The following is a 72,089-nucleotide window of genomic DNA, read 5'->3' as shown; positions in this document are numbered from 1 at the left end:
CTACGAAGGACACCTTACCTGCCTCTCCCTGGCTCCGGTCCGACGCGGCAAGTGCCGTTGCGCGGAGGGCCTCTGGGAGCATTTTCCATCCTCACTTCCTGCTGGTCAGCGCTCTAGCTCTTTAGGCGCCCAGCACCATTTAAGGCCTCTCAAATGCGCTCGCGCAGCGGACGCAGCAGTCACTGATCCTGGGACGCTGCAAGCTGCTCTGTGCGAAGATTCGTTTTTTAGCCACCTGAATATTTTTAACCCCACTTTGCTGCTACAAATCATTGTCAGGTTTTAACCTTTATGTGTGATAACATGTGATATTGTGTATCTGCACTGGTGGCACTACGAAGGACACCTTACCTGCCTCTCCCTGGCCCCGGTCCGACGCGGCAAGTGCTGTTGCACGCAGGGCCTCTGGGAGCAGATTCCAGCCTCACTTGCTGCTGGTTAGCGCTCTAGCTCTTCAGGCGCCCAGCACCATTTAAGGCCTCTCAAATGCGCACGCGCAGCGGACACAGCAGTCACTGATCCTGAGACGCTGCAAGCTGCTCTGTGCGAAGATTCATTTTTTAGCCACCTGAATATTTTTAACCCCACTTTGCTGCTACAAATCATTGTCAGGTTTTAACCTTTATGTGTGATAACATGTGATATTGTGTATCTGCACTGTTGGCACTACGAAGGACACCTTACCTGCCTCTCCCTGGCCCCGGTGCGACGCGGCAAGTGCCGTTGCGCGGAGGGCCTCTGGGAGCAGATTCCAGCCTCACTTCCTGCTGGTCAGCGCTCTAGCTCTTCAGGCGCCCAGCACCATTTAAGGCCTCTCAAATGCGCTCGCGCAGCGGACGCAGCAGTCACTGATCCTGGGACGCTGCAAGCTGCTCTGTGCGAACATTCATTTTTTAGCCACCTGAATATTTTTAACCCCACTTTGCTGCTACAAATCATTGTCAGGTTTTAACCTTTATGTGTGATAACATGTGATATTGTGTATCTGCACTGGTGGCACTACGAAGGACACCTTACCTGCCTCTCCCTGGCCCCGGTCCGACGCGGCAAGTGCTGTTGCACGCAGGGCCTCTGGGAGCAGATTCCAGCCTCACTTCCTGCTGGTTAGCGCTCTAGCTCTTCAGGCGCCCAGCACCATTTAAGGCCTCTCAAATGCGCACGCGCAGCGGACGCAGCAGTCACTGATCCTGAGACGCTGCAAGCTGCTCTGTGCGAAGATTCGTTTTTAGCCACCTGAATATTTTTAACCCCACTTTGCTGCTACAAATCATTGTCAGGTTTTAACCTTTATGTGTGATAACATGTGATATTGTGTATCTGCACTGTTGGCACTACGAAGGACACCTTACCTGCCTCTCCCTGGCCACGGTCCGACGCGGCAAGTGCGGTTGCGCGGAGGGCCTCTGGGAGCAGATTCCAGCCTCACTTCCTGCTGGTCAGCACTCTAGCTCTTCAGGCGCCCAGCACCATTTAAGGCCTCTCAAATGCGCACGCGCAGCGGACGCAGCAGTCACTGATCCTGAGACGCTGCAAGCTGCTCTGTGCGAAGATTCGGTTTTTAGCCACCTGAATATTTTTAACCCCACTTTGCTGCTATAAATCATTGTCAGGTTTTAACCTTTATGTGTGATAACATGTGATATTGTGTATCTGCACTGTTGGCACTACGAAGGACACCTTACCTGCCTCTCCCTGGCCCCGGTCCGACGCGGCAAGTGCCGTTGCGCAGAGGGCCTCTGGGAGCAGATTCCAGCCTCACTTCCTGCTGGTCAGCGCTCTAGCTCTTCAGGCGCCCAGCACCATTTAAGGCCTCTCAAATGCGCACGCGCAGCGGACGCAGCAGTCACTGATCCTGAGACGCTGCAAGCTGCACTGTGCGAAGATTCGTTTTTTAGCCACCTGAATATTTTTAACCCCACTTTGCTGCTACAAATCATTGTCAGGTTTTAACCTTTATGTTTGATAACATGTGATATTGTGTATCTGCACTGTTGGAACTACGAAGGACAGCTTACCTGCCTCTCCCTAGCCCTGGTCCGACGCGGCAAGTGCCGTTGCGCGGAGGGCCTCTGGGAGCAGATTCCAGCCTCACTTCCTGTTGGTTAGCGCTCTAGCTCTTCAGGCGCATAGCACCATTTAAGGCCTCTCAAATGCGCACGTGCAGCGGACGCAGCAGTCACTGACCCTGAGACGCTGCAAGCTGCTGTGTGCGAAGATTCGTTTTTTAGCCACCTGAATATTTTTAACCCCACTTTGCTGCTACAAATCATTGTCAGGTTTTAACCTTTATGTGTGATAACATGTGATATTGTGTATCTGCACTGTTGGCACTACGAAGGACACCTTACTTGCCTCTCCCTGGCCACGGTCCGACACGGCAAGTGCCGTTGCACGGAGGGCCTCTGGGAGCAGATTCCAGCCTCACTTCCTGCTGGTCAGCGCTCTAGCTCTTCAGGCGCCCAGCACCATTTAAGGCCTCTCAAATGCGCTCGCGCAGCGGACGCAGCAGTCACTGATCCTGGGACGCTGCAAGCTGCTCTGTGCGAAGATTCGTTTTTTAGCCACCTGAATATTTTTAACCCCACTTTGCTGCTACAAATCATTGTCAGGTTTTAACCTTTATGTGTTATAACATGTGATATTGTGTATCTGCACTGGTGGCACTACGAAGGACACCTTACCTGCCTCTCCCTGGCCCCGGTCCGACGCGGCAAGTGCTGTTGCACGCAGGGCCTCTGGGAGCAGATTCCAGCCTCACTTCCTGCTGGTTAGCGCTCTAGATCTTCAGGCGCCCAGCACCATTTAAGGCCTCTCAAATGCGCACGCGCAGCGGACGCAGCAGTCACTGATCCTGAGACGCTGCAAGCTGCTCTGTGCGAAGATTCGTTTTTTAGCCACCTGAATATTTTTAACCCCACTTTGCTGCTACAAATCATTGTCAGGTTTTAACCTTTATGTGTGATAACATGTGATATTGTGTATCTGCACTGTTGGCACTACGAAGGACACCTTACCTGCCTCTCCCTGGCCCCGGTGCGACGCGTCAAGTGCCGTTGCGCGGAGGGCCTCTGGGAGCAGATTCCAGCCTCACTTCTTGCTGGTTAGCGCTCTAGCTCTTCAGGCGCCCAGCACCATTTAAGGCCTCTCAAATGCGCACGCGCAGCGGACGCAGCAGTCACTGATCCTGAGACGCTGCAAGCTGCTCTGTGCGAAGATTCGTTTTTAGCCACCTGAATATTTTTAACCCCACTTTGCTGCTACAAATCATTGTCAGGTTTTAACCTTTATGTGTGATAACAGGTGATATTGTGTATCTGCACTGTTGGCACTACGAAGGACACCTTACCTGCCTCTCTCTGGCCACGGTCCGACGCGGCAAGTGCCGTTGCGCGGAGGGCCTCTGGGAGCAGATTCCAGCCTCACTTCCTGCTGGTCAGCGCTCTAGCTCTTCAGGCGCCCAGCACCATTTAAGGCCTCTCAAAGGCGCACGCGCAGCGGACGCAGCAGTCACTGATCCTGAGACGCTGCAAGCTGCTCTGTGCGAAGATTCGTTTTTTAGCCACCTGAATATTTTTAACCCCACTTTGCTGCTACAAATCATTGTCAGGTTTTAACCTTTATGTTTGATAACATGTGATATTGTGTATCTGCACTGTTGGAACTACGAAGGACAGCTTACCTGCCTCTCCCTAGCCCCGGTCCGACGCGGCAAGTGGCGTTGCGCGGAGGGCCTCTGGGAGCAGATTCCAGCCTCACTTCCTGTTGGTTAGCGCTCTAGCTCTTCAGGCGCCTAGCACCATTTAAGGCCTCTCAAATGCGCACAAGCAGCGGACGCAGCAGTCACTGATCCTGAGACGCTGCAAGCTGCTCTGTGCGAAGATTCGTTTTTAGCCACCTGAATATTTTTAACCCCACTTTACTGCTACAAATCATTGTCAGGTTTTAAAATTTATGTGTGATAACATGTGATATTGTGTATCTGCACTGTTGGCTCTACGAAGGACACCTTACCTGCCTCTCCCTGGCCCCGGTCCGACGCGGCAAGTGCCGTTGCGTGGAGGGCCTCTGGGAGCAGATTCCAGCCTCACTTCCTGCTGGTTAGCGCTCTAGCTCTTCAGGCGCCCAGCATCATTTAAGGCCTCTCAAATGCGCACGCGCAGCGGACGCAGCAGTCACTGATCCTGAGACGCTGCAAGCTGCTCTGTGCGAAGATTCGTTTTTTAGCCACCTGAATATTTTTAACCCCACTTTGCTGCTACAAATCATTGTCAGGTTTTAACCTTTATGTGTGATAACATGTGATATTGTGTATCTGCACTGTTGGCACTACGAAGGACACCTTACCTGCCTCTCCCTGGCCCCGGTCCAACGCGGCAAGTGCCGTTGCGCGGAGGGCCTCTGGGAGCAGATTCCAGCCTCACTTCCTGCTGGTCAGCGCTCTAGCTCTTCAGGCGCCCAGCACCATTTAAGGCCTCTCAAATGCGCTCGCGCAGCGGACGCAGCAGTCACTGATCCTGGGACGCTGCAAGCTGCTCTGTGCGAAGATTCGTTTTTTAGCCACCTGAATATTTTTAACCACACTTTGCTGCTACAAATCATTGTCAGGTTTTAACCTTTATGTCTGATAACATGTGATATTGTGTATCTGCACTGGTGGCACTACGAAGGACACCTTACCTGCCTCTCCCTGGCCCCGGTCCGACGCGGCAAGTGCTGTTGCACGCAGGGCCTCTGGGAGCAGATTCCAGCCTCACTTGCTGCTGGTTAGCGCTCTAGCTCTTCAGGCGCCCAGCACCATTTAAGGCCTCTCAAATGCGCACGCGCAGCGGACGCAGCAGTCACTGATCCTGAGATGCTGCAAGCTGCTCTGTGCGAAGATTTGTTTTTTAGCCACCTGAATATTTTTAACCCCACTTTGCTGCTACAAATCATTGTCAGGTTTTAACCTTTATGTGTGATAACATGTGATATTGTGTATCTGCACTGTTGGCACTACGAAGGACACCTTACCTGCCTCTCCCTGGCCATGGTCCGACGCGGCAAGTGCCATTGCGCGGAGGGCCTCTGGGAGCAGATTCCATCCTCACTTCCTGCTGGTCAGCGCTCTAGCTCTTCAGGCGCCCAGCACCATTTAAGGCCTCTCAAATGCGCACGCGCAGCGGACGCAGCAGTCACTGATCCTGAGACGCTGCAAGCTGCTCTGTGCGAAGATTCGTTTTTTAGCCACCTGAATATTTTTAACCCCACTTTGCTGCTACAAATCATTGTCAGGTTTTAACCTTTATGTGTGATAACATGTGATATTGTGTATCTGCACTGTTGGCACTACGAAGGACACCTTACCTGCCTCTCCCTGGCCCCGGTCCGACGCGGCAAGTGCCGTTGCGCGGAGGGCCTCTGGGAGCAGATTCCAGCCTCACTTACTGCTGGTCAACGCTCTAGCTCTTCAGGCGCCCAGCACCATTTAAGGCCTCTCAAATGCGCTCGCGCAGCGGACGCAGCAGTCACTGATCCTGGGACGCTGCAGGCTGCTCTGTGCGAAGATGCGTTTTTTAGCCACCTGAATATTTTTAACCCAACTTTGCTGCTACAAATCATTGTCAGGTTTTAACCTTTATGTGTGATAACATGTGATATTGTGTATCTGCACTGGTGGCACTACGAAGGACACCTTACCTGCCTCTCCCTGGCCCCGGTCTGACGCGGCAAGTGCTGTTGCGTGCAGGGCCTCTGGGAGCAGATTCCAGCCTCACTTCCTGCTGGTTAGCGCTCTAGCTCTTCAGGCACCCAGCACCATTTAAGGCCTCTCAAATGCGCACGCGTAGCAGACGCAGCAGTCACTGATCCTGAGACGCTGCAAGCTGCTCTGTGCGAAGATTCGTTTTTTAGCCACCTGAATATTTTTAACCCCACTTTGCTGCTACAAATCATTGTCAGGTTTTAACCTTTATGTGTGATAACATGTGATATTGTGTATCTGCACTGTTGGCACTACGAAGGACACCTTACCTGCCTCTCCCTGGCCCCGGTCCGACGCGGCAAGTGCTGTTGCACGCAGGGCCTCTGGGAGCAGATTCCAGCCTCACTTGCTGCTGGTTAGCGCTCTAGCGCTTCAGGCGCCCAGCACCATTTAAGGCCTCTCAAATGCGCACGCGCAGCGGACACAGCAGTCACTGATCCTGAGACGCTGCAAGCTGCTCTGTGCGAAGATTCGTTTTTTAGCCACCTGAATATTTTTAACCCCACTTTGCTGCTACAAATCATTGTCAGGTTTTAACCTTTATGTGTGATAACATGTGATATTGTGTATCTGCACTGTTGGCACTACGAAGGACACCTTACCTGCCTCTCCCTGGCCCCGGTGCGACGCGGCAAGTGCCGTTGCGCGGAGGGCCTCTGGGAGCAGATTCCAGCCTCACTTCCTGCTGGTCAGCGCTCTAGCTCTTCAGGCGCCCAGCACCATTTAAGGCCTCTCAAATGCGCTCGCGCAGCGGACGCAGCAGTCACTGATCCTGGGACGCTGCAAGCTGCTCTGTGCGAACATTCGTTTTTTAGCCACCTGAATATTTTTAACCCCACTTTGCTGCTACAAATCATTGTCAGGTTTTAACCTTTATGTGTGATAACATGTGATATTGTGTATCTGCACTGGTGGCACTACGAAGGACACCTTACCTGACTCTCCCTGGCCCCGGTCCGACGCGGCAAGTGCTGTTGCACGCAGGGCCTCTGGGAGCAGATTCCAGCCTCACTTCCTGCTGGTTAGCGCTCTAGCTCTTCAGGCGCCCAGCACCATTTAAGGCCTCTCAAATGCGCACGCGCAGCGGACGCAGCAGTCACTGATCCTGAGACGCTGCAAGCTGCTCTGTGCGAAGGTTCATTTTTAGCCACCTGAATATTTTTAACCCCACTTTGCTGCTACAAATCATTGTCAGGTTTTAACCTTTATGTGTGATAACATGTGATATTGTGTATCTGCACTGTTGGCACTACGAAGGACACCTTACCTGCCTCTCCCTGGCCACGGTCCGACGCGGCAAGTGCCGTTGCGCGGAGGGCCTCTGGGAGCAGATTCCAGCCTCACTTCCTGCTGGTCAGCACTCTAGCTCTTCAGGCGCCCAGCACCATTTAAGGCCTCTCAAATACGCACGCGCAGCAGACGCAGCAGTCACTGATCCTGAGACGCTGCAAGCTGCTCTGTGCGAAGATTCGGTTTTTAGCCATTTGAATATTTTTAACCCCACTTTGCTGCTATAAATCATTGTCAGGTTTTAACCTTTATGTGTGATAACATGTGATATTGTGTATCTGCACTGTTGGCACTACGAAGGACACCTTACCTGCCTCTCCCTGGCCCCGGTCCGACGCGGCAAGTGCCGTTGCGCAGAGGGCCTCTGGGAGCAGATTCCAGCCTCACTTCCTGCTGGTCAGCGCTCTAGCTCTTCAGGCGCCCAGCACCATTTAAGGCCTCTCAAATGCGCACGCGCAGCGGACGCAGCAGTCACTGATCCTGAGACGCTGCAAGCTGCTCTGTGCGAAGATTCGTTTTTTAGCCACCTGAATATTTTTAACCCCACTTTGCTGCTACAAATCATTGTCAGGTTTTAACCTTTATGTTTGATAACATGTGATATTGTGTATCTGCACTGTTGGAACTACGAAGGACAGCTTACCTGCCTCTCCCTAGCCCCGGTCCGACGCGGCAAGTGCCGTTGCGCGGAGGGCCTCTGGGAGCAGATTCCAGCCTCACTTCCTGTTGGTTAGCGCTCTAGCTATTCAGGCGCATAGCACCATTTAAGGCCTCTCAAATGCGCACGTGCAGCGGACGCAGCAGTCACTGACCCTGAGACGCTGCAAGCTGCTGTGTGCGAAGATTCGTTTTTTTGCCACCTGAATATTTTTAACCCCACTTTGCTGCTACAAATCATTGTCAGGTTTTAACCTTTATGTGTGATAACATGTGATATTGTGTATCTGCACTGTTGGCACTACGAAGGACACCTTACTTGCCTCTCCCTGGCCACGGTCCGACACGGCAAGTGCCGTTGCGCGGAGGGCCTCTGGGAGCAGATTCCAGCCTCACTTCCTGCTGGTCAGCGCTCTAGCTCTTCAGGCGCCCAGCACCATTTAAGGCCTCTCAAATGCGCTCGCGCAGCGGACGCAGCAGTCACTGATCCTGGGACGCTGCAAGCTGCTCTGTGCGAAGATTCATTTTTTAGCCACCTGAATATTTTTAACCCCACTTTGCTGCTACAAATCATTGTCAGGTTTTAACCTTTATGTGTGATAACATGTGATATTGTGTATCTGCACTGGTGGCACTACGAAGGACACCTTACCTGCCTCTCCCTGGCCCCGGTCCGACGCGGCAAGTGCTGTTGCACGCAGGGCCTCTGGGAGCAGATTCCAGCCTCACTTCCTGCTGGTTAGCGCTCTAGCTCTTCAGGCGCCCAGCACCATTTAAGGCCTCTCAAATGCGCACGCGCAGCGGACGCAGCAGTCACTGATCCTGAGACGCTGCAAGCTGCTCTGTGCGAAGATTCTTTTTTTAGCCACCTGAATATTTTTAACCCCACTTTGCTGCTACAAATCATTGTCAGGTTTTAACCTTTATGTGTGATAACATGTGATATTGTGTATCTGCACTGTTGGCACTACGAAGGACACCTTACCTGCCTCTCCCTGGCCCCGGTGCGACGCGGCAAGTGCCGTTGCGCGGAGGGCCTCTGGGAGCAGATTCCAGCCTCACTTCCTGCTGGTCAGCGCTCTAGCTCTTCAGGCGCCCAGCACCATTTAAGGCCTCTCAAATGCGCTCGCGCAGCGGACGCAGCAGTCACTGATCCTGGGACGCTGCAAGCTGCTCTGTGCGAAGATTCGTTTTTTAGCCACCTGAATATTTTTAACCCCACTTTGCTGCTACAAATCATTGTCAGGTTTTAACCTTTATGTGTGATAACATGTGATATTGTGTATCTGCACTGGTGGCACTACGAAGGACACCTTACCTGCCTCTCCCTGGCCCCGGTCCGACGCGGCAAGTGCTGTTGCACGCAGGGCCTCTGGGAGCAGATTCCAGCCTCACTTCTTGCTGGTTAGCGCTCTAGCTCTTCAGGCGCCCAGCACCATTTAAGGCCTCTCAAATGCGCACGCGCAGCGGACGCAGCAGTCACTGATCCTGAGACGCTGCAAGCTGCTCTGTGCGAAGATTCGTTTTTAGCCACCTGAATATTTTTAACCCCACTTTGCTGCTACAAATCATTGTCAGGTTTTAACCTTTATGTGTGATAACATGTGATATTGTGTATCTGCACTGTTGGCACTACGAAGGACACCTTACCTGCCTCTCTCTGGCCACGGTCCGACGCGGCAAGTGCCGTTGCGCGGAGGGCCTCTGGGAGCAGATTCCAGCCTCACTTCCTGCTGGTCAGCGCTCTAGCTCTTCAGGCGCCCAGCACCATTTAAGGCCTCTCAAAGGCGCACGCGCAGCGGACGCAGCAGTCACTGATCCTGAGACGCTGCAAGCTGCTCTGTGCGAAGATTCGGTTTTTAGCCACCTGAATATTTTTAACCCCACTTTGCTGCTATAAATCATTGTCAGGTTTTAACCTTTATGTGTGATAACATGTGATATTGTGTATCTGCACTGGTGGCACTACGAAGGACACCTTACCTGCCTCTCCCTGGCCCCGGTCCGACGCGGCAAGTGCTGTTGCACGCAGGGCCTCTGGGAGCAGATTCCAGCCTCACTTCCTGCTGGTTAGCGCTCTAGCTCTTCAGGCGCCCAGCACCATTTAAGGCCTCTCAAATGCGCACGCGCAGCGGACGCAGCAGTCACTGATCCTGAGACGCTGCAAGCTGCTCTGTGCGAAGATTCGTTTTTAGCCACCTGAATATTTTTAACACCACTTTGCTGCTACAAATCATTGTCAGGTTTTAACCTTTATGTGTGATAACATGTGATATTGTGTATCTGCACTGTTGGCACTACGAAGGACACCTTACCTGCCTCTCCCTGGCCACGGTCCGACGCGGCAAGTGCCGTTGCGCGGAGGGCCTCTGGGAGCAGATTCCAGCCTCACTTCCTGCTGGTCAGCACTCTAGCTCTTCAGGCGCCCAGCACCATTTAAGGCCTCTCAAATGCGCACGCGCAGCGGACGCAGCAGTCACTGATCCTGAGACGCTGCAAGCTGCTCTGTGCGAAGATTCGTTTTTTAGCCACCTGAATATTTTTAACCCCACTTTGCTGCTAAAAATCATTGTTAGGTTTTAACCTTTATGTGTGATAACATGTGATATTGTGTATCTGCACTGTTGACACTACGAAGGACACCTTACCTGCCTCTCCCTGGCCCCAGTCCGACGCGGCAAGTGCCGTTGCGCAGAGGGCCTCTGGGAGCAGATTCCAGCCTCACTTCCTGCTGGTCAGCGCTCTAGCTCTTCAGGCGCCCAGCACCATTTAAGGCCTCTCAAATGCGCACGCGCAGCGGACGCAGCAGTCACTGATCCTGAGACGCTGCAAGCTGCTCTGTGCGAAGATTCGTTTTTTAGCCACCTGAATATTTTTAACCCCACTTTGCTGCTACAAATCATTGTCAGGTTTTAACCTTTATGTTTGATAACATGTGATATTGTGTATCTGCACTGTTGGAACTACGAAGGACAGCTTACCTGCCTCTCCCTAGCCCCGGTCCGACGCGGCAAGTGCTGTTGCGCGGAGGGCCTCTGGGAGCAGATTCCAGCCTCACTTCCTGTTGGTTTGCGCTCTAGCTCTTCAGGCGCATAGCACCATTTAAGGCCTCTCAAATGCGCACGTGCAGCGGATGCAGCAGTCACTGACCCTGAGACGCTGCAAGCTGCTGTGTGCGAAGATTTGTTTTTTAGCCACCTGAATATTTTTAACCCCACTTTGCTGCTACAAATCATTGTCAGGTTTTAACCTTTATGTGTGATAACATGTGATATTGTGTATCTGCACTGTTGGCACTACGAAGGACACCTTACTTGCCTCTCCCTGGCCACGGTCCGACACGGCAAGTGCCGTTGCGCGGAGGGCCTCTGGGAGCAGATTCCAGCCTCACTTCCTGCTGGTCAGCGCTCTAGCTCTTCAGGCGCCCAGCACCATTTAAGGCCTCTCAAATGCGCTCGCGCAGCGGACGCAGCAGTCACTGATCCTGGGACGCTGCAAGCTGCTCTGTGCGAAGATTCGTTTTTTAGCCACCTGAATATTTTTAACCCCACTTTGCTGCTACAAATCATTGTCAGGTTTTAACCTTTATGTGTGATAACATGTGATATTGTGTATCTGCACTGGTGGCACTACGAAGGACACCTTACCTGCCTCTCCCTGGCCCCGGTCTGACGCGGCAAGTGCTGTTGCACGCAGGGCCTCTGGGAGCAGATTCCAGCCTCACTTCCTGCTGGTTAGCGCTCTAGCTCTTCAGGCGCCCAGCACCATTTAAGGCCTCTCAAATGCGCACGCGCAGCGGACGCAGCAGTCACTGATCCTGAGACGCTGCAAGCTGCTCTGTGCGAAGATTCTTTTTTTAGCCACCTGAATATTTTTAACCCCACTTTGCTGCTACAAATCATTGTCAGGTTTTAACCTTTATGTGTGATAACATGTGATATTGTGTATCTGCACTGTTGGCACTACGAAGGACACCTTACCTGCCTCTCCCTGGCCCCGGTGCGACGCGGCAAGTGCCGTTGCGCGGAGGGCCTCTGGGAGCAGATTCCAGCCTCACTTCCTGCTGGTCAGCGCTCTAGCTCTTCAGGCGCCCAGCACCATTTAAGGCCTCTCAAATGCGCTCGCGCAGCGGACGCAGCAGTCACTGATCCTGGGACGCTGCAAGCTGCTCTGTGCGAAGATTCGTTTTTTAGCCACCTGAATATTTTTAACCCCACTTTGCTGCTACAAATCATTGTCAGGTTTTAACCTTTATGTGTGATAACATGTGATATTGTGTATCTGCACTGGTGGCACTACGAAGGACACCTTACCTGCCTCTCCCTGGCCCCGGTCCGACGCGGCAAGTGCTGTTGCACGCAGGGCCTCTGGGAGCAGATTCCAGCCTCACTTCTTGCTGGTTAGCGCTCTAGCTCTTCAGGCGCCCAGCACCATTTAAGGCCTCTCAAATGCGCACGCGCAGCGGACGCAGCAGTCACTGATCCTGAGACGCTGCAAGCTGCTCTGTGCGAAGATTCGTTTTTAGCCACCTGAATATTTTTAACCCCACTTTGCTGCTACAAATCATTGTCAGGTTTTAACCTTTATGTGTGATAACATGTGATATTGTGTATCTGCACTGTTGGCACTACGAAGGACACCTTACCTGCCTCTCTCTGGCCACGGTCCGACGCGGCAAGTGCCGTTGCGCGGAGGGCCTCTGGGAGCAGATTCCAGCCTCACTTCCTGCTGGTCAGCGCTCTAGCTCTTCAGGCGCCCAGCACCATTTAAGGCTCTCAAAGGCGCACGCGCAGCGGACGCAGCAGTCACTGATCCTGAGACGCTGCAAGCTGCTCTGTGCGAAGATTCGTTTTTTAGCCACCTGAATATTTTTAACCCCACTTTGCTGCTACAAATCATTGTCAGGTTTTAACCTTTATGTGTGATAACATGTGATATTGTGTATCTGCACTGGTGGCACTACGAAGGACACCTTACCTGCCTCTCCCTGGCCCCGGTCCGACGCGGCAAGTGCTGTTGCACGCAGGGCCTCTGGGAGCAGATTCCAGCCTCACTTCCTGCTGGTTAGTGCTCTAGCTCTTCAGGCGCCCAGCACCATTTAAGGCCTCTCAAATGCGCACGCGCAGCGGACGCAGCAGTCACTGATCCTGAGACGCTGCAAGCTGCTGTGTGCGAAGATTCTTTTTTTAGCCACCTGAATATTTTTAACCCCACTTTGCTGCTACAAATCATTGTCAGGTTTTAACCTTTATGTGTGATAACATGTGATATTGTGTATCTGCACTGTTGGCACTACGAAGGACACCTTACCTGCCTCTCCCTGGCACCGGTGCGACGCGGCAAGTGCCGTTGCGCGGAGGGCCTCTGGGAGCAGATTCCAGCCTCACTTCCTGCTGGTCAGCGCTCTAGCTCTTCAGGCGCCCAGCACCATTTAAGGCCTCTCAAATGCGCTCGCGCAGCGGACGCAGCAGTCACTGATCCTGGGACGCTGCAAGCTGCTCTGTGCGAAGATTCGTTTTTTAGCCACCTGAATATTTTTAACCCCACTTTGCTGCTACAAATCATTGTCAGGTTTTAACCTTTATGTGTGATAACATGTGATATTGTGTATCTGCACTGGTGGCACTACGAAGGACACCTTACCTGCCTCTCCCTGGCCCCGGTCCGACGCGGCAAGTGCTGTTGCACGCAGGGCCTCTGGGAGCAGATTCCAGCCTCACTTCTTGCTGGTTAGCGCTCTAGCTCTTCAGGCGCCCAGCACCATTTAAGGCCTCTCAAATGCGCACGCGCAGCGGACGCAGCAGTCACTGATCCTGAGACGCTGCAAGCTGCTCTGTGCGAAGATTCGTTTTTAGCCACCTGAATATTTTTAACCCCACTTTGCTGCTACAAATCATTGTCAGGTTTTAACCTTTATGTGTGATAACATGTGATATTGTGTATCTGCACTGTTGGCACTACGAAGGACACCTTACCTGCCTCTCTCTGGCCACGGTCCGACGCGGCAAGTGCCTTTGCGCGGAGGGCCTCTGGGAGCAGATTCCAGCCTCACTTCCTGCTGGTCAGCGCTCTAGCTCTTCAGGCGCCCAGCACCATTTAAGGCCTCTCAAAGGCGCACGCGCAGCGGACGCAGCAGTCACTGATCCTGAGACGCTGCAAGCTGCTCTGTGCGAAGATTCGGTTTTTAGCCACCTGAATATTTTTAACCCCACTCTGCTGCTATAAATCATTGTCAGGTTTTAACCTTTATGTGTGATAACATGTGATATTGTGTATCTGCACTGGTGGCACTACGAAGGACACCTTACCTGCCTCTCCCTGGCCCCGGTCCGACGCGGCAAGTGCTGTTGCACGCAGGGCCTCTGGGAGCAGATTCCAGCCTCACTTCCTGCTGGTTAGCGCTCTAGCTCTTCAGGCGCCCAGCACCATTTAAGGCCTCTCAAATGCGCACGCGCAGCGGACGCAGCAGTCACTGATCCTGAGACGCTGCAAGCTGCTCTGTGCGAAGATTCGTTTTTAGCCACCTGAATATTTTTAACCCCACTTTGTTGCTACAAATCATTGTCAGGTTTTAACCTTTATGTGTGATAACATGTGATATTGTGTATCTGCACTGTTGGCACTACGAAGGACACCTTACCTGCCTCTCCCTGGCCACGGTCCGACGCGGCAAGTGCCGTTGCGCGGAGGGCCTCTGGGAGCAGATTCCAGCCTCACTTCCTGCTGGTCAGCACTCTAGCTCTTCAGGCGCCCAGCACCATTTAAGGCCTCTCAAATGCGCACGCACAGCGGACGCAGCAGTCACTGATCCTGAGACGCTGCAAGCTGCTCTGTGCGAAGATTCGGTTTTTAGCCACCTGAATATTTTTAACCCCACTTTGCTGCTAAAAATCATTGTTAGGTTTTAACCTTTATGTGTGATAACATGTGATATTGTGTATCTGCACTGTTGACACTACGAAGGACACCTTACCTGCCTCTCCCTGGCCCCGGTCCGACGCGGCAAGTGCCGTTGCGCAGAGGGCCTCTGGGAGCAGATTCCAGCCTCACTTCCTGCTGGTCAGCGCTCTAGCTCTTCAGGCGCCCAGCACCATTTAAGGCCTCTCAAATGCGCACGCGCAGCGGACGCAGCAGTCACTGATCCTGAGACGCTGCAAGCTGCTCTGTGCGAAGATTCGTTTTTTAGCCACCTGAATATTTTTAACCCCACTTTGCTGCTACAAATCATTGTCAGGTTTTAACCTTTATGTTTGATAACATGTGATATTGTGTATCTGCACTGTTGGAACTACGAAGGACAGCTTACCTGCCTCTCCCTAGCCCCGGTCCGACGCGGCAAGTGCCGTTGCGCGGAGGGCCTCTGGGAGCAGATTCCAGCCTCACTTCCTGTTGGTTAGCGCTCTAGCTCTTCAGGCGCATAGCACCATTTAAGGCCTCTCAAATGCGCACGTGCAGCGGACGGAGCAGTCACTGACCCTGAGACGCTGCAAGCTGCTGTGTGCGAAGATTCGTTTTTTAGCCACCTGAATATTTTTAACCCCACTTTGCTGCTACAAATCATTGTCAGGTTTTAACCTTTATGTGTGATAACATGTGATATTGTGTATCTGCACTGTTGGCACTACGAAGGACACCTTACTTGCCTCTCCCTGGCCACGGTCCGACACGGCAAGTGCCGTTGCGCGGAGGGCCTCTGGGAGCAGATTCCAGCCTCACTTCCTGCTGGTCAGCGCTCTAGCTCTTCAGGCGCCCAGCACCATTTAAGGCCTCTCAAATGCGCTCGTGCAGCGGACGCAGCAGTCACTGATCCTGGGACGCTGCAAGCTGCTCTGTGCGAAGATTCGTTTTTTAGCCACCTGAATATTTTTAACCCCACTTTGCTGCTACAAATCATTGTCAGGTTTTAACCTTTATGTGTGATAACATGTGATATTGTGTATCTGCACTGGTGGCACTACGAAGGACACCTTACCTGCCTCTCCCTGGCCCCGGTCCGACGCGGCAAGTGCTGTTGCACGCAGGGCCTCTGGGAGCAGATTCCAGCCTCACTTCCTGCTGGTTAGCGCTCTAGCTCTTCAGGCGCCCAGCACCATTTAAGGCCTCTCAAATGCGCACGCGCAGCGGACGCAGCAGTCACTGATCCTGAGACGCTGCAAGCTGCTCTGTGCGAAGATTCTTTTTTTAGCCACCTGAATATTTTTAACCCCACTTTGCTGCTACAAATCATTGTCAGGTTTTAACCTTTATGTGTGATAACATGTGATATTGTGTATCTGCACTGTTGGCACTACGAAGGACACCTTACCTGCCTCTCTCTGGCCACGGTCCGACGCGGCAAGTGCCGTTACGCGGAGGGCCTCTGGGAGCAGATTCCAGCCTCACTTCCTGCTGGTCAGCGCTCTAGCTCTTCAGGCGCCCAGCACCATTTAAGGCTCTCAAAGGCGCACGCGCAGCGGACGCAGCAGTCACTGATCCTGGGACGCTGCAAGCTGCTCTGTGCGAAGATTCGGTTTTTAGCCACCTGAATATTTTTAACCCCACTTTGCTGCTATAAATCATTGTCAGGTTTTAACCTTTATGTGTGATAACATGTGATATTGTGTATCTGCACTGGTGGCACTACGAAGGACACCTTACCTGCCTCTCCCTGGCCCCGGTCCGACGCGGCAAGTGCTGTTGCACGCAGGGCCTCTGGGAGCAGATTCCAGCCTCACTTCCTGCTGGTTAGCGCTCTAGCTCTTCAGGCGCCCAGCACCATTTAAGGCCTCTCAAATGCACACGCGCAGCGGACGCAGCAGTCACTGATCCTGAGACGCTGCAAGCTGCTCTGTGCGAAGATTCGTTTTTAGCCACCTGAATATTTTTAACCCCACTTTGCTGCTACAAATCATTGTCAGGTTTTAACCTTTATGTGTGATAACATGTTATATTGTGTATCTGCACTGTTGGCACTACGAAGGACACCTTACCTGCCTCTCCCTGGCCACGGTCCGACGCGGCAAGTGCCGTTGCGCGGAGGGCCTCTGGGAGCAGATTCCAGCCTCACTTCCTGCTGGTCAGCACTCTAGCTCTTCAGGCGCCCAGCACCATTTAAGGCCTCTCAAATGCGCACGCGCAGCGGACGCAGCAGTCACTGATCCTGAGACGCTGCAAGCTGCTCTGTGCGAAGATTCGGTTTTTAGCCACCTGAATATTTTTAACCCCACTTTGCTGCTATAAATCATTGTCAGGTTTTAACCTTTATGTGTGATAACATGTGATATTGTGTATCTGCACTGTTGACACTACGAAGGACACCTTACCTGCCTCTCCCTGGCCCCGGTCCGACGCGGCAAGTGCCGTTGCGCAGAGGGCCTCTGGGAGCAGATTCCAGCCTCACTTCCTGCTGGTCAGCGCTCTAGCTCTTCAGGCGCCCAGCACCATTTAAGGCCTCTCAAATGCGCACGCGCAGCGGACGCAGCAGTCACTGATCCTGAGACGCTGCAAGCTGCTCTGTGCGAAGATTCGTTTTTTAGCCACCTGAATATTTTTAACCCCACTTTGCTGCTACAAATCATTGTCAGGTTTTAACCTTTATGTTTGATAACATGTGATATTGTGTATCTGCACTGTTGGAACTACGAAGGACAGCTTACCTGCCTCTCCCTAGCCCCGGTCCGACGCGGCAAGTGCTGTTGCGCGGAGGGCCTCTGGGAGCAGATTCCAGCCTCACTTCCTGTTGGTTTGCGCTCTAGCTCTTCAGGCGCATAGCACCATTTAAGGCCTCTCAAATGCGCACGTGCAGCGGATGCAGCAGTCACTGACCCTGAGACGCTGCAAGCTGCTGTGTGCGAAGATTTGTTTTTTAGCCACCTGAATATTTTTAACCCCACTTTGCTGCTACAAATCATTGTTAGGTTTTAACCTTTATGTGTGATAACATGTGATATTGTGTATCTGCACTGTTGGCACTACGAAGGACACCTTACTTGCCTCTCCCTGGCCACGGTCCGACACGGCAAGTGCCGTTGCGCGGAGGGCCTCTGGGAGCAGATTCCAGCCTCACTTCCTGCTGGTCAGCGCTCTAGCTCTTCAGGCGCCCAGCACCATTTAAGGCCTCTCAAATGCGCTCGCGCAGCGGACGCAGCAGTCACTGATCCTGGGACGCTGCAAGCTGCTCTGTGCGAAGATTCGTTTTTTAGCCACCTGAATATTTTTAACCCCACTTTGCTGCTACAAATCATTGTCAGGTTTTAACCTTTATGTGTGATAACATGTGATATTGTGTATCTGCACTGGTGGCACTACGAAGGACACCTTACCTGCCTCTCCCTGGCCCCGGTCTGACGCGGCAAGTGCTGTTGCACGCAGGGCCTCTGGGAGCAGATTCCAGCCTCACTTCCTGCTGGTTAGCGCTCTAGCTCTTCAGGCGCCCAGCACCATTTAAGGCCTCTCAAATGCGCACGCGCAGCGGACGCAGCAGTCACTGATCCTGAGACGCTGCAAGCTGCTCTGTGCGAAGATTCTTTTTTTAGCCACCTGAATATTTTTAACCCCACTTTGCTGCTACAAATCATTGTCAGGTTTTAACCTTTATGTGTGATAACATGTGATATTGTGTATCTGCACTGTTGGCACTACGAAGGACACCTTACCTGCCTCTCCCTGGCCCCGGTGCGACGCGGCAAGTGCCGTTGCGCGGAGGGCCTCTGGGAGCAGATTCCAGCCTCACTTCCTGCTGGTCAGCGCTCTAGCTCTTCAGGCGCCCAGCACCATTTAAGGCCTCTCAAATGCGCTCGCGCAGCGGACGCAGCAGTCACTGATCCTGGGACGCTGCAAGCTGCTCTGTGCGAAGATTCGTTTTTTAGCCACCTGAATATTTTTAACCCCACTTTGCTGCTACAAATCATTGTCAGGTTTTAACCTTTATGTGTGATAACATGTGATATTGTGTATCTGCACTGGTGGCACTACGAAGGACACCTTACCTGCCTCTCCCTGGCCCCGGTCCGACGCGGCAAGTGCTGTTGCACGCAGGGCCTCTGGGAGCAGATTCCAGCCTCACTTCTTGCTGGTTAGCGCTCTAGCTCTTCAGGCGCCCAGCACCATTTAAGGCCTCTCAAATGCGCACGCGCAGCGGACGCAGCAGTCACTGATCCTGAGACGCTGCAAGCTGCTCTGTGCGAAGATTCGTTTTTAGCCACCTGAATATTTTTAACCCCACTTTGCTGCTACAAATCATTGTCAGGTTTTAACCTTTATGTGTGATAACATGTGATATTGTGTATCTGCACTGTTGGCACTACGAAGGACACCTTACCTGCCTCTCTCTGGCCACGGTCCGACGCGGCAAGTGCCGTTGCGCGGAGGGCCTCTGGGAGCAGATTCCAGCCTCACTTCCTGCTGGTCAGCGCTCTAGCTCTTCAGGCGCCCAGCACCATTTAAGGCTCTCAAAGGCGCACGCGCAGCGGACGCAGCAGTCACTGATCCTGAGACGCTGCAAGCTGCTCTGTGCGAAGATTCGTTTTTTAGCCACCTGAATATTTTTAACCCCACTTTGCTGCTACAAATCATTGTCAGGTTTTAACCTTTATGTGTGATAACATGTGATATTGTGTATCTGCACTGGTGGCACTACGAAGGACACCTTACCTGCCTCTCCCTGGCCCCGGTCCGACGCGGCAAGTGCTGTTGCACGCAGGGCCTCTGGGAGCAGATTCCAGCCTCACTTCCTGCTGGTTAGTGCTCTAGCTCTTCAGGCGCCCAGCACCATTTAAGGCCTCTCAAATGCGCACGCGCAGCGGACGCAGCAGTCAATGATCCTGAGACGCTGCAAGCTGCTCTGTGCGAAGATTCTTTTTTTAGCCACCTGAATATTTTTAACCCCACTTTGCTGCTACAAATCATTGTCAGGTTTTAACCTTTATGTGTGATAACATGTGATATTGTGTATCTGCACTGTTGGCACTACGAAGGACACCTTACCTGCCTCTCCCTGGCACCGGTGCGACGCGGCAAGTGCCGTTGCGCGGAGGGCCTCTGGGAGCAGATTCCAGCCTCACTTCCTGCTGGTCAGCGCTCTAGCTCTTCAGGCGCCCAGCACCATTTAAGGCCTCTCAAATGCGCTCGCGCAGCGGACGCAGCAGTCACTGATCCTGGGACGCTGCAAGCTGCTCTGTGCGAAGATTCGTTTTTTAGCCACCTGAATATTTTTAACCCCACTTTGCTGCTACAAATCATTGTCAGGTTTTAACCTTTATGTGTGATAACATGTGATATTGTGTATCTGCACTGGTGGCACTACGAAGGACACCTTACCTGCCTCTCCCTGGCCCCGGTCCGACGCGGCAAGTGCTGTTGCACGCAGGGCCTCTGGGAGCAGATTCCAGCCTCACTTCTTGCTGGTTAGCGCTCTAGCTCTTCAGGCGCCCAGCACCATTTAAGGCCTCTCAAATGCGCACGCGCAGCGGACGCAGCAGTCACTGATCCTGAGACGCTGCAAGCTGCTCTGTGCGAAGATTCGTTTTTAGCCACCTGAATATTTTTAACCCCACTTTGCTGCTACAAATCATTGTCAGGTTTTAACCTTTATGTGTGATAACATGTGATATTGTGTATCTGCACTGTTGGCACTACGAAGGACACCTTACCTGCCTCTCTCTGGCCACGGTCCGACGCGGCAAGTGCCTTTGCGCGGAGGGCCTCTGGGAGCAGATTCCAGCCTCACTTCCTGCTGGTCAGCGCTCTAGCTCTTCAGGCGCCCAGCACCATTTAAGGCCTCTCAAAGGCGCACGCGCAGCGGACGCAGCAGTCACTGATCCTGAGACGCTGCAAGCTGCTCTGTGCGAAGATTCGGTTTTTAGCCACCTGAATATTTTTAACCCCACTCTGCTGCTATAAATCATTGTCAGGTTTTAACCTTTATGTGTGATAACATGTGATATTGTGTATCTGCACTGGTGGCACTACGAAGGACACCTTACCTGCCTCTCCCTGGCCCCGGTCCGACGCGGCAAGTGCTGTTGCACGCAGGGCCTCTGGGAGCAGATTCCAGCCTCACTTCCTGCTGGTTAGCGCTCTAGCTCTTCAGGCGCCCAGCACCATTTAAGGCCTCTCAAATGCGCACGCGCAGCGGACGCAGCAGTCACTGATCCTGAGACGCTGCAAGCTGCTCTGTGCGAAGATTCGTTTTTAGCCACCTGAATATTTTTAACCCCACTTTGTTGCTACAAATCATTGTCAGGTTTTAACCTTTATGTGTGATAACATGTGATATTGTGTATCTGCACTGTTGGCACTACGAAGGACACCTTACCTGCCTCTCCCTGGCCACGGTCCGACGCGGCAAGTGCCGTTGCGCGGAGGGCCTCTGGGAGCAGATTCCAGCCTCACTTCCTGCTGGTCAGCACTCTAGCTCTTCAGGCGCCCAGCACCATTTAAGGCCTCTCAAATGCGCACGCACAGCGGACGCAGCAGTCACTGATCCTGAGACGCTGCAAGCTGCTCTGTGCGAAGATTCGGTTTTTAGCCACCTGAATATTTTTAACCCCACTTTGCTGCTAAAAATCATTGTTAGGTTTTAACCTTTATGTGTGATAACATGTGATATTGTGTATCTGCACTGTTGACACTACGAAGGACACCTTACCTGCCTCTCCCTGGCCCCGGTCCGACGCGGCAAGTGCCGTTGCGCAGAGGGCCTCTGGGAGCAGATTCCAGCCTCACTTCCTGCTGGTCAGCGCTCTAGCTCTTCAGGCGCCCAGCACCATTTAAGGCCTCTCAAATGCGCACGCGCAGCGGACGCAGCAGTCACTGATCCTGAGACGCTGCAAGCTGCTCTGTGCGAAGATTCGTTTTTTAGCCACCTGAATATTTTTAACCCCACTTTGCTGCTACAAATCATTGTCAGGTTTTAACCTTTATGTTTGATAACATGTGATATTGTGTATCTGCACTGTTGGAACTACGAAGGACAGCTTACCTGCCTCTCCCTAGCCCCGGTCCGACGCGGCAAGTGCCGTTGCGCGGAGGGCCTCTGGGAGCAGATTCCAGCCTCACTTCCTGTTGGTTAGCGCTCTAGCTCTTCAGGCGCCCAGCACCATTTAAGGCCTCTCAAATGCGCTCGTGCAGCGGACGCAGCAGTCACTGATCCTGGGACGCTGCAAGCTGCTCTGTGCGAAGATTCGTTTTTTAGCCACCTGAATATTTTTAACCCCACTTTGCTGCTACAAATCATTGTCAGGTTTTAACCTTTATGTGTGATAACATGTGATATTGTGTATCTGCACTGGTGGCACTACGAAGGACACCTTACCTGCCTCTCCCTGGCCCCGGTCCGACGCGGCAAGTGCTGTTGCACGCAGGGCCTCTGGGAGCAGATTCCAGCCTCACTTCCTGCTGGTTAGCGCTCTAGCTCTTCAGGCGCCCAGCACCATTTAAGGCCTCTCAAATGCGCACGCGCAGCGGACGCAGCAGTCACTGATCCTGAGACGCTGCAAGCTGCTCTGTGCGAAGATTCTTTTTTTAGCCACCTGAATATTTTTAACCCCACTTTGCTGCTACAAATCATTGTCAGGTTTTAACCTTTATGTGTGATAACATGTGATATTGTGTATCTGCACTGTTGGCACTACGAAGGACACCTTACCTGCCTCTCTCTGGCCACGGTCCGACGCGGCAAGTGCCGTTGCGCGGAGGGCCTCTGGGAGCAGATTCCAGCCTCACTTCCTGCTGGTCAGCGCTCTAGCTCTTCAGGCGCCCAGCACCATTTAAGGCTCTCAAAGGCGCACGCGCAGCGGACGCAGCAGTCACTGATCCTGAGACGCTGCAAGCTGCTCTGTGCGAAGATTCGGTTTTTAGCCACCTGAATATTTTTAACCCCACTTTGCTGCTATAAATCATTGTCAGGTTTTAACCTTTATGTGTGATAACATGTGATATTGTGTATCTGCACTGGTGGCACTACGAAGGACACCTTACCTGCCTCTCCCTGGCCCCGGTCCGACGCGGCAAGTGCTGTTGCACGCAGGGCCTCTGGGAGCAGATTCCAGCCTCACTTCCTGCTGGTTAGCGCTCTAGCTCTTCAGGCGCCCAGCACCATTTAAGGCCTCTCAAATGCGCACGCGCAGCGGACGCAGCAGTCACTGATCCTGAGACGCTGCAAGCTGCTCTGTGCGAAGATTCGTTTTTAGCCACCTGAATATTTTTAACCCCACTTTGCTGCTACAAATCATTGTCAGGTTTTAACCTTTATGTGTGATAACATGTGATATTGTGTATCTGCACTGTTGGCACTACGAAGGACACCTTACCTGCCTCTCCCTGGCCACGGTCCGACGCGGCAAGTGCCGTTGCGCGGAGGGCCTCTGGGAGCAGATTCCAGCCTCACTTCCTGCTGGTCAGCACTCTAGCTCTTCAGGCGCCCAGCACCATTTAAGGCCTCTCAAATGCGCACGCGCAGCGGACGCAGCAGTCACTGATCCTGAGACGCTGCAAGCTGCTCTGTGCGAAGATTCGGTTTTTAGCCACCTGAATATTTTTAACCCCACTTTGCTGCTATAAATCATTGTCAGGTTTTAACCTTTATGTGTGATAACATGTGATATTGTGTATCTGCACTGTTGACACTACGAAGGACACCTTACCTGCCTCTCCCTGGCCCCGGTCCGACGCAGCAAGTGCCGTTGCGCAGAGGGCCTCTGGGAGCAGATTCCAGCCTCACTTCCTGCTGGTCAGCGCTCTAGCTCTTCAGGCGCCCAGCACCATTTAAGGCCTCTCAAATGCGCACGCGCAGCGGACGCAGCAGTCACTGATCCTGAGACGCTGCAAGCTGCTCTGTGCGAAGATTCGTTTTTTAGCCACCTGAATATTTTTAACCCCACTTTGCTGCTACAAATCATTGTCAGGTTTTAACCTTTATGTTTGATAACATGTGATATTGTGTATCTGCACTGTTGGAACTACGAAGGACAGCTTACCTGCCTCTCCCTAGCCCCGGTCCGACGCGGCAAGTGCAGTTGCGCGGAGGGCCTCTGGGAGCAGATTCCAGCCTCACTTCCTGTTGGTTAGCGCTCTAGCTCTTCAGGCGCATAGCACCATTTAAGGCCTCTCAAATGCGCACGTGTAGCGGACGCAGCAGTCACTGACCCTGAGACGCTGCAAGCTGCTGTGTGCGAAGATTCGTTTTTTAGCCACCTGAATATTTTTAACCCCACTTTGCTGCTACAAATCATTGTCAGGTTTTAACCTTTATGTGTGATAACATGTGATATTGTGTATCTGCACTGTTGGCACTACGAAGGACACCTTACTTGCCTCTCCCTGGCCACGGTCCGACACGGCAAGTGCCGTTGCGCGGAGGGCCTCTGGGAGCAGATTCCAGCCTCACTTCCTGCTGGTCAGCGCTCTAGCTCATCAGGCGCCCAGCACCATTTAAGGCCTCTCAAATGCGCTCGCGCAGCGGACGCAGCAGTCACTGATCCTGGGACGCTGCAAGCTGCTCTGTGCGAAGATTCGTTTTTTAGCCACCTGAATATTTTTAACCCCACTTTGCTGCTACAAATCATTGTCAGGTTTTAACCTTTATGTGTGATAACATGTGATATTGTGTATCTGCACTGTTGGCACTACGAAGGACACCTTACCTGCCTCTCCCTGGCCCCGGTGTGACGCGGCAAGTGGCGTTGCGCGGAGGGCCTCTGGGAGCAGATTCCAGCCTCACTTCCTGCTGGTCAGCGCTCTAGCTCTTCAGGCGCCCAGCACCATTTAAGGCCTCTCAAATGCGCACGCGCAGCAGACGCAGCAGTCACTGATCCTGAGACGCTGCAAGCTGCTCTGTGCGAAGATTCGTTTTTTAGCCACCTGAATATTTTTAACCCCACTTTGCTGCGACAAATCATTGTCAGGTTTTAACCTTTATGTGTGATAACATGTGATATTGTGTATCTGCACTGTTGGCACTACGAAGGACACCTTACCTGCCTCTCCCTGGCCCCGGTCCAACGCGGCAAGTGCCGTTGCGCGGAGGGCCTCTGGGAGCAGATTCCAGCCTCACTTCCTGCTGGTCAGCGCTCTAGCTCTTCAGGCGCCCAGCACCATTTAAGGCCTCTCAAATGCGCACGCGCAGCGGACGCAGCAGTCACTGATCCTGAGATGCTGCAAGCTGCTCTGTGCGAAGATTTGTTTTTTAGCCACCTGAATATTTTTAACCCCACTTTGCTGCTACAAATCATTGTCAGGTTTTAACCTTTATGTGTGATAACATGTGATATTGTGTATCTGCACTGTTGGCACTACGAAGGACACCTTACCTGCCTCTCCCTGGCCATGGTCCGACGCGGCAAGTGCCGTTGAGCGGAGGGCCTCTGGGAGCAGATTCCATCCTCACTTCCTGCTGGTCAGCGCTCTAGCTCTTCAGGCGCCCAGCACCATTTAAGGCCTCTCAAATGCGCACGCGCAGCGGACGCAGCAGTCACTGATCCTGAGACGCTGCAAGCTGCTCTGTGCGAAGATTTGTTTTTTAGCCACCTGAATATGTTTAACCCCACTTTGCTGCTACAAATCCTTGTCAGGTTTTAACCTTTATGTGTGATAACATGTGATATTGTGTATCTGCACTGTTGGCACTACGAAGGACACCTTACCTGCCTCTCCCTTGCCCCTCTCCGATGCGGCAGGTGCCGTTGCGCGGAGGGCCTCTGGATGCAGATTCCAGTCTCACTTCCTGCTGGTTAACCCTCTAGCTCATCAGGCGCCCAGCACCATTTAAGGCCTCTCAAATGCGCACGCGCAGCGGACGCAGCAGTCACTGATCCTGAGACGCTGCAAGCTGCTCTGTGCGAAGATTCTTTTTTTAGCCACCTGAATATTTTTAACCCCACTTTGCTGCTACAAATCATTGTCAGGTTTTAACCTTTATGTGTGATAACATGTGATATTGTGTATCTGCACTGTTGGCACTACGAAGGACACCTTACCTGCCTCTCTCTGGCCACGGTCCGACGCGGCAAGTGCCGTTGCGCGGAGGGCCTCTGGGAGCAGATTCCAGCCTCACTTCCTGCTGGTTAGCGCTCTAGCTCTTCAGGCGCCCAGCACCATTTAAGGCCTCTCAAATGCGCACGCGCAGCGGACGCAGCAGTCACTGATCCTGAGACGCTGCAAGCTGCTCTGTGCGAAGATTCTTTTTTTAGCCACCTGAATATTTTTAACCCCACTTTGCTGCTACAAATCATTGTCAGGTTTTAACCTTTATGTGTGATAACATGTGATATTGTGTATCTGCACTGTTGGCACTACGAAGGACACCTTACCTGCCTCTCTCTGGCCACGGTCCGACGCGGCAAGTGCCGTTGCGCGGAGGGCCTCTGGGAGCAGATTCCAGCCTCACTTCCTGCTGGTCAGCGCTCTAGCTCTTCAGGCGCCCAGCACCATTTAAGGCTCTCAAAGGCGCACGCGCAGCGGACGCAGCAGTCACTGATCCTGAGACGCTGCAAGCTGCTCTGTGCGAAGATTCGGTTTTTAGCCACCTGAATATTTTTAACCCCACTTTGCTGCTATAAATCATTGTCAGGTTTTAACCTTTATGTGTGATAACATGTGATATTGTGTATCTGCACTGGTGGCACTACGAAGGACACCTTACCTGCCTCTCCCTGGCCCCGGTCCGACGCGGCAAGTGCTGTTGCACGCAGGGCCTCTGGGAGCAGATTCCAGCCTCACTTCCTGCTGGTTAGCGCTCTAGCTCTTCAGGCGCCCAGCACCATTTAAGGCCTCTCAAATGCGCACGCGCAGCGGACGCAGCAGTCACTGATCCTGAGACGCTGCAAGCTGCTCTGTGCGAAGATTCGTTTTTAGCCACCTGAATATTTTTAACCCCACTTTGCTGCTACAAATCATTGTCAGGTTTTAACCTTTATGTGTGATAACATGTGATATTGTGTATCTGCACTGTTGGCACTACGAAGGACACCTTACCTGCCTCTCCCTGGCCACGGTCCGACGCGGCAAGTGCCGTTGCGCGGAGGGCCTCTGGGAGCAGATTCCAGCCTCACTTCCTGCTGGTCAGCACTCTAGCTCTTCAGGCGCCCAGCACCATTTAAGGCCTCTCAAATGCGCACGCGCAGCGGACGCAGCAGTCACTGATCCTGAGACGCTGCAAGCTGCTCTGTGCGAAGATTCGGTTTTTAGCCACCTGAATATTTTTAACCCCACTTTGCTGCTATAAATCATTGTCAGGTTTTAACCTTTATGTGTGATAACATGTGATATTGTGTATCTGCACTGTTGACACTACGAAGGACACCTTACCTGCCTCTCCCTGGCCCCGGTCCGACGCAGCAAGTGCCGTTGCGCAGAGGGCCTCTGGGAGCAGATTCCAGCCTCACTTCCTGCTGGTCAGCGCTCTAGCTCTTCAGGCGCCCAGCACCATTTAAGGCCTCTCAAATGCGCACGCGCAGCGGACGCAGCAGTCACTGATCCTGAGACGCTGCAAGCTGCTCTGTGCGAAGATTCGTTTTTTAGCCACCTGAATATTTTTAACCCCACTTTGCTGCTACAAATCATTGTCAGGTTTTAACCTTTATGTTTGATAACATGTGATATTGTGTATCTGCACTGTTGGAACTACGAAGGACAGCTTACCTGCCTCTCCCTAGCCCCGGTCCGACGCGGCAAGTGCAGTTGCGCGGAGGGCCTCTGGGAGCAGATTCCAGCCTCACTTCCTGTTGGTTAGCGCTCTAGCTCTTCAGGCGCATAGCACCATTTAAGGCCTCTCAAATGCGCACGTGTAGCGGACGCAGCAGTCACTGACCCTGAGACGCTGCAAGCTGCTGTGTGCGAAGATTCGTTTTTTAGCCACCTGAATATTTTTAACCCCACTTTGCTGCTACAAATCATTGTCAGGTTTTAACCTTTATGTGTGATAACATGTGATATTGTGTATCTGCACTGTTGGCACTACGAAGGACACCTTACTTGCCTCTCCCTGGCCACGGTCCGACACGGCAAGTGCCGTTGCGCGGAGGGCCTCTGGGAGCAGATTCCAGCCTCACTTCCTGCTGGTCAGCGCTCTAGCTCATCAGGCGCCCAGCACCATTTAAGGCCTCTCAAATGCGCTCGCGCAGCGGACGCAGCAGTCACTGATCCTGGGACGCTGCAAGCTGCTCTGTGCGAAGATTCGTTTTTTAGCCACCTGAATATTTTTAACCCCACTTTGCTGCTACAAATCATTGTCAGGTTTTAACCTTTATGTGTGATAACATGTGATATTGTGTATCTGCACTGTTGGCACTACGAAGGACACCTTACCTGCCTCTCCCTGGCCCCGGTGTGACGCGGCAAGTGGCGTTGCGCGGAGGGCCTCTGGGAGCAGATTCCAGCCTCACTTCCTGCTGGTCAGCGCTCTAGCTCTTCAGGCGCCCAGCACCATTTAAGGCCTCTCAAATGCGCACGCGCAGCAGACGCAGCAGTCACTGATCCTGAGACGCTGCAAGCTGCTCTGTGCGAAGATTCGTTTTTTAGCCACCTGAATATTTTTAACCCCACTTTGCTGCGACAAATCATTGTCAGGTTTTAACCTTTATGTGTGATAACATGTGATATTGTGTATCTGCACTGTTGGCACTACGAAGGACACCTTACCTGCCTCTCCCTGGCCCCGGTCCAACGCGGCAAGTGCCGTTGCGCGGAGGGCCTCTGGGAGCAGATTCCAGCCTCACTTCCTGCTGGTCAGCGCTCTAGCTCTTCAGGCGCCCAGCACCATTTAAGGCCTCTCAAATGCGCACGCGCAGCGGACGCAGCAGTCACTGATCCTGAGATGCTGCAAGCTGCTCTGTGCGAAGATTTGTTTTTTAGCCACCTGAATATTTTTAACCCCACTTTGCTGCTACAAATCATTGTCAGGTTTTAACCTTTATGTGTGATAACATGTGATATTGTGTATCTGCACTGTTGGCACTACGAAGGACACCTTACCTGCCTCTCCCTGGCCATGGTCCGACGCGGCAAGTGCCGTTGCGCGGAGGGCCTCTGGGAGCAGATTCCATCCTCACTTCCTGCTGGTCAGCGCTCTAGCTCTTCAGGCGCCCAGCACCATTTAAGGCCTCTCAAATGCGCACGCGCAGCGGACGCAGCAGTCACTGATCCTGAGACGCTGCAAGCTGCTCTGTGCGAAGATTTGTTTTTTAGCCACCTGAATATGTTTAACCCCACTTTGCTGCTACAAATCCTTGTCAGGTTTTAACCTTTATGTGTGATAACATGTGATATTGTGTATCTGCACTGTTGGCACTACGAAGGACACCTTACCTGCCTCTCCCTTGCCCCTCTCCGATGCGGCAGGTGCCGTTGCGCGGAGGGCCTCTGGATGCAGATTCCAGTCTCACTTCCTGCTGGTTAACCCTCTAGCTCATCAGGCGCCCAGCACCATTTAAGGCCTCTCAAATGCGCACGCGCAGCGGACGCAGCAGTCACTGATCCTGAGACGCTGCAAGCTGCTCTGTGCGAAGATTCTTTTTTTAGCCACCTGAATATTTTTAACCCCACTTTGCTGCTACAAATCATTGTCAGGTTTTAACCTTTATGTGTGATAACATGTGATATTGTGTATCTGCACTGTTGGCACTACGAAGGACACCTTACCTGCCTCTCTCTGGCCACGGTCCGACGCGGCAAGTGCCGTTGCGCGGAGGGCCTCTGGGAGCAGATTCCAGCCTCACTTCCTGCTGGTCAGCGCTCTAGCTCTTCAGGCGCCCAGCACCATTTAAGGCTCTCAAAGGCGCACGCGCAGCGGACGCAGCAGTCACTGATCCTGAGACGCTGCAAGCTGCTCTGTGCGAAGATTCGGTTTTTAGCCACCTGAATATTTTTAACCCCACTTTGCTGCTATAAATCATTGTCAGGTTTTAACCTTAATGTGTGATAACATGTGATATTGTGTATCTGCACTGGTGGCACTACGAAGGACACCTTACCTGCCTCTCCCTGGCCCCGGTCCGACGCGGCAAGTGCTGTTGCACGCAGGGCCTCTGGGAGCAGATTCCAGCCTCACTTCCTGCTGGTTAGCGCTCTAGCTCTTCAGGCGCCCAGCACCATTTAAGGCCTCTCAAATGCGCACGCGCAGCGGACGCAGCAGTCACTGATCCTGAGACGCTGCAAGCTGCTCTGTGCGAAGATTCGTTTTTAGCCACCTGAATATTTTTAACCCCACTTTGCTGCTACAAATCATTGTCAGGTTTTAACCTTTATGTGTGATAACATGTGATATTGTGTATCTGCACTGTTGGCACTACGAAGGACACCTTACCTGCCTCTCCCTGGCCACGGTCCGACGCGGCAAGTGCCGTTGCGCGGAGGGCCTCTGGGAGCAGATTCCAGCCTCACTTCCTGCTGGTCAGCACTCTAGCTCTTCAGGCGCCCAGCACCATTTAAGGCCTCTCAAATGCGCACGCGCAGCGGACGCAGCAGTCACTGATCCTGAGACGCTGCAAGCTGCTCTGTGCGAAGATTCGGTTTTTAGCCACCTGAATATTTTTAACCCCACTTTGCTGCTATAAATCATTGTCAGGTTTTAACCTTTATGTGTGATAACATGTGATATTGTGTATCTGCACTGTTGACACTACGAAGGACACCTTACCTGCCTCTCCCTGGCCCCGGTCCGACGCGGCAAGTGCCGTTGCGCAGAGGGCCTCTGGGAGCAGATTCCAGCCTCACTTCCTGCTGGTCAGCGCTCTAGCTCTTCAGGCGCCCAGCACCATTTAAGGCCTCTCAAATGCGCACGCGCAGCGGACGCAGCAGTCACTGATCCTGAGACGCTGCAAGCTGCTCTGTGCGAAGATTCGTTTTTTAGCCACCTGAATATTTTTAACCCCACTTTGCTGCTACAAATCATTGTCAGGTTTTAACCTTTATGTTTGATAACATGTGATATTGTGTATCTGCACTGTTGGAACTACGAAGGACAGCTTACCTGCCTCTCCCTAGCCCCGGTCCGACGCGGCAAGTGCCGTTGCGCGGAGGGCCTCTGGGAGCAGATTCCAGCCTCACTTCCTGTTGGTTAGCGCTCTAGCTCTTCAGGCGCATAGCACCATTTAAGGCCTCTCAAATGCGCACGTGTAGCGGACGCAGCAGTCACTGACCCTGAGACGCTGCAAGCTGCTGTGTGCGAAGATTCGTTTTTTAGCCACCTGAATATTTTTAACCCCACTTTGCTGCTACAAATCATTGTCAGGTTTTAACCTTTATGTGTGATAACATGTGATATTGTGTATCTGCACTGTTGGCACTACGAAGGACACCTTACTTGCCTCTCCCTGGCCACGGTCCGACACGGCAAGTGCCGTTGCGCGGAGGGCCTCTGGGAGCAGATTCCAGCCTCACTTCCTGCTGGTCAGCGCTCTAGCTCATCAGGCGCCCAGCACCATTTAAGGCCTCTCAAATGCGCTCGCGCAGCGGACGCAGCAGTCACTGATCCTGGGACAGCTGCAAGCTGCTCTGTGCGAAGATTCGTTTTTTAGCCACCTGAATATTTTTAACCCCACTTTGCTGCTACAAATCATTGTCAGGTTTTAACCTTTATGTGTGATAACATGTGATATTGTGTATCTGCACTGTTGGCACTACGAAGGACACCTTACCTGCCTCTCCCTGGCCCCGGTGTGATGCGGCAAGTGGCGTTGCGCGGAGGGCCTCTGGGAGCAGATTCCAGCCTCACTTCCTGCTGGTCAGCGCTCTAGCTCTTCAGGCGCCCAGCACCATTTAAGGCCTCTCAAATGCGCACGCGCAGCAGACGCAGCAGTCACTGATCCTGAGACGCTGCAAGCTGCTCTGTGCGAAGATTCGTTTTTTAGCCACCTGAATATTTTTAACCCCACTTTGCTGCGACAAATCATTGTCAGGTTTTAACCTTTATGTGTGATAACATGTGATATTGTGTATCTGCACTGTTGGCACTACGAAGGACACCTTACCTGCCTCTCCCTGGCCCCGGTCCAACGCGGCAAGTGCCGTTGCGCGGAGGGCCTCTGGGAGCAGATTCCAGCCTCACTTCCTGCTGGTCAGCGCTCTAGCTCTTCAGGCGCCCAGCACCATTTAAGGCCTCTCAAATGCGCACGCGCAGCGGACGCAGCAGTCACTGATCCTGAGATGCTGCAAGCTGCTCTGTGCGAAGATTTGTTTTTTAGCCACCTGAATATTTTTAACCCCACTTTGCTGCTACAAATCATTGTCAGGTTTTAACCTTTATGTGTGATAACATGTGATATCTGCACTGTTGGCACTACGAAGGACACCTTACCTGCCTCTCCCTGGCCATGGTCCGACGCGGCAAGTGCCGTTGCGCGGAGGGCCTCTGGGAGCAGATTCCATCCTCACTTCCTGCTGGTCAGCGCTCTAGCTCTTCAGGCGCCCAGCACCATTTAAGGCCTCTCAAATGCGCACGCGCAGCGGACGCAGCAGTCACTGATCCTGAGACGCTGCAAGCTGCTCTGTGCGAAGATTTGTTTTTTAGCCACCTGAATATGTTTAACCCCACTTTGCTGCTACAAATCCTTGTCAGGTTTTAACCTTTATGTGTGATAACATGTGATATTGTGATTCTGCACTGTTGGCACTACGAAGGACACCTTACCTGCCTCTCCCTTGCCCCTCTCCGATGCGGCAGGTGCCGTTGCGCGGAGGGCCTCTGGATGCAGATTCCAGTCTCACTTCCTGCTGGTTAACCCTCTAGCTCATCAGGTGCCCAGCACCATTTAAGGCCTCTCAAATGCGCACGTGCAGCGGACGCAGCAGTCACTGATCCTGAGACGCTGCAAGCTGCTCTGTGCGAAGATTCGTTTTTTAGCCACCTGAATATTTTTAACCCCACTTTGCTGCTACAAATCATTGTCAGGTTTTAACCTTTATGTGTGATAACATGTGATATTGTGTATCTGCACTGTTGGCACTACGAAGGACACCTTACCTGCCTCTCCCTGGCCCCGGTCCGACGCGGCAAGTGCTGTTGCGTGCAGGGCCTCTGGGAGCAGATTCCAGCCTCACTTCCTGCTGGTTAGCGCTCTAGCTCTTCAGGCGCCCAGCACCATTTAAGGCCTCTCAAATGCGCACGCGTAGCGGACGCAGCAGTCACTGATCCTGAGACGCTGCAAGCTGCTCTGTGCGAAGATTCGTTTTTTAGCCACCTGAATATTTTTAACCCCACTTTGCTGCTACAAATCATTGTCAGGTTTTAACCTTTATGTGTGATAACAAGTGATATTGGGTATCTGCACTGTTGGCACTACGAAGGACACCTTACCTGCCTCTCCCTGGCCACGGTCCGACGCAGCAAGTGCCGTTGCGCGGAGGGCCTCTGGGAGCAGATTCCAGCCTCACTTCCTGCTGGTCAGCGCTCTAGCTCTTCAGGCGCCCAGCACCATTTAAGGCCTCTCAAATGCGCACGCGCAGCGGACGCAGCAGTCACTGATCCTGAGACGCTGCAAGCTGCTCTGTGCGAAGATTAGTTTTTTAGCCACCTGAATATTTTTAACCCCACTTTGCTGCTACAAATCATTGTCAGGTTTTAACCTTTATGTGTGATAACATGTGATATTGTGTATCTGCACTGTTGGCACTACGAAGGACACCTTACCTGCCTCTCCCTGGCCACGGTCCGACGCGGCAAGTGCCGTTGCGCGGAGGGCCTCTGGGAGCAGAGTCAAGCCTCACTTCCTGCTTGTCAGCGCTCTAGCTCTTCAGGCGCCCAGCACCATTTAAGGCCTCTCAAATGCGCACGCGCAGCAGACGCAGCAGTCACTGATCCTGAGACGCTGCAAGCTGCTCTGTGCGAAGATTCGTTTTTTAGCCACCTGAATATTTTTAACCCCACTTTGCTGCTACAAATCATTGTCAGGTTTTAACCTTTATGTGTGATAACATGTGATATTGTGTATCTGCACTGTTGGCACTACGAAGGACACCTTACCTGCCTCTCCCTGGCTCCGGTCCGACGCGGCAAGTGCCGTTGCGCGGAGGGCCTCTGGGAGCAGATTCCAGCCTCACTTCCTGCTGGTCAGCGCTCTAGCTCTTCAGGCGCCCAGCACCATTTAAGGCCTCTCAAATGCGCTCGCGCAGCGGACGCATCAGTCACTGATCCTGGGACGCTGCAAGCTGCTCTGTGCGAATATTCGTTTTTTAGCCACCTGAATATTTTTAACCCCACTTTGCTGCTACAAATCATTGTCAGGTTTTAACCTTTATGTGTGATAACATGTGATATTGTGTATCTGCACTGGTGGCACTACGAAGGACACCTTACCTGCCTCTCCCTGGCCCCGGTCCGACGCGGCAAGTGCTGTTGCACGCAGGGCCTCTGGGAGCAGATTCCAGCCTCACTTGCTGCTGGTTAGCGCTCTAGCTCTTCAGGCGCCCAGCACCATTTAAGGCCTCTCAAATGCGCACGCGCAGCGGACACAGCAGTCACTGATCCTGAGACGCTGCAAGCTGCTCTGTGCGAAGATTCGTTTTTTAGCCACCTGAATATTTTTAACCCCACTTTGCTGCTACAAATCATTGTCAGGTTTTAACCTTTATGTGTGATAACATGTGATATTGTGTATCTGCACTGTTGGCACTACGAAGGACACCTTACCTGCCTCTCCCTGGCCCCGGTGCGACGCGGCAAGTGCCGTTGCGTGGCGGGCCTCTGGGAGCAGATTCCAGCCTCACTTCCTGCTGGTCAGCGCTCTAGCTCTTCAGGCGCCCAGCACCATTTAAGGCCTCTCAAATGCGCTCGCGCAGCGGACGCAGCAGTCACTGATCCTGGGACGCTGCAAGCTGCTCTGTGCGAACATTCGTTTTTTAGCCACCTGAATATTTTTAACCCCACTTTGCTGCTACAAATCATTGTCAGGTTTTAACCTTTATGTGTGATAACATGTGATATTGTGTATCTGCACTGGTGGCACTACGAAGGACACCTTACCTGCCTCTCCCTGGCCCCGGTCCGACGCGGCAAGTGCTGTTGCACGCAGGGCCTCTGGGAGCAGATTCCAGCCTCACTTCCTGCTGGTTAGCGCTCTAGCTCTTCAGGCGCCCAGCACCATTTAAGGCCTCTCAAATGCGCACGCGCAGCGGACGCAGCAGTCACTGATCCTGAGACGCTGCAAGCTGCTCTGTGCGAAGATTCGTTTTTAGCCACCTGAATATTTTTAACCCCTCTTTGCTGCTACAAATCATTGTCAGGTTTTAACCTTTATGTGTGATAACATGTGATATTGTGTATCTGCACTGTTGGCACTACGAAGGACACCTTACCTGCCTCTCCCTGGCAACGGTCCGACGCGGCAAGTGCCGTTGCGCGGAGGGCCTCTGGGAGCAGATTCCAGCCTCACTTCCTGCTGGTCAGCGCTCTAGCTCTTCAGGCGCCCAGCACCATTTAAGGCCTCTCAAATGCGCACGCGCAGCAGACGCAGCAGTCACTGATCCTGAGACGCTGCAAGCTGCTCTGTGCGAAGATTCGTTTTTTAGCCACCTGAATATTTTTAACCCCACTTTGCTGCTACAAATCATTGTCAGGTTTTAACCTTTATGTTTGATAACATGTGATATTGTGTATCTGCACTGTTGGAACTACGAAGGACAGCTTACCTGCCTCTCCCTAGCCCCGGTCCGACGCGGCAAGTGCCGTTGCGCGGAGGGCCTCTGGGAGCAGATTCCAGCCTCACTTCCTGTTGGTTAGCGCTCTAGCTCTTCAGGCGCATAGCACCATTTAAGGCCTCTCAAATGCGCACGTGCAGTGGACGCAGCAGTCACTGACCCTGAGACGCTGCAAGCTGCTGTGTGCGAAGATTCGTTTTTTAGCCACCTGAATATTTTTAACCCCACTTTGCTGCTACAAATCATTGTCAGGTTTTAACCTTTATGTGTGATAACATGTGATATTGTGTATCTGCACTGTTGGCACTACGAAGGACACCTTACTTGCCTGTCCCTGGCCACGGTCCGACACGGCAAGTGCCGTTGCGCGGAGGGCCTCTGGGAGCAGATTCCAGCCTCACTTCCTGCTGGTCAGCGCTCTAGCTCTTCAGGCGCCCAGCACCATTTAAGGCCTCTCAAATGCGGTCGCGCAGCGGACGCAGCAGTCCCTGATCCTGGGACGCTGCAAGCTGCTCTGTGCGAAGATTCGTTTTTTAGCCACCTGAATATTTTTAACCCCACTTTGCTGCTACAAATCATTGTCAGGTTTTAACCTTTATGTGTGATAACATGTGATATTGTGTATCTGCACTGGTGGCACTACGAAGGACACCTTACCTGCCTCTCCCTGGCCCCGGTCCGACGCGGCAAGTGCTGTTGCACGCAGGGCCTCTGGGAGCAGATTCCAGCCTCACTTCCTGCTGGTTAGCGCTCTAGCTCTTCAGGCGCCCAGCACCATTTAAGGCCTCTCAAATGCGCTCGCGCAGCGGACGCAGCAGTCACTGATCCTGGGACGCTGCAAGCTGCTCTGTGCGAAGATTCGGTTTTTAGCCACCTGAATATTTTTAACCCCACTTTGCTGCTATAAATCATTGTCAGGTTTTAACCTTTATGTGTGATAACATGTGATATTGTGTATCTGCACTGTTGGCACTACGAAGGACACCTTACCTGCCTCTCCCTGGCCCCGGTCCGACGCGGTAAGTGCCGTTGCGCGGAGGGCCTCTAGGAGCAGATTCCAGCCTCACTTCCTGCTGGTCAGCGCTCTAGCTCTTCAGGCGCCCAGCACCATTTAAGGCCTCTCAAATGCGCACGCGCAGCGGACGCAGCAGTCACTGATCCTGAGACGCTGCAAGCTGCTCTGTGCGAAGATTCGTTTTTTAGCCACCTGAATATTTTTAACCCCACTTTGCTGCTACAAATCATTGTCAGGTTTTAACCTTTATGTTTGATAACATGTGATATTGTGTATCTGCACTGTTGGAACTACGAAGGACAGCTTACCTGCCTCTCCCTAGCCCCGGTCCGACGCGGCAAGTGGCGTTGCGCGGAGGGCCTCTGGGAGCAGATTCCACCCTCACTTCCTGTTGGTTAGCGCTCTAGCTCTTCAGGCGCCTAGCACCATTTAAGGCCTCTCAAATGCGCACGCGCAGCGGACGCAGCAGTCACTGATCCTGAGACGCTGCAAGCTGCTCTGTGCGAAGATTCGTTTTTTAGCCACCTGAATATTTTTAACCCCACTTTGGTGCTACAAATCATTGTCAGGTTTTAACCTTTATGTGTGATAACGTGATATTGTGTATCTGCACTGTTGGCACTACGAAGGACACCTTACCTGCCTCTCTCTGGCCCCGGTCCGACGCGGCAAGTGCAGTTGCGCGGAGGGCCTCTGGGAGCAGATTTCAGCCTCACTTCCTGCTGGTCAGTGCTCTAGCTCTTCAGGCGCCCAGCACCATTTAAGGCCTCTCAAATGCGCTCGCGCATCGGACGCAGCAGTCACTGATACTGGGACGCTGCAAGCTGCTCTGTGCGAAGATTCGTTTTTTAGCAACCTGAATATTTTTAACCCCACTTTGCTGCTAAAAATCATTGTCAGGTTTTAACCTTTATGTGTGATAACATGTGATATTGTGTATCTGCACTGGTGGCACTACGAAGGACACCTTACCTGCCTCTCCCTGGCCCCGGTCCGACGCGGCAAGTGCTGTTGCGCGCAGTGCCTCTGGGAGCAGATTCCAGCCTCACTTCCTGCTGGTTAGCGCTCTAGCTCTTCAGGCGCCCAGCACCATTTAAGGCCTCTCAAATGCGCACGCGCAGCGGACGCAGCAGTCACTGATCCTGAGACGCTGCAAGCTGCTCTGTGCGAAGATTCGTTTTTTAGCCACCTGAATATTTTTAACCCCACTTTGCTGCTACAAATCATTGTCAGGTTTTAACCTTTATGTTTGATAACATGTGATATTGTGTATCTGCACTGTTGGAACTACGAAGGACAGCTTACCTGCCTCTCCCTAGCCCCGGTCCGACGCGGCAAGTGGCGTTGCGCGGAGGGCCTCTGGGAGCAGATTCCACCCTCACTTCCTGTTGGTTAGCGCTCTAGCTCTTCAGGCGCCTAGCACCATTTAAGGCCTCTCAAATGCGCACGCGCAGCGGACGCAGCAGTCACTGATCCTGAGACGCTGCAAGCTGCTCTGTGCGAAGATTCGTTTTTTAGCCACCTGAATATTTTTAACCCCACTTTGGTGCTACAAATCATTGTCAGGTTTTAACCTTTATGTGTGATAACGTGATATTGTGTATCTGCACTGTTGGCACTACGAAGGACACCTTACCTGCCTCTCTCTGGCCCCGGTCCGACGCGGCAAGTGCAGTTGCGCGGAGGGCCTCTGGGAGCAGATTTCAGCCTCACTTCCTGCTGGTCAGTGCTCTAGCTCTTCAGGCGCCCAGCACCATTTAAGGCCTCTCAAATGCGCTCGCGCAGCGGACGCAGCAGTCACTGATCCTGGGACGCTGCAAGCTGCTCTGTGCGAAGATTCGTTTTTTAGCCACCTGAATATTTTTAACCCCACTTTGCTGCTAAAAATCATTGTCAGGTTTTAACCTTTATGTGTGATAACATGTGATATTGTGTATCTGCACTGGTGGCACTACGAAGGACACCTTACCTGCCTCTCCCTGGCCCCGGTCCGACGCGGCAAGTGCTGTTGCGCGCAGTGCCTCTGGGAGCAGATTCCAGCCTCACTTCCTGCTGGTTAGCGCTCTAGCTCTTCAGGCGCCCAGCACCATTTAAGGCCTCTCAAATGCGCACGCGCAGCGGACGCAGCAGTCACTGATCCTGAGACGCTGCAAGCTGCTCTGTGCGAAGATTCGTTTTTTAGTCACCTGAATATTTTTAACCCCACTTTGCTGCTACAAATCATTGTCAGGTTTTAACCTTTATGTGTGATAACATGTGATATTGTGTATCTGCACTGTTGGCACTACGAAGGACACCTTACCTGCCTCTCCCTGGCCCCGGTCCGACGCGGCACGTGCTGTTGCACGCAGGGCCTCTGGGAGCAGATTCCAGCCTCACTTGCTGCTGGTTAGCGCTCTAGCTCTTCAGGCGCCCAGCACCATTTAAGGCCTCTCAAATGCGCACGCGCAGCGGACGCAGCAGTCACTGATCCTGAGACGCTGCAAGCTGCTCTGTGCGAAGATTCGTTTTTTAGCCACCTGAATATTTTTAACCCCACTTTGCTGCTACAAATCATTGTCAGGTTTTAACCTTTATGTGTGATAACATGTGATATTGTGTATCTGCACTGTTGGCACTACGAAGGACACCTTACCTGCCTCTCCCTGGCCCCGGTGTGACGCGGCAAGTGGCGTTGCGCGGAGGGCCTCTGGGAGCAGATTCCAGCCTCACTTCCTGCTGGTCAGCGCTCTAGCTCTTCAGGCGCCCAGCACCATTTAAGGCCTCTCAAATGCGCACGCGCAGCAGACGCAGCAGTCACTGATCCTGAGACGCTGCAAGCTGCTCTGTGCGAAGATTCGTTTTTTAGCCACCTGAATATTTTTAACCCCACTTTGCTGCTACAAATCATTGTCAGGTTTTAACCTTTATGTGTGATAACATGTGATATTGTGTATCTGCACTGTTGGCACTACGAAGGACACCTTACCTGCCTCTCCCTGGCCCCGGTCCGACGCGGCAAGTGCTGTTGCGTGCAGGGCCTCTGGGAGCAGATTCCAGCCTCACTTCCTGCTGGTTAGCGCTCTAGCTCTTCAGGCGCCCGCACCATTTAAGGCCTCTCAAATGCGCACGCGTAGCGGACGCAGCAGTCACTGATCCTGAGACGCTGCAAGCTGCTCTGTGCGAAGATTCGTTTTTTAGCCACCTGAATATTTTTAACCCCACTTTGCTGCTACAAATCATTGTCAGGTTTTAACCTTTATGTGTGATAACATGTGATATTGGGTATCTGCACTGTTGGCACTACGAAGGACACCTTACCTGCCTCTCCCTGGCCACGGTCCGACGCAGCAAGTGCCGTTGCGTGGAGGGCCTCTGGGAGCAGATTCCAGCCTCACTTCCTGCTGGTCAGCGCTCTAGCTCTTCAGGCGCCCAGCACCATTTAAGGCCTCTCAAATGCGCACGCGCAGCGGACGCAGCAGTCACTGATCCTGAGACGCTGCAAGCTGCTCTGTGCGAAGATTAGTTTTTTAGCCACCTGAATATTTTTAACCCCACTTTGCTGCTACAAATCATTGTCAGGTTTTAACCTTTATGTGTGATAACATGTGATATTGTGTATCTGCACTGTTGGCACTACGAAGGACACCTTACCTGCCTCTCCCTGGCCACGGTCCGACGCGGCAAGTGCCGTTGCGCGGAGGGCCTCTGGGAGCAGAGTCAAGCCTCACTTCCTGCTTGTCAGCGCTCTAGCTCTTCAGGCGCCCAGCACCATTTAAGGCCTCTCAAATGCGCACGCGCAGCAGACGCAGCAGTCACTGATCCTGAGACGCTGCAAGCTGCTCTGTGCGAAGATTCGTTTTTTAGCCACCTGAATATTTTTAACCCCACTTTGCTGCTACAAATCATTGTCAGGTTTTAACCTTTATGTGTGATAACATGTGATATTGTGTATCTGCACTGTTGGCACTACGAAGGACACCTTACCTGCCTCTCCCTGGCTCCGGTCCGACGCGGCAAGTGCCGTTGCGCGGAGGGCCTCTGGGAGTAGATTCCAGCCTCACTTCCTGCTGGTCAGCGCTGTAGCTCTTCAGGCGCCCAGCACCATTTAAGGCCTCTCAAATGCGCTCGCGCAGCGGACGCATCAGTCACTGATCCTGGGACGCTGCAAGCTGCTCTGTGCGAATATTCGTTTTTTAGCCACCTGAATATTTTTAACCCCACTTTGCTGCTACAAATCATTGTCAGGTTTTAACCTTTATGTGTGATAACATGTGATATTGTGTATCTGCACTGGTGGCACTACGAAGGACACCTTACCTGCCTCTCCCTGGCCCCGGTCCGACGCGGCAAGTGCTGTTGCACGCAGGGCCTCTGGGAGCAGATTCCAGCCTCACTTGCTGCTGGTTAGCGCTCTAGCTCTTCAGGCGCCCAGCACCATTTAAGGCCTCTCAAATGCGCACGCGCAGCGGACACAGCAGTCACTGATCCTGAGACGCTGCAAGCTGCTCTGTGCGAAGATTCGTTTTTTAGCCACCTGAATATTTTTAACCCCACTTTGCTGCTACAAATCATTGTCAGGTTTTAACCTTTATGTGTGATAACATGTGATATTGTGTATCTGCACTGTTGGCACTACGAAGGACACCTTACCTGCCTCTCCCTGGCCCCGGTGCGACGTGGCAAGTGCCGTTGCGTGGCGGGCCTCTGGGAGCAGATTCCAGCCTCACTTCCTGCTGGTCAGCGCTCTAGCTCTTCAGGCGCCCAGCACCATTTAAGGCCTCTCAAATGCGCTCGCGCAGCGGACGCAGCAGTCACTGATCCTGGGACGCTGCAAGCTGCTCTGTGCGAACATTCGTTTTTTAGCCACCTGAATATTTTTAACCCCACTTTGCTGCTACAAATCATTGTCAGGTTTTAACCTTTATGTGTGATAACATGTGATATTGTGTATCTGCACTGGTGGCACTACGAAGGACACCTTACCTGCCTCTCCCTGGCCCCGGTCCGACGCGGCAAGTGCTGTTGCACGCAGGGCCTCTGGGAGCAGATTCCAGCCTCACTTCCTGCTGGTTAGCGCTCTAGCTCTTCAGGCGCCCAGCACCATTTAAGGCCTCTCAAATGCGCACGCGCAGCGGACGCAGCAGTCACTGATCCTGAGACGCTGCAAGCTGCTCTGTGCGAAGATTCGTTTTTAGCCACCTGAATATTTTTAACCCCTCTTTGCTGCTACAAATCATTGTCAGGTTTTAACCTTTATGTGTGATAACATGTGATATTGTGTATCTGCACTGTTGGCACTACGAAGGACACCTTACCTGCCTCTCCCTGGCAACGGTCCGACGCGGCAAGTGCCGTTGCGCGGAGGGCCTCTGGGAGCAGATTCCAGCCTCACTTCCTGCTGGTCAGCGCTCTAGCTCTTCAGGCGCCCAGCACCATTTAAGGCCTCTCAAATGCGCACGCGCAGCGGACGCAGCAGTCACTGATCCTGAGACGCTGCAAGCTGCTCTGTGCGAAGATTCGTTTTTTAGCCACCTGAATATTTTTAACCCCACTTTGCTGCTACAAATCATTGTCAGGTTTTAACCTTTATGTTTGATAACATGTGATATTGTGTATCTGCACTGTTGGAACTACGAAGGACAGCTTACCTGCCTCTCCCTAGCCCCGGTCCGACGCGGCAAGTGCCGTTGCGCGGAGGGCCTCTGGGAGCAGATTCCAGCCTCACTTCCTGTTGGTTAGCGCTCTAGCTCTTCAGGCGCATAGCAAAATTTAAGGCCTCTCAAATGCGCACGTGCAGTGGACGCAGCAGTCACTGACCCTGAGACGCTGCAAGCTGCTGTGTGCGAAGATTCGTTTTTTAGCCACCTGAATATTTTTAACCCCACTTTGCTGCTACAAATCATTGTCAGGTTTTAACCTTTATGTGTGATAACATGTGATATTGTGTATCTGCACTGTTGGCACTACGAAGGACACCTTACTTGCCTCTCCCTGGCCACGGTCCGACACGGCAAGTGCCGTTGCGCGGAGGGCCTCTGGGAGCAGATTCCAGCCTCACTTCCTGCTGGTCAGCGCTCTAGCTCTTCAGGCGCCCAGCACCATTTAAGGCCTCTCAAATGCGGTCGCGCAGCGGACGCAGCAGTCCCTGATCCTGGGACGCTGCAAGCTGCTCTGTGCGAAGATTCGTTTTTTAGCCACCTGAATATTTTTAACCCCACTTTGCTGCTACAAATCATTGTCAGGTTTTAACCTTTATGTGTGATAACATGTGATATTGTGTATCTGCACTGGTGGCACTACGAAGGACACCTTACCTGCCTCTCCCTGGCCCCGGTCCGACGCGGCAAGTGCTGTTGCACGCAGGGCCTCTGGGAGCAGATTCCAGCCTCACTTCCTGCTGGTTAGCGCTCTAGCTCTTCAGGCGCCCAGCACCATTTAAGGCCTCTCAAATGCGCTCGCGCAGCGGACGCAGCAGTCACTGATCCTGGGACGCTGCAAGCTGCTCTGTGCGAAGATTCGGTTTTTAGCCACCTGAATATTTTTAACCCCACTTTGCTGCTATAAATCATTGTCAGGTTTTAACCTTTATGTGTGATAACATGTGATATTGTGTATCTGCACTGTTGGCACTACGAAGGACACCTTACCTGCCTCTCCCTGGCCCCGGTCCGACGCGGTAAGTGCCGTTGCGCGGAGGGCCTCTGGGAGCAGATTCCAGCCTCACTTCCTGCTGGTCAGCGCTCTAGCTCTTCAGGCGCCCAGCACCATTTAAGGCCTCTCAAATGCGCACGCGCAGCGGACGCAGCAGTCACTGATCCTGAGACGCTGCAAGCTGCTCTGTGCGAAGATTCGTTTTTTAGCCACCTGAATATTTTTAACCCCACTTTGCTGCTACAAATCATTGTCAGGTTTTAACCTTTATGTTTGATAACATGTGATATTGTGTATCTGCACTGTTGGAACTACGAAGGACAGCTTACCTGCCTCTCCCTAGCCCCGGTCCGACGCGGCAAGTGGCGTTGCGCGGAGGGCCTCTGGGAGCAGATTCCACCCTCACTTCCTGTTGGTTAGCGCTCTAGCTCTTCAGGCGCCTAGCACCATTTAAGGCCTCTCAAATGCGCACGCGCAGCGGACGCAGCAGTCACTGATCCTGAGACGCTGCAAGCTGCTCTGTGCGAAGATTCGTTTTTTAGCCACCTGAATATTTTTAACCCCACTTTGGTGCTACAAATCATTGTCAGGTTTTAACCTTTATGTGTGATAACGTGATATTGTGTATCTGCACTGTTGGCACTACGAAGGACACCTTACCTGCCTCTCTCTGGCCCCGGTCCGACGCGGCAAGTGCAGTTGCGCGGAGGGCCTCTGGGAGCAGATTTCAGCCTCACTTCCTGCTGGTCAGCGCTGTAGCTCTTCAGGCGCCCAGCACCATTTAAGGCCTCTCAAATGCGCTCGCGCAGCGGACGCATCAGTCACTGATCCTGGGACGCTGCAAGCTGCTCTGTGCGAATATTCGTTTTTTAGCCACCTGAATATTTTTAACCCCACTTTGCTGCTACAAATCATTGTCAGGTTTTAACCTTTATGTGTGATAACATGTGATATTGTGTATCTGCACTGGTGGCACTACGAAGGACACCTTACCTGCCTCTCCCTGGCCCCGGTCCGACGCGGCAAGTGCTGTTGCACGCAGGGCCTCTGGGAGCAGATTCCAGCCTCACTTGCTGCTGGTTAGCGCTCTAGCTCTTCAGGCGCCCAGCACCATTTAAGGCCTCTCAAATGCGCACGCGCAGCGGACACAGCAGTCACTGATCCTGAGACGCTGCAAGCTGCTCTGTGCGAAGATTCGTTTTTTAGCCACCTGAATATTTTTAACCCCACTTTGCTGCTACAAATCATTGTCAGGTTTTAACCTTTATGTGTGATAACATGTGATATTGTGTATCTGCACTGTTGGCACTACGAAGGACACCTTACCTGCCTCTCCCTGGCCCCGGTGCGACGTGGCAAGTGCCGTTGCGTGGCGGGCCTCTGGGAGCAGATTCCAGCCTCACTTCCTGCTGGTCAGCGCTCTAGCTCTTCAGGCGCCCAGCACCATTTAAGGCCTCTCAAATGCGCTCGCGCAGCGGACGCAGCAGTCACTGATCCTGGGACGCTGCAAGCTGCTCTGTGCGAACATTCGTTTTTTAGCCACCTGAATATTTTTAACCCCACTTTGCTGCTACAAATCATTGTCAGGTTTTAACCTTTATGTGTGATAACATGTGATATTGTGTATCTGCACTGGTGGCACTACGAAGGACACCTTACCTGCCTCTCCCTGGCCCCGGTCCGACGCGGCAAGTGCTGTTGCACGCAGGGCCTCTGGGAGCAGATTCCAGCCTCACTTCCTGCTGGTTAGCGCTCTAGCTCTTCAGGCGCCCAGCACCATTTAAGGCCTCTCAAATGCGCACGCGCAGCGGACGCAGCAGTCACTGATCCTGAGACGCTGCAAGCTGCTCTGTGCGAAGATTCGTTTTTAGCCACCTGAATATTTTTAACCCCTCTTTGCTGCTACAAATCATTGTCAGGTTTTAACCTTTATGTGTGATAACATGTGATATTGTGTATCTGCACTGTTGGCACTACGAAGGACACCTTACCTGCCTCTCCCTGGCAACGGTCCGACGCGGCAAGTGCCGTTGCGCGGAGGGCCTCTGGGAGCAGATTCCAGCCTCACTTCCTGCTGGTCAGCGCTCTAGCTCTTCAGGCGCCCAGCACCATTTAAGGCCTCTCAAATGCGCACGCGCAGCGGACGCAGCAGTCACTGATCCTGAGACGCTGCAAGCTGCTCTGTGCGAAGATTCGTTTTTTAGCCACCTGAATATTTTTAACCCCACTTTGCTGCTACAAATCATTGTCAGGTTTTAACCTTTATGTTTGATAACATGTGATATTGTGTATCTGCACTGTTGGAACTACGAAGGACAGCTTACCTGCCTCTCCCTAGCCCCGGTCCGACGCGGCAAGTGCCGTTGCGCGGAGGGCCTCTGGGAGCAGATTCCAGCCTCACTTCCTGTTGGTTAGCGCTCTAGCTCTTCAGGCGCATAGCAAAATTTAAGGCCTCTCAAATGCGCACGTGCAGTGGACGCAGCAGTCACTGACCCTGAGACGCTGCAAGCTGCTGTGTGCGAAGATTCGTTTTTTAGCCACCTGAATATTTTTAACCCCACTTTGCTGCTACAAATCATTGTCAGGTTTTAACCTTTATGTGTGATAACATGTGATATTGTGTATCTGCACTGTTGGCACTACGAAGGACACCTTACTTGCCTCTCCCTGGCCACGGTCCGACACGGCAAGTGCCGTTGCGCGGAGGGCCTCTGGGAGCAGATTCCAGCCTCACTTCCTGCTGGTCAGCGCTCTAGCTCTTCAGGCGCCCAGCACCATTTAAGGCCTCTCAAATGCGGTCGCGCAGCGGACGCAGCAGTCCCTGATCCTGGGACGCTGCAAGCTGCTCTGTGCGAAGATTCGTTTTTTAGCCACCTGAATATTTTTAACCCCACTTTGCTGCTACAAATCATTGTCAGGTTTTAACCTTTATGTGTGATAACATGTGATATTGTGTATCTGCACTGGTGGCACTACGAAGGACACCTTACCTGCCTCTCCCTGGCCCCGGTCCGACGCGGCAAGTGCTGTTGCACGCAGGGCCTCTGGGAGCAGATTCCAGCCTCACTTCCTGCTGGTTAGCGCTCTAGCTCTTCAGGCGCCCAGCACCATTTAAGGCCTCTCAAATGCGCTCGCGCAGCGGACGCAGCAGTCACTGATCCTGGGACGCTGCAAGCTGCTCTGTGCGAAGATTCGGTTTTTAGCCACCTGAATATTTTTAACCCCACTTTGCTGCTATAAATCATTGTCAGGTTTTAACCTTTATGTGTGATAACATGTGATATTGTGTATCTGCACTGTTGGCACTACGAAGGACACCTTACCTGCCTCTCCCTGGCCCCGGTCCGACGCGGTAAGTGCCGTTGCGCGGAGGGCCTCTGGGAGCAGATTCCAGCCTCACTTCCTGCTGGTCAGCGCTCTAGCTCTTCAGGCGCCCAGCACCATTTAAGGCCTCTCAAATGCGCACGCGCAGCGGACGCAGCAGTCACTGATCCTGAGACGCTGCAAGCTGCTCTGTGCGAAGATTCGTTTTTTAGCCACCTGAATATTTTTAACCCCACTTTGCTGCTACAAATCATTGTCAGGTTTTAACCTTTATGTTTGATAACATGTGATATTGTGTATCTGCACTGTTGGAACTACGAAGGACAGCTTACCTGCCTCTCCCTAGCCCCGGTCCGACGCGGCAAGTGGCGTTGCGCGGAGGGCCTCTGGGAGCAGATTCCACCCTCACTTCCTGTTGGTTAGCGCTCTAGCTCTTCAGGCGCCTAGCACCATTTAAGGCCTCTCAAATGCGCACGCGCAGCGGACGCAGCAGTCACTGATCCTGAGACGCTGCAAGCTGCTCTGTGCGAAGATTCGTTTTTTAGCCACCTGAATATTTTTAACCCCACTTTGGTGCTACAAATCATTGTCAGGTTTTAACCTTTATGTGTGATAACGTGATATTGTGTATCTGCACTGTTGGCACTACGAAGGACACCTTACCTGCCTCTCTCTGGCCCCGGTCCGACGCGGCAAGTGCAGTTGCGCGGAGGGCCTCTGGGAGCAGATTTCAGCCTCACTTCCTGCTGGTCAGTGCTCTAGCTCTTCAGGCGCCCAGCACCATTTAAGGCCTCTCAAATGCGCTCGCGCAGCGGACGCAGCAGTCACTGATCCTGGGACGCTGCAAGCTGCTCTGTGCGAAGATTCGTTTTTTAGCCACCTGAATATTTTTAACCCCACTTTGCTGCTAAAAATCATTGTCAGGTTTTAACCTTTATGTGTGATAACATGTGATATTGTGTATCTGCACTGGTGGCACTACGAAGGACACCTTACCTGCCTCTCCCTGGCCCCGGTCCGACGCGGCAAGTGCTGTTGCGCGCAGTGCCTCTGGGAGCAGATTCCAGCCTCACTTCCTGCTGGTTAGCGCTCTAGCTCTTCAGGCGCCCAGCACCATTTAAGGCCTCTCAAATGCGCACGCGCAGCGGACGCAGCAGTCACTGATCCTGAGACGCTGCAAGCTGCTCTGTGCGAAGATTCGTTTTTTAGTCACCTGAATATTTTTAACCCCACTTTGCTGCTACAAATCATTGTCAGGTTTTAACCTTTATGTGTGATAACATGTGATATTGTGTATCTGCACTGTTGGCACTACGAAGGACACCTTACCTGCCTCTCCCTGGCCCCGGTCCGACGCGGCACGTGCTGTTGCACGCAGGGCCTCTGGGAGCAGATTCCAGCCTCACTTGCTGCTGGTTAGCGCTCTAGCTCTTCAGGCGCCCAGCACCATTTAAGGCCTCTCAAATGCGCACGCGCAGCGGACGCAGCAGTCACTGATCCTGAGACGCTGCAAGCTGCTCTGTGCGAAGATTCGTTTTTTAGCCACCTGAACATTTTTAACCCCACTTTTCTGCTACAAATCATTGTCAGGTTTTAACCTTTATGTGTGATAACATGTGATATTGTGTATCTGCACTGTTGGCACTACGAAGGACACCTTACCTGCCTCTCCCTGGCCCCGGTCCAACGCGGCAAGTGCCGTTGCGCGGAGGGCCTCTGGGAGCAGATTCCAGCCTCACTTCCTGCAGGTCAGCGCTCTAGCTCTTCAGGCGCCCAGCACCATTTAAGGCCTCTCAAATGCGCACGCGCAGCGGACGCAGCAGTCACTGATCCTGAGACGCTGCAAGCTGCTCTGTGCGAAGATTCGTTTTTTTGCAACCTGAATATTTTTAACCCCACTTTGCTGCTACAAATCATTGTCAGGTTTTAACCTTTATGTGTGATAACATGTGATATTGTGTATCTGCACTGTTGGCACTACGAAGGACACCTTACTTGCCTCTCCCTGGCCACGGTCCGACACGGCAAGTGCCGTTGCGCGGAGGGCCTCTGGGAGCAGATTCCAGCCTCACTTCCTGCTGGTCAGCGCTCTAGCTCTTCAGGCGCCCAGCACCATTTAAGGCCTCTCAAATGCGCTCGCGCAGCGGACGCAGCAGTCCCTGATCCTGGGACGCTGCAAGCTGCTCTGTGCGAAGATTCGTTTTTTAGCCACCTGAATATTTTTAACCCCACTTTGCTGCTACAAATCATTGTCAGGTTTTAACCTTTATGTGTGATAACGTGATATTGTGTATCTGCACTGTTGGCACTACGAAGGACACCTTACCTGCCTCTCCCTGGCCCCGGTGCGACGCGGCAAGTGCCGTTGCGCGGAGGGCCTCTGGGAGCAGATTCCAGCCTCACTTCCTGCTGGTTAGCGCTCTAGCTCTTCAGGCGCCCAGCACCATTTAAGGCCTCTCAAATGCGCTCGCGCAGCGGACGCAGCAGTCACTGATCCTGGGACGCTGCAAGCTGCTCTGTGCGAAGATTCGTTTTTTAGCCACCTGAATATTTTTAACCCCACTTTGCTGCTACAAATCATTGTCAGGTTTTAACCTTTATGTTTGATAACATGTGATATTGTGTATCTGCACTGTTGGAACTACGAAGGACAGCTTACCTGCCTCTCCCTAGCCCCGGTCAGACGCGGCAAGTGGCGTTGCGCGGAGGGGGATGTATGACGTTACAACGCACACTTTTACAATGCATGCACTTACAACGCATTTTTTACAACGCAAAATCCATTACAACGCATGACACTACAACGCATTTTTAAAAACTACCTTTACAACGCATTCCATTATATCGCATACTACCTTTACAACGCATACCATTACAACGCATAATATTACATTGCATTTAAGGTAAGTATTGGATAGTATAGGGGTAAAAATTACTATTCTTACTCCAGGGGGTGCAACAGTAGGGTAAGTGTTGGATAGTATAGGGGTAAAAATTACTATTCTAACTCCAGGGGGTGCAACAGTAGGGTAAGTGTTGGGTAATATAGGGGTAAAAATTACTATTCTAACTCCAGGGGGTGCAACAGTAGGGCAAGTGTTGGATAGTATAGGGGTAAAAATTACTATTCTAACTCCAGGGGGTGCAACAGTAGGGTAAGTGTTGGATAGTATAGGGGTAAAAATTACTATTCTAACTCCAGGGGGTGCAACAGTAGGGCAAGTGTTGGATAGTATAGGGGTAAAAATTACTATTCTAACTCCAGGGGGTGCAACAGTAGGGCAAGTGTTGGATAGTATAGGGGTAAAAATTACTATTCTAACTCCAGGGGGTGCAACAGTAGGGCAAGTGTTGGATAGTATAGGGGTAAAAATTACTATTCTAACTCCAGGGGGTGCAACAGTAGGGTAAGTGTTGGATAGTATAGGGGTAAAAATTACTATTCTAACTCCAGGGGGTGCAACAGTAGGGTAAGTGTTGGATAGTGTAGGGGTTTTAATGTAATATTATGCGTTGTAATGGTATGCGTTGTAAAGGTAGTATGCGATATAATGGAATGCGTTGTAAAGGTAGTTTTTAAAAATGCGTTGTAGTGTCATGCGTTGTAATGGAATGCGTTGTAATGGATTTTGCGTTGTAAAAAATGCGTTGTAAGTGTAGTGCGTTGTAAAAGTTGCGTTGTAAAGTTTGTTCCCCGCGGAGGGCCTCTGGGAGCAGATTCCACCCTCACTTGCTGCTGGTTAGCGCTCTAGCTCTTCAGGCGCCCAGCACCATTTAAGGCCTCTCAAATGCGCACGCGCAGCGGACGCAGCAGTCACTGATCCTGAGACGCTGCAAGCTGCTCTGTGCGAAGATTCGTTTTTTAGCCACCTGAACATTTTTAACCCCACTTTGCTGCTACAAATCATTGTCAGGTTTTAACCTTTATGTGTGATAACATGTGATATTGTGTATCTGCACTGTTGGCACTACGAAGGACACCTTACCTGCCTCTCCCTGGCCCCGGTCCGACGCGGCAAGTGCCGTTGCGCAGAGGGCCTCTGGGAGCAGATTCCAGCCTCACTTCCTGCTGGTCAGCGCTCTAGCTCTTCAGGCGCCCAGCACCATATAAGGCCTCTCAAATGCGCACGCGCAGCGGACGCAGCAGTCACTGATCCTGAGACGCAGCAAGCTGCTCTGTGCGAAGATTCGTTTTTTAGCCACCTGAATATTTTTAACCCCACTTTGCTGCTACAAATCATTGTCAGGTTTTAACCTTTATGTGTGATAACATGTGATATTGTGTATCTGCACTGTTGGAACTACGAAGGACACCATACCTGCCTCTCCCTGGCCACGGTCCGACACGGCAAGTGCCGTTGCGCGGATGGCCTCTGGGAGCAGATTCCAGCCTCACTTCCTGCTGGTCAGCGCTCTAGCTCTTCAGGCGCCCAGCACCATTTAAGGCCTCTCAAATGCGCACGCTCAGCGGACGCAGCAGTCACTGATCCTGAGACGCTGCAAGCTGCTCTGTGCGAAGATTCGTTTTTTAGCCACCTGAATATTTTTAACCCCACTTTGCTGCTACAAATCATTGTCAGGTTTTAACCTTTATGTGTGATAACATGATATTGTGTATCTGCACTGGTGGCACTACGAAGGACACCTTACCTGCCTCTCCCTGGCCCCGGTCCGACGTGGCAAGTGCTGTTGCACGCAGGCCCTCTGGGAGCAGATTCCAGCCTCACTTCCTGCTGGTTAGCTCTCTCGCTCATCAGGCGCCCAGCACCATTTAAGGCCTCTCAAATGCGCACGCGCAGCGGACGCAGCAGTCACTGATCCTTAGACGCTGCAAGCTGCTCTGTGCAAAGATTCGTTTTTTAGCCACCTGAATATTTTTAACCCCACTTTGCTGCTACAAATCATTGTCAGGTTTTAACCTTTATGTGTGATAACATGTGATATTGTGTATCTGCACTGTTGGCACTACGAAGGACACCTTACCTGCCTCTCCCTGGCCCCGGTCCGACTCGGCAAGTGCCGTTGCGCGGAGGGCCTCTGGGAGCAGATTCCAGCCTCACTTCCTGCTGGTCAGCGCTCTAGCTCTTCAGGCGCCCAGCACCATTTAAGGCCTCTCAAATGCGCACGCGCAGCGGACGCAGCAGTCACTGATCCTGGGACGCTGAAGCTGCTCTGTGCGAAGATTCGTTTTTTAGCCACCTGAATATTTTTAACCCCAATTTGCTGCTACAAATCATTGTCAGGTTTTAACCTTTATGTGTGATAATGTGATATTGTGTATCTACACTGGTGGCACTACGAAGGACACCTTACCTGCCTCTCCCTGGCCCCGGTCCGACGCGGCAAGTGCTGTTGCACGCAGGCCCTCTGGGAGCAGATTCCAGCCTCACTTCCTGCTGGTTAGCGCTCTAGCTCTTCAGGCGCCCAGCACCATTTAAGGCCTCTCAAATGCGCACGCGCAGCGGACGCAGCAGTCACTGATCCTGAGACGCTGCAAGCTGCTCTGTGCGAAGATTCGTTTTTTAGCCACCTGAATATTCTTAACCCCACTTTGCTGCTACAAATCATTGTCAGGTTTTAACCTTTATGTGTGATAACATGTGATATTGTGTATCTGCACTGTTGGCACTGTGAGAAGTTGGCCTGATATGTAGTGCTCACTATTCTAGTGATCACTGTGTATCATTCCAAACGACCCTTATTGATGATTGGTTGTAAGTCAACCTTTTAGACCAGCTATCCTAGTAGCGTGGATACGAGCAGTCTTAGGCTAAACTCTAGAGGGCGTGTTAAGCCAGCTGTTTACCATCACATATACCCCTTGAACACCAAGTGAAAGGACACCACACAAGTTGTTATGAAAATAAAAGGATATTTATTTATCACAGGACTACCCTGGCTCTTTATGAGTCAGGGAGCTAAGCACACCACAAAACTCTTAGGAAAATACTTTAGTTGCACAATTTACACAAATGCCCGAGGGGCACGAGAAACCACCTACACTAACAGTGAAATGCGAATGGTTAGAGTCTGGAGATACTGATCCCGGAGTGATCCGATCAGTGGGACTAAACGAAAAAGGAACTGGACACTTGTAGAGCGAACCTGCGATGGATCACCGAGATGCTCGAGTTACCTAGCCCGGAGGCTGCGGCTGCGTGAAGTTCGTCAAGATGTCGGGAGTCCTCGTGTAGTCTCAGGAGCCTGAAAGAAGAAGTTGCTGGCAGGCGACCAGTGACGATGTTCAGAGCGATCCAAGCCTGGATCGGTGGTGAAGGAAAACCTGAAAGCAGAGGGGACTCAGTTCTCAACCGCTAGCCAGCGATCGTGTGGGTACCAGGAGGGTACCGGCGGAAGTCACCTCGACCAGGGGAGTGGGTGACGTCGGACTCGGCTGTTCCTCGGACCGGGAGGCGCGGTGGCGACCAGGATGGAGGGCGAGCTGTCCCACGAAGGTGTCTGCTGTCGATGATGCTGGGCCCAGGAAGGGGCAGCGGATCTTGGCAGTGGCCACCCAAGCGGGGGAGTCAAGATGGCGTCGGGAGTGGACCAGGAGGGTCCGGGGTACTCCTCTGTTGAAGGGGAGCAAGAGCCAGTCTGGAGCAACCAGACTAGTGATGAAACAAAACGTGGTGCGTCGTGAAGCGGGCCACAAGCCGGTCGGCAAGTGGTCGGACAACGCGGTGAACAGCAAGGAGCGGAAGGGCCCCCACGCAGATCTCGTGGATGCTGGGGAGACAGACTTCGATGCTGGAGCTGCTCAGGGTTTAGGGTTTCTCAAACCCTAGGTGCACTCACTCGAGGGTCCCTCGGTGGGCGTGCTAGATAAGCGTCGTGCAGGTCCTGAAGATAGCCGGTCCCGCAGGTCTCGTCACACCTACGACTCTCAGCTGAGCTGATGAGGGAGGTAAAAGGTCAGAGATGGCAGGGAACTCGGGTCTCGTCGAGCTGGGCAGTCTTGATCCGTAGGAGAGACTTACAGCAAACCGCAAGCGCTTAGGTGGTGCCTGCTGGTGCAGGGTGGCTACTCCTTAGCCACAAGGGAGAGTCTTCAGAAATAGTCAAGAGTTCCTTTCGTGGAAAGTGGTTCGTGATTCGGAGGTATCCGATTATCTGATTATCCAATTTGGGAAGGGGACTCGCTCCTACCTTTATTCTAAGAAAAGGGGCTGGCCCGTGACTAGGTTCTACCTATGGGTGGAGCCAGGAGGGGGGTGGTTACACCCCTATCCTTTGTCCGGCTTCGCGCCAGCTCAGGGGCCGGTGTGCCCCTGAAACTGGTTTGAGCCGGGCTATGCACAGTGAGCACCGGGGTGCCACTTGCAGTCACCTTCCTTTCAGCCCTGCCCACCTGGGATACACAAACCCTGTCTGGGACGGTGCTAACACCGCCCTCGACGGGAAACCCTTTGTCCAAGCTCCCTTTGCTGGAAGGTCCCCCAGCAGCGGGAGGTCAGACTTGTGTCTGGTGGCAGCATCCATTTTGTGATGCTAAGGCTTGAGTCAACTTTAACCGGGTTCAAGGTTACTTCCATGTCGTGTCCCTCTAAAAGGGGGGGAATGCCAACCCCGTCACCCGGACTGGCGAGGGGTTCGTATTCCCATTCGTATGACACCTTACTCGACATGTGTAGGTGATGCGAGGCCAAAGTTAGCAAATAACCGCTAGGATTATAAGGCATTAAAAGTAGTTGGCCCGCGTCACCATGGAACGGCTATTAGGACTTGGTTCCACAAGCCGTCGACGGGCTCAGCTCGCGCCAGAGCACCGTCCCACATGATCCCCTGCACTCTGCCTTCAGGATTGATAAGGCCTGCCATAGGAGTGACTGATAGGAACCCATGTGTCCATGTTAGGGTTTAGGTGTAGGAATACTACACCTACAGCAACGGGTGATTACACCACGTGGCCCCAGCTGTCGTGCAGCCAGTTGTGTCAGATTTGGGCGGCCATTCCAGGGGTGGCATAATACATGCTTCAGCCCCTGGTAGGCCCTGGGTACACCGATGCCCTGGATACCTGTGGTATGCTGAGACAGGGACTGACAAGGCGGCCCAGTTCCAATTAGTGGATGCACCTAACGTACATGTGTGTTAATTTCGAGAGAGAACAGCTAGGCTGTGGGTCTGATTGGCAGGCCCACAGCCGGAGAAAGTCGTAAACCAATGAAGCAAAAGCAAAAAATCTGGGTGATCATAGGATTGCAGACCCTACTCTCCTACATGACCCCCCCCCCAAACTTTGGGACAATAAGCTAACCTTGACCAGGTGAGTCTTCTTGCTCTAAGTGGAAATACCTGGAGAGCCCATCTGCATTGCCATGATCAGTGCCAGGTCTATGCTCCACTGTGAAGTCCATCCCCTGTAGGGAAATGGACCACCTAAGTAGTTTGGGGTTTTCACCCTTCATTTGATTTAGCCACAAGAGGGGCTTATGGTCGGTCTGAATCTTGAAGTGAGTGCCAAACAAGTATGGCCTCAACTTCTTCAGGGCCCAAACCACAGCAAAGGCCTCCCTCTCAATAGCTGACCAATTCTTCTCTCTGGGGGTCAGCCTCCTGCTAATAAAAGCTATGGGCTGGTCATGACCATCAAAATTCAGTTGCGATAGAACAGCTCCCACACCCAGCTCCGAAGCGTCTGTTTGGACAATGAATGGTTTGGAGTAGTCTGGACTCTTTAGGATAGGTGCTGTGCACATGGCCTGCTTTAGGTCATCGAATGCCTTCTGACAGCTTGCTGTCCACTGAACTTTTTTTGGCATCTTTTTACTTGTCAGGTCGTTTAGCGGGGTCACAATGGATCCATAATTTCTGACAAATTTCCGGTAATAACCAGTCAGGCCCAAGAAAGCTCGAACCTGAGTCTGGGTGGTTGGAGGAGCCCAGTCCTGGATGGCCTGTATTTTGCTCTCCAATGGTTGAACCTGGCCTCCACCTACAAGGTGGCCCAGGTATACAACCTGTGTCTGCCCTATCTGGCACTTGGTGGCCTTGATAGTGAGGCCTGCCTTCTGCAGGGCCTCTAACACTTTCCTCAGGTGGACCAGGTGATCCTCCCAGGTGGAGCTAAAGACAGCGATATCGTCCAGATACGCCGCACAGAAGTCGTCCAACCCAGTGAGAACTCGATTCACCAGCCTTTGGAAGGTGGCAGGTGCATTTTTCAACCCAAAGGGCATTACCACGAACTGATAGTGCCCACCCGGGGTAGAAAATGCTGTTTTGGGCTTGGCCTCCTCAGCTAACCTGATTTGCCAATACCCAGCTGTCAGGTCAAACGTACTTAAGTAGCTGGCCGAGGCCAACCGGTCGATAAGTTCGTCTGCTCTTGGTATCGGGTGGGCGTCAGTCTTAGTGACTGCATTGAGACCTCTGTAGTCCACGCAGAACCTCATCTCTTTCTTACCGCCCTGGGTGTGAGGTTTCGGCACGAGCACTACGGGACTAGCCCAGGGGCTGTCCGAGGGTTCAATGACTCCCAGCTCCAACATTTTCTGCACCTCTGTCTTGATGCAGTCTCTGACATGATCAGGTTGCCGATAGATTTTACTCTTGACGGGCAGACTGTCCCCAGTGTCGACCTCATGGGTACACCACTTGGTCTGACTGGGTGTCAGAGAGAACATATGTCGAAAGGATTGAAGAACCTGTTTACAATCCTCTTGTTGATGTCCAGAGAGGCTGCCACAAAAGACAACACCATCTACTGATCCATCGTCAGGGTTCTGAGAGAGCAGGTCTGGGAGAGGGTCACTCTCCTCCTCCTGTCCCTCATCTGTGGCCATGAGCAAGCCCATGCCCTCCCTGTCGACATATGCCTTGAGCCTGTTTACATGGAGCACCCTGTGGGGGCTCCGAGGAGTTCCCAGGTCTACCAAGTAGGTGACCTCTCCCTTTTGCTCAATGATCGTGTGGGGCCCAGACCATTTGTCTTTGAGTGCTGCTGGGGCCACTGGCTCCAGCACCCACACCTTCTGTCCAGGCTGGTACACAGTCAGGACAGCCTTTTGGTCGTGCCAAGCTTTCTGTAATTCTTGGCTCGCCTCCAGGTTTTTAGACGCCTTTTCCATGTACTCCGCCATCCGCGAGCGGAGACCGAGCACATAGTCCACAATGTTTGATGCCGGCTTTCTGAGAGGTCTCTCCCATCCTTCCTTTACCAAACAAAGGGGTCCCCTTACAGGATGTCCGAACAGAAGCTCGAAAGGGCTGTAGCCAACCCCCTTCTGTGGGACCTCTCTGTAGGCGAACAAGAGGCAGGGTATCAGGACATCCCATCTCCGCCGAAGCTTTTCAGGTAGTCCGTGAATCATCCCTTTTAGGGTCCGGTTGAATCTCTCAACCAGCCCATTGCATTGTGGGTGATAGGGTGTGGTGAACTTGTAGTTGACACCACATTCCTTCCACATAGCAGTCAGATATCCCGACATGAAGTTTGCACCTCTGTCTGAGACGACCTCCTTAGGGAAGCCCACTCTGGAGAACACTCCAAGTAGGGCCCGTGCCACCACAGGTGCTGTAGTGGTCCTAAGGGGAATAGCTTCAGGATACCTGGTGGCGTGGTCCACCACCACCAGTATGAACTTGTGCCCTGATGCTGTCTGGGGTTCCATTGGTCCGACAATGTCGATCCCCACTCGTTCAAAGGGTACCCCCACCACTGGCAGTGGTATGAGGGGGGCCTTTGTCGTGCCACCTGACTTACCACTGGCTTGGCAAGTGACACAGGAGCGGCAAAACTCCTTCGTATCTTCGGACATGTGGGGCCAGTGAAAGTGTGGAACAATTCTGTCCCAAGTCTTATTCTGGCCTAAGTGACCTGCAAGGGAAATCTCGTGGGCCAAGGTGAGAAGGAAACCTCTCAGAGACAAGGGGATGACCAACCTCCTGGTCGCACCAGGTTTGGGGTCTCTTGCCTCGGAGTACAGGAGTCCATCGTCCCAGTACACTTTGTGGGTACCTGTGGCGTTCCCTGCAGCCTCAGCAGCGGCCTGCTGTCTGAGGGGTTCAAGGGAGGGGCAGTCTAACTGTGCCTTCCCCAGGTCTTCCCTGGAGGGTCCCCCTGAGCCCAGAAACTCAACCTGACCAGGTTCAAGCTCTTGCGGCTCAGTTTCCCTCAGTTCTTTAAGGTCAGCCTCCTCGGAGACTTGATCCACGACCTGGGGCAAGGGGGAAGGCGAAGCCTTACCCTTACTGCTCCTTTTCTTGGAAGGTGCCTGGTCCGTTCTTCCAGGATCCAGAACCTGTTCAGTGGGGCATCTTTTGGCCTGTGACCTGGTCACAGCAAGGACATGTGCTGGCAAGCCTAACATCTCCATGTGAGTCCTCTGCTCCACCTCTGACCATTGTGACGTTTCCAAATCATTGCCCAACAGACATTCTACGGGGAGGTCTGAACTAACCACAACCTTTTTCGGGCCACTTACCCCTCCCCAGGAGAAATCAACAACTGCCATACTGTGATTGGTAGTGACGTTGCTGGCATTGGTCACTAGGTAACTGGTACCTAGCATGATCTGTCCAGGGTCCACGAAGTTAGGCGTCACCATGGTGACACTGGCACACGTGTCCCTGTAGGCCTGAGCCACTCTTCCATTTATCAAAGGTGTCTGTCTGTATTTGCCCAAAGTATTGGGACTGGCGTCAGGGGACATATCCATATCCCCTGTACAGACAAGGACGGCCTGAGTGAGCGTGCCGACTAAGTCGTCACTCCCCTCGGTTCCCAAGGTTAACCCAACTAATGCCTTGGGAGGCGCACTACCACTGCTGACTGTACTAGGGGGTGCAGGTGCCTTAGGGGCTGCAGTGGCAGGAGTTTGCCCTCCTTTCTTGGTGCACTCACTAAACCAGTGAGTCTTACTTTTACAGTATTGGCACCACCTTTTTGACTGGCCTTCTTGAGTCTTCTTCTTCTGCGAAGCCTGACCCCCACCCTCTTTGGTTTGTTGGGGACCTGTCGAAGACTTCTGGTCATTTTGTTCGTTCTTGTTACCCTTCTGGTCTGCTTTCTTCTGACCACCCTGGTTCTGATTCTGGTTCTGCTTGACCCTTGTTCTGACCCATCTGTCCGCCTTCTTTCCCAATTCTTGGGGAGAGGTCAGATCCGAGTCGACAAGGTGCTGATGCAACAATTGGTTCTGACAGTTGTTTAAAATCTGTTCTCGCATGATAAGATTGTACAATCCTGTGTAATCAGTAACCTTGCTACCCAGCAACCAGCCTTCCAAAGCCTTAGTGGCACAATCGACAAAGTCAGCCCAATCCTGAGACTGAATTTTCTGGGTGTCCCGGAACAGCACCCGGTACTGTTCCGTGGTTAAGCCGAACCCATCAATCAGTGTGTTCTTCAGGACCTGGTAGTTGTTAGCATCCTCAGCTCTTGTAGTGAGGAGCTTGTCCCTTCCTTTACCTTCAAAGGAAAGCCACAGTATAGCTGCCCACTGACTTGGGGGGACGCACTGGACAGTGCAGGCCCTCTCCAAGGCAGTTATCCACTTGTGGATGTCGTCCCCTTGTTTAAAGGGGGGCACGATTTTACTCAGGTGTCTAGTGTCTATACCCCTGTCTTTCTCTCTAAGGAGAATGCTGCCACCAGTGGGATCTAACCCACTTAATTTCTGTTCTCGGGCCAAGGCAAGTCTTTCTTTGGCGAGGGCAAGTTCTTCCCGCTCGATCCTCAGATTGACCTCCCGCATCTTCGCTTCATGCTCCCTCCTCTGAGGGGAAGTCATTCCTCTCTGAGAGGATGCCTGAGAGACATGTGTATGAACCGATCTGCCAGAGCCTCTGGAGAGAGACCTAGCTCGTCCGTTCCCAAGGTTAAGCCTGCTTGAGCGTGGGCCCGGGGCTCCCCCAGTTCCATTCTCATGCCTGCTTAAGTTGGTCCTTGTAAGCCTGCCGACTACCGCTGGACCTTTGTCTGCCTCGTCTCCCGATAACTCGTCCTCGTCCTCCTCCTCTGTGTGAGGGTCGAGGTCCGGGTCACCGAGGGTTCCCTCTAAGGGCGGCATGTTCCCATCTGCACTGGGGGGACCTGTGTTAGAGGACCTCCTAGCATCGTACGCCTCTAAGAGACCTATCAGTATTGCGATGGTAGGGTTAGAACCCTGGTTTAGCTTCCTGGAGGCACACAGTTGTCGCATCTCCTTGAAGCTAAGAGTTGCATATCGTGACACGACCTGTGGAGGGTCACTGACCACTAAGGGAGTCTGCGAAGACTCTCCGTGGATCGACATGCTTTTCTAGTGAGGTGTAAGTGTTGCACCTACCTACACTATGGGTTTACCTACTGATCCCTTGCTAGGAGTTGTAGTCAGGGTGTGCTAAGCCCTGTTACACTACAACAGCCGGTTCAGTAGAACTCGGAGTATTCTAAGTTAAGTTATATGTACCTGGGTACTTATGTGATCTTTCACTGCGATATTCTTAGGATACGTGTGTGGTAAAACAACAGCAAGCTCAAATCCCACCGCTGCCACCAATGTGAGAAGTTGGCCTGATATGTAGTGCTCACTATTCTAGTGATCACTGTGTATCATTCCTAACGACCCTTATTGATGATTGGTTGTAAGTCAACCTTTTAGACCAGCTATCCTAGTAGCGTGGATACGAGCAGTCTTAGGCTAAACTCTGCAGACCCTACTCTCCTACAGGCACTACGAAGGACACCTTACCTGCCTCTCCCTGGCCACGGTCCGACGCGGCAAGTGCCGTTGCGCGGAGGGCCTCTGGGAGCAGATTCCAGCCTCACTTCCTGCTGGTCAGCGCTCTAGCTCTTCAGGCGCCCAGCACCATTTAAGGCCTCTCAAATGCGCACGTGCAGCGGACGCAGCAGTCACTGATCCTGAGACGCTGCAAGCTGCTCTGTGCGAAGATTCGTTTTTTAGCCCCCTGAATATTTTTAACCCCACTTTGCTGCTACAAATCATTGTCAGGTTTTAACCTTTATATGTGATAACATGTGATATTGTGTATCTGCACTGTTGGAACTACGAAGGACAGCTTACCTGCCTCTCCCTGGCCCCGGTCCAACGCGGCAAGTGCCGTTGCGCGGAGGGCCTCTGGGAACAGATTCCAGCCTCACTTCCTGCGGGTCAGCGCTCTAGCTCTTCAGGTGCCCAGCACCATTTAAGGCCTCTCAAATGCGCACGCGCAGCGGACGCAGCAGTCACTGATCCTGAGACGCTGCAAGCTGCTCTGTGCGAAGATTCGTTTTTTAGCCACCTGAATATCTTTAACCCCACTTTGCTGCTACAAATCATTGTCAGGTTTTAACCTTTATGTGTGATAACATGTGATATTGTGTATCTGCACTGTTGGCACTACGAAGGACACCTTACCTGCCTCTCCCTGGCCACGGTCCGACACGGCAAGTGCCGTTGCGCGGAGGGCCTCTGGGAGCAGATTCCAGCCTCACTTCCTGCTGGTCAGCGCTCTAGCTCTTCAGGCGCCCAGCACCATTTAGGGCCTCTCAAATGCGCACGCGCAGCGGACGCAGCAGTCACTGATCCTGAGACGCTGTAAGCTGCTCTGTGCGAAGATTCGTTTTTTAGCCACCTCAATATTTTTAACCCCACTTTGCTGCTACAAATCATTGTCAGGTTTTAACCTTTATGTGTGATAACATGTGATATTGTGTATCTGCACTGTTGGCACTACAAAGGACACCTTACCTGCCTCTCCCTTGCCCCTCTCCGATGCGGCAAGTGGCGTTGCGCGGAGGGCCTCTGGATGCAGATTCCAGCCTCACTTCCTGCTGGTTAGCGCTCTAGCTCATCAGGCGCCCAGCACCATTTAAGGCCTCTCAAATGCGCACGCACAGCGGACGCAGCAGTCACTGATCCTGAGACGCTGCAAGCTGCTCTGAGCGAAGATTCGTTTTTTAGCCACCTGAATATTTTTAACCCCACTTTGCTGCTACAAATCATTGTCAGGTTTTAACCTTTATGTGTGATAACATGTGATATTGTGTATCTGCACTGTTGGCACTACGAAGGACACCTTACCTGCCTCTCCCTGGCCCCGGTCCGACGCGGCAAGTACTGTTGCACGCAGTGCCTCTGGGAGCAGATTCCAGCCTCACTTGCTGCTGGTTAGCGCTCTAGCTCTTCAGGCGCCCAGCACCATTTAAGGCCTCTCAAATGCGCACGCGCAGCGGACGCAGCAGTCACTGATCCTGAGACGCTGCAAGCTGCTCTGTGCGAAGATTCGTTTTTTAGCCACCTGAACATTTTTAACCCCACTTTGCTGCTACAAATCATTGTCAGGTTTTAACCTTTATGTGTGATAACATGTGATATTGTGTATCTGCACTGTTGGCACTACGAAGGACACCTTACCTGCCTCTCCCTGGCCACGGTCCGACACGGCAAGTGCCATTGCGCGGAGGGCCTCTGGGAGCAGATTCCAGCCTCACTTCCTGCTGGTCAGCGCTCTAGCTCTTCAGGCGCCCAGCACCATTTAAGGCCTCTCAAATGCGCACGCGCAGCGGACGCAGCAGTCACTGATCCTGAGACGCTGCAAGCTGCTCTGTGCGAAGATTCGTTTTTTAGCCACCTGAATATTTTTAACCCCACTTTGCTGCTACAAATCATTGTCAGGTTTTAACCTTTATGTGTGATAACATGATATTGTGTATCTGCACTGGTGGCACTACGAAGGACACCTTACCTGCCTCTCCCTGGCCCCGGTCCGACGCGGCAAGTGCTGTTGCACGCAGGCCCTCTGGGAGCAGATTCCAGCCTCACTTCCTGCTGGTTAGCTCTCTAGCTCATCAGGCGCCCAGCACCATTTAAGGCCTCTCAAATGCACACGCGCAGCGGACGCAGCAGTCACTGATCCTGAGACGCTGCAAGCTGCTCTGTGCGAAGATTCGTTTTTTAGCCACCTGAATATTTTTAACCCCACTTTGCTGCTACAAATCATTGTCAGGTTTTAACCTTTATGTGTGATAACATGTGATATTGTGTATCTGCACTGTTGGCACTACGAAGGACACCTTACCTGCCTCTCCCTGGCCCCGGTCCGACTCGGCAAGTGCTGTTGCGCGGAGGGCCTCTGGGAGCAGATTCCAGCCTCACTTCCTGCTGGTCAGCGCTCTAGCTCTTCAGGCGCCCAGCACCATTTAAGGCCTCTCAAATGCGCACGCGCAGCGGACGCAGCAGTCACTGATCCTGGGACGCTGCAAGCTGCTCTGTGCGAAGATTCGTTTTTTAGCCACCTGAATATTTTTAACCCCACTTTGCTGCTACAAATCATTGTCAGGTTTTAACCTTTATGTGTGATAACGTGATATTGTGTATCTGCACTGGTGGCACTACGAAGGACACCTTACCTGCCTCTCCCTGGCCCCGGTCCGACGCGGCAAGGGCTTTTGCACGCAGGCCCTCTGGGAGCAGATTCCAGCCTCACTTCCTGCTGTTTAGCGCTCTAGCTCTTCAGGCGCCCAGCACCATTTAAGGCCTCTCAAATGCGCACGCGCAGCGGACGCAGCAGTCACTGATCCTGAGACGCTGCAAGCTGCTCTGTGCGAAGATTCGTTTTTTAGCCACCTGAATATTTTTAACCCCACTTTGCTGCTACAAATCATTGTCAGGTTTTAACCTTTATGTGTGATAACATGTGATATTGTGTATCTGCACTGTTGGAACTACGAAGGACAGCTTACCTGCCTCTCCCTGGCCCCGGTCCAACGCGGCAAGTGCCGTTGCGCGGAGGGCCTCTGGGAACAGATTCCAGCCTCACTTCCTGCGGGTCAGCGCTCTAGCTCTTCAGGTGCCCAGCACCATTTAAGGCCTCTCAAATGCGCACGCGCAGCGAACGCAGCAGTCACTGATCCTGAGATGCTGCAAGCTGCTCTGTGCGAAGATTAGTTTTTTAGCCACCTGAATATTTTTAACCCCACTTTGCTGCTACAAATCATTGTCAGGTTTTAACCTTTATGTGTGATAACATGTGATATTGTGTATCTGCACTGTTGGCACTACGAAGGACACCTTACCTGCCTCTCCCTGGCCACGGTCCAACACGGCAAGTGCCGTTGCGCGGAGGGCATCTGGGAGCAGATTCCAGCCTCACTTCCTGCTGGTCAGCGCTCTAGCTCTTCAGGCGCCCAGCACCATTTAAGGCCTCTCAAATGCGCACGCGCAGCGGACGCAGCAGTCACTGATCCTGAGACGCTGCAAGCTGCTCTGTGCGAAGATTCGTTTTTTAGCCACCTGAATATTTTTAACCCAACTTTGCTGCTACAAATCATTGTCAGGTTTTAACCTTTATGTGTGATAACATGTGATATTGTGTATCTGCACTGTTGGCACTACAAAGGACACCTTACCTGCCTCTCCCTTGCCACTCTCCGATGCGGCAAGTGGCGTTGCGCGGAGGGCCTCTGGACGCAGATTCCAGCCTCACTTCCTGCTGGTTAGCGCTCTAGCTCATCAGGCGCCCAGCACCATTTAAGGCCTCTCAAATGCGCACGCGCAGCGGACGCAGCAGTCACTGATCCTGAGACGCTGCAAGCTGCTCTGTGCGAAGATTCGTTTTTTAGCCACCTGAATATTTTTAACCCCACTTTGCTGCTACAAATCATTGTCAGGTTTTAACCTTTATGTGTGATAACATGTGATATTGTGTATCTGCACTGTTGGCACTACGAAGGACACCTTACCTGCCTCTCCCTGGCCCCAGGCCGACTCGGCAAGTGCCGTTGCGCGGAGGGCCTCTGGGAGCAGATTCCAGCCTCACTTCCTGCTGGTCAGCGCTCTAGCTCTTCAGGCGCCCAGCACCATTTAAGGCCTCTCAAACGCGCTCGCGCAGCGGACGCAGCAGTCACTGATCCTGGGACGCTGCAAGCTGCTCTGTGCGAAGATTCGTTTTTTAGCCACCTGAATATTTTTAACCCCACTTTGCTGCTACAAATCATAGTCAGGTTTTAACCTTTATGTGTGATAACATGTGATATTGTGTATCTGCACTGTTGGCACTACAAAGGACACCTTACCTGCCTCTCCCTTGTCCCTCTCCGATGCGGCAAGTGGCGTTGCGCGGAGGGCCTCTGGATGCAGATTCCAGCCTCACTTCCTGCTGGTTAGCGCTCTAGCTCATCAGGCGCCCAGCACCATTTAAGGCCTCTCAAATGCGCACGCACAGCGGACGCAGCAGTCACTGATCCTGAGACGCTGCAAGCTGCTCTGAGCGAAGATTCGTTTTTTAGCCACCTGAATATTTTTAACCCCACTTTGCTGCTACAAATCATTGTCAGGTTTTAACCTTTATGTGTGATAACATGTGATATTGTGTATCTGCACTGTTGGCACTACGAAGGACACCTTACCTGCCTCTCCCTAGCCCCGGTCCGACGCGGCAAGTGCTGTTGCACGCAGGGCCTCTGGGAGCAGATTCCAGCCTCACTTGCTGCTGGTTAGCGCTCTAGCTCTTCAGGCGCCCAGCACCATTTAAGGCCTCTCAAATGCGCACGCGCAGCAGACGCAGCAGTCACTGATCCTGAGACGCTGCAAGCTGCTCTGTGCGAAGATTCGTTTTTTAGCCACCTGAACATTTTTAACCCCACTTTGCTGCTACAAATCATTGTCAGGTTTTAACCTTTATGTGTGATAACATGTGATATTGTGTATCTGCACTGTTGGCACTACGAAGGACACCTTACCTGCCTCTCCCTGGCCACGGTGCGACACGGCAAGTGCCATTGCGCGGAGGGCCTCTGGGAGCAGATTCCAGCCTCACTTCCTGCTGGTCAGCTCTCTAGCTCTTCAGGCGCCCAGCACCATTTAAGGCCTCTCAAATGCGCACGCGCAGCGGACGCAGCAGTCACTGATCCTGAGACGCTGCAAGCTGCTCTGTGCGAAGATTCGTTTTTTAGCCACCTGAATATTTTTAACCCCACTTTGCTGCTACAAATCATTGTCAGGTTTTAACCTTTATGTGTGATAACATGATATTGTGTATCTGCACTGGTGGCACTACGAAGGACACCTTACCTGCCTCTCCCTGGCCCCGGTCCGACGCGGCAAGTGCTGTTGCACGCAGGCCCTCTGGGAGCAGATTCCAGCCTCACTTCCTGCTGGTTAGCTCTCTAGCTCATCAGGCGCCCAGCACCATTTAAGGCCTCTCAAATGCACACGCGCAGCGGATGCAGCAGTCACTGATCCAGAGACGCTGCAAGCTGCTCTGTGCGAAGATTCGTTTTTTAGCCACCTGAATATTTTTAACCCCACTTTGCTGCTACAAATCATTGTCAGGTTTTAACCTTTATGTGTGATAACATGTGATATTGTGTATCTGCACTGTTGGCACTACGAAGGACACCTTACCTGCCTCTCCCTGGCCCCGGTCCGACTCGGCAAGTGCTGTTGCGCGGAGGGCCTCTGGGAGCAGATTCCAGCCTCACTTCCTGCTGGTCAGCGCTCTAGCTCTTCAGGCGCCCAGCACCATTTAAGGCCTCTCAAATGCGCACGCGCAGCGGACGCAGCAGTCACTGATCCTGGGACGCTGCAAGCTGCTCTGTGCGAAGATTCGTTTTTTAGCCACCTGAATATTTTTAACCCCACTTTGCTGCTACAAATCATTGTCAGGTTTTAACCTTTATGTGTGATAACGTGATATTGTGTATCTGCACTGGTGGCACTACGAAGGACACCTTACCTGCCTCTCCCTGGCCCCGGTCCGACGCGGCAAGGGCTTTTGCACGCAGGCCCTCTGGGAGCAGATTCCAGCTTCACTTCCTGCTGGTTAGCGCTCTAGCTCTTCAGGCGCCCAGCACCATTTAAGGCCTCTCAAATGCGCACGCGCAGCGGACGCAGCAGTCACTGATCCTGAGACGCTGCAAGCTGCTCTGTGCGAAGATTCGTTTTTTAGCCACCTGAATATTTTTAACCCCACTTTGCTGCTACAAATCATTGTCAGGTTTTAACCTTTATGTGTGATAACATGTGATATTGTGTATCTGCACTGTTGGAACTACGAAGGACAGCTTACCTGCCTCTCCCTGGCACCGGTCCAACGCGGCAAGTGCCGTTGCGCGGAGGGCCTCTGGGAACAGATTCCAGCCTCACTTCCTGCGGGTCAGCGCTCTAGCTCTTCAGGTGCCCAGCACCATTTAAGGCCTCTCAAATGCGCACGTGCAGCGGACGCAGCAGTCACTGATCCTGAGACGCTGCAAGCTGCTCTGTGCGAAGATTAGTTTTTTAGCCACCTGAATATTTTTAACCCCACTTTGCTGCTACAAATCATTGTCAGGTTTTAACCTTTATGTGTGATAACATGTGATATTGTGTATCTGCACTGTTGGCACTACGAAGGACACCTTACCTGCCTCTCCCTGGCCCCGGTCCAACGCGGCAAGTGCCGTTGCGCGGAGGGCCTCTGGGAGCAGATTCCAGCCTCACTTCCTGCAGGTCAGCGCTCTAGCTCTTCAGGCGCCCAGCACCATTTAAGGCCTCTCAAATGCGCACGCGCAGCGGACGCAGCAGTCACTGATCCTGAGACGCTGCAAGCTGCTCTGTGCGAAGATTCGTTTTTTAGCAACCTGAATATTTTTAACCCCACTTTGCTGCTACAAATCATTGTCAGGTTTTAACCTTTATGTGTGATAACATGTGATATTGTGTATCTGCACTGTTGGCACTACGAAGGACACCTTACTTGCCTCTCCCTGGCCACGGTCCGACACGGCAAGTGCCGTTGCGCGGAGGGCCTCTGGGAGCAGATTCCAGCCTCACTTCCTGCTGGTCAGCGCTCTAGCTCTTCAGGCGCCCAGCACCATTTAAGGCCTCTCAAATGCGCTCGCGCAGCGGACGCAGCAGTCCCTGATCCTGGGACGCTGCAAGCTGCTCTGTGCGAAGATTCGTTTTTTAGCCACCTGAATATTTTTAACCCCACTTTGCTGCTACAAATCATTGTCAGGTTTTAACCTTTATGTGTGATAACGTGTGATATTGTGTATCTGCACTGGTGGCACTACGAAGGACACCTTACCTGCCTCTCCCTGGCCCCGGTCCGACGCGGCAAGTGCTGTTGCACGCAGGGCCTCTGGGAGCAGATTCCAGCCTCACTTCCTGCTGGTTAGCGCTCTAGCTCTTCAGGCGCCCAGCACCATTTAAGGCCTCTCAAATGCGCACGCGCAGCGGACGCAGCAGTCACTGATCCTGAGACGCTGCAAGCTGCTCTGTGCGAAGATTCGTTTTTTAGCCACCTGAATATTTTTAACCCCACTTTGCTGCTACAAATCATTGTCAGGTTTTAACCTTTATGTGTGATAACGTGATATTGTGTATCTGCACTGTTGACACTACGAAGGACACCTTACCTGCCTCTCCCTGGCCACGGTCCGACGCGGCAAGTGCCGTTGCGCGGAGGGCCTCTGGGAGCAGATTCCAGCCTCACTTCCTGCTGGTCAGCGCTCTAGCTCTTCAGGCGCCCAGCACCATTTAAGGCCTCTCAAATGCGCACGCGCAGCGGACGCAGCAGTCACTGATCCTGAGACGCTGCAAGCTGCTCTGTGCGAAGATTCGTTTTTTAGCCACCTGAATATTTTTAACCCCACTTTGCTGCTACAAATCATTGTCAGGTTTTAACCTTTATGTTTGATAACATGTGATATTGTGTATCTGCACTGTTGGAACTACGAAGGACAGCTTACCTGCCTCTCCCTAGCCCCGGTCCGACGCGGCAAGTGGCGTTGCGCGGAGGGCCTCTGGGAGCAGATTCCACCCTCACTTCCTGTTGGTTAGCGCTCTAGCTCTTCAGGCGCCTAGCACCATTTAAGGCCTCTCAAATGCGCACGCGCAGCGGACGCAGCAGTCACTGATCCTGAGACGCTGCAAGCTGCTCTGTGCGAAGATTCGTTTTTTAGCCACCTGAATATTTTTAACCCCACTTTGGTGCTACAAATCATTGTCAGGTTTTAACCTTTATGTGTGATAACATGTGATATTGTGTATCTGCACTGTTGGCACTACGAAGGACACCTTACCTGCCTCTCCCTGGCCACGGTCCGACACGGCAAGTGCCGTTGCGCGGAGGGCCTCTGGGAGCAGATTCCAGCCTCACTTCCTGCTGGTCAGCGCTCTAGCTCTTCAGGCGCCCAGCACCATTTAAGGCCTCTCAAATGCGCACGCGCAGCGGACGCAGCAGTCACTGATCCTGAGACGCTGCAAGCTGCTCTGTGCGAAGATTCGTTTTTTAGCCACCTGAATATTTTTAACCCGAGATTGCTGTTACAAATAACTTTCAGGTTTTAACCTTTATGTGTGATAACATGTGATATTGTGTATCTGCACTGTTGGCACTACGAAGGACACCTTACCTGCCTCTCCCTGGCCCCAATCCGACGCGGCAAGTGCCGTTGCGCGGAGGGCCTCTGGGAACAGATTCCAGCCTCACTTCCTGCTGGTTAGCGCTGTAGCTCTTCAGGCGCCCAGCACCATTTAAGGCCTCTCAAATGCGCACGCGCAGCGGACGCAGCAGTCACTGATCCTGAGACGCTGCAAGCTGCTCTGTGCGAAGATTCGTTTTTTAGCCACCTGAATATTTTTAACCCCACTTTACTGCTACAAATCATTGTCAGGTTTTAAACTTTATGTGTGATAACATGTGATATTGTGTATCTGCACTGTTGGCACTACGAAGGACACCTTACCTGCCTCTCCCTGGCCCCGGTCCGACGCGGCAAGTGCCGTTGCGCGGAGGGCCTCTGGGAGCAGATTCCAGCCTCACTTCCTGCTGGTTAGCGCTCTAGCTCTGCAGGCGCCCAGCATCATTTAAGGCCTCTCAAATGCGCACGCGCAGCGGACGCAGCAGTCACTGATCCTGAGACGCTGCAAGCTGCTCTGTGCGAAGAGTCGTTTTTTAGCCACCTGAATATTTTTAACCCCACTTTGCTGCTACAAATCATTGTCAGGTTTTAACCTTTATGTGTGATAACATGTGATATTGTGTATCTGCACTGTTGGCACTACGAAGGACACCTTACGTGCCTCTCCCTGGCCCCGGTCCAACGCGGCAAGTGCCGTTGCGCGGAGGGCCTCTGGGAGCAGATACCAGCCTCACTTCCTGCAGGTCAGAGCTCTAGCTCTTCAGGCGCCCAGCACCATTTAAGGCCTCTCAAATGCGCAAACGCAGCGGACGCAGCAGTCACTGATCCTGAGACGCTGCAAGCTGCTCTGTGCGAAGATTCGTTTTTTAGCAACCTGAATATTTTTAACCCCACTTTGCTGCTACAAATCATTGTCAGGTTTTAACCTTTATGTGTTATAACATGTGATATTGTGTATCTGCACTGTTGGCACTACGAAGGACACCTTACCTGCCTCTCCCTGGCCCCGGTCCAACGCGGCAAGTGCCGTTGCGCGGAGGGCCTCTGGGAGCAGATTCCAGCCTCACTTCCTGCTGGTCAGCGCTCTAGCTCTTCAGGCGCCCAGCACCATTTAAGGCCTCTCAAATGCGCACGCACAGCGGACGCAGCAGTCACTGATCCTGAGACGCTGCAAGCTGCTCTGTGCGAAGATTCGTTTTTTAGCAACCTGAATATTTTTAACCCCACTTTGCTGCTACAAATCATTGTCAGGTTTTAACCTTTATGTGTGATAACATGTGATATTGTGTATCTGCACTGTTGGCACTACGAAGGACACCTTACCTGCCTCTCCCTTGCGTGGTCGAACGCGGCAAGTGCCGTTGCGCGGAGGGCCTCTGGGAGCAGATTCCAGCCTCACTTCCTGCTGGTCAGCGCTCTAGCTCTTCAGGCGCCCAGCACCATTTAAGGCCTCTCAAATGCGCACGCGCAGCGGACGCAGCAGTCACTGATCCTGAGACGCTGCAAGCTGCTCTGTGCGAAGATTCGTTTTTTAGCCACCTGAATATTTTTAACCCCACTTTGCTGCTACAAATCATTGTCAGGTTTTAACCTTTATGTGTGATAACATGTGATATTGTGTATCTGCACTGTTGGCACTACGAAGGACACCTTACCTGCCTCTCCCTGGCCCCGGTCCAACGCGGCAAGTGCCGTTGCGCGGAGGGCCTCTGGGAGCAGATTCCAGCCTCACTTCCTGCAGGTCAGCGCTCTAGCTCTTCAGGCGCCCAGCACCATTTAAGGCCTCTCAAATGCGCACGCGCAGCGGACGCAGCAGTCACTGATCCTGAGACGCTGCAAGCTGCTCTGTGCGAAGATTCGTTTTTTAGCAACCTGAATATTTTTAACCCCACTTTGCTGCTACAAATCATTGTCAGGTTTTAACCTTTATGTGTGATAACATGTGATATTGTGTATCAGCACTGTTGGCACTACGAAGGACACCTTACCTGCCTCTCCCTGGCCACGGTCCGACGTGGCAAGTGCTGTTGCGCGGAGGGCCTCTGGGAGCAGATTCCAGCCTCACTTCCTGCTGGTCAGCGCTCTAGCTCTTCAGGCGCCCAGCACCATTTAAGGCCTCTCAAATGCGCACGCGCAGCGGACGCAGCAGTCACTGATCCTGAGACACTGCAAGCTGCTCCGTGCGAAGATTTGTTTTTTAGCCACCTGAATATTTTTAACCCCACTTTGCTGCTACAAATCATTGTCAGGTTTTAACCTTTATGTGTGATAACATGTGATATTGTGTATCTGCACTGTTGGCACTATGAAGGACACCTTACCTGCCTCTCCCTGGCCATGGTGCGACGCAGCAAGTGCCGTTGTGCGGAGGGCCTCTGGATGCAGATTCCATCCTAACTTCCTGCTGGTTAGCGCTCTAGCTCTTCAGGCGCCCAGCACCATTTAAGGCCTCTCAAATGCGCACGCGCAGCGGACGCAGCAGTCACTGATCCTGAGACGCTGCAAGCTGCTCTGTGCGAAGATTCGTTTTTTAGCCACCTGAATATTTTTAACCCCACTTTGCTGCTACAAATCATTGTCAGGTTTTAACCTTTATGTGTGATAACATGTGATATTGTGTATCAGCACTGTTGGCACTACGAAGGACACCTTACCTGCCTCTCCCTGGCCACGGTCCGTCGCGGCAAGTGCTGTTGCGCGGAGGGCCTCTGGGAGCAGATTCCAGCCTCACTTCCTGCTGGTCAGCGCTCTAGCTCTTCAGGCGCCCAGCACCATTTAAGGCCTCTCAAATGCGCACGCGCAGCGGACGCAGCAGTCACTGATCTTGAGACACTGCAAGCTGCTCCGTGCGAAGATTTGTTTTTTAGCCACCTGAATATTTTTAACCCCACTTTGCTGCTACAAATCATTGTCAGGTTTTAACCTTTATGTGTGATAACATGTGATATTGTGTATCTGCACTGTTGGCACTATGAAGGACACCTTACCTGCCTCTCCCTGGCCATGGTCCGACGCGGCAAGTGCCGTTGCGCGGAGGGCCTCTGGATGCAGATTCCAGCCTAACTTCCTGCTGGTTAGCGCTCTAGCTCATCAGGCGCCGAGCACCATTTAAGGCCTCTCAAATGCGCACGTGCAGCGGACGCAGCAGTCAATGATCCTGAGACGCTGCAAGCTGCTCTGTGCGAAGATTCGTTTTTTAGCCACCTGAATATTTTTAACCCCACTTTGCTGCTACAAATCATTGTCAGGTTTTAACCTTTATGTGTGATAACATGTGATATTGTGTATCTGCACTGTTGGCACTACGAAGGACACCTTACCTGCCTCTCTCTGGCCCCGGTCCGACGCGGCAAGTGCAGTTGCGCGGAGGGCCTCTGGGAGCAGATTTCAGCCTCACTTCCTGCTGGTCAGTGCTCTAGCTCTTCAGGCGCCCAGCACCATTTAAGGCCTCTCAAATGCGCTCGCGCAGCGGACGCAGCAGTCAC

Source organism: Triturus cristatus, chromosome 1_1 (assembly GCF_964204655.1).
Source record: "Triturus cristatus chromosome 1_1, aTriCri1.1, whole genome shotgun sequence".
In the NCBI taxonomy this organism is placed as follows: Eukaryota; Metazoa; Chordata; class Amphibia; order Caudata; family Salamandridae; genus Triturus; species Triturus cristatus.
This window is presented reverse-complemented; position numbering follows the sequence as displayed.